The 72,089-nt window shown below is 35.9% G+C and overlaps 2 long non-coding RNA genes across 2 annotated transcripts; one reads left to right on the plus strand and one right to left on the minus strand.

Annotated features, from left to right (window-relative positions):
• Nucleotides 1–16,267: 16,267 nt before the first annotated feature.
• LOC114671405 (uncharacterized) lies at nt 16,268–36,831 on the minus strand. The gene is made up of 3 exons (XR_003721398.1): nt 36,711–36,831; nt 34,297–34,849; nt 16,268–16,341 (listed from the first exon to the last, which is right to left on the minus strand). It is a non-coding gene; the product is annotated as an uncharacterized LOC114671405 (long non-coding RNA).
• LOC144337773 (uncharacterized) lies at nt 23,020–28,252 on the plus strand. The gene is made up of 2 exons (XR_013411277.1): nt 23,020–23,244; nt 27,565–28,252. It is a non-coding gene; the product is annotated as an uncharacterized LOC144337773 (long non-coding RNA).
• Nucleotides 36,832–72,089: the final 35,258 nt, after the last annotated feature.

The following is a 72,089-nucleotide window of genomic DNA, read 5'->3' on the forward strand; positions in this document are numbered from 1 at the left end:
TGTAGATTTATCTACCTTTGGTCTTTGATATTGGTGACCTTCAGATGAGGTTTTTATATGGACATCCTTTTTGTTGATGTTGATGTTATTCCTTTCTGTTTGTTAGTTTTCTTTCTAACAGTCAGGCCCCTCTGCTGCAGGTCTGCTGGAGTTTGTTGGAGTTCCAGTCCAGACCCTGTTTGCCTGGGTGTCACCAGCAGAAGCTGCAGAACAGCAAAGATTGATTCCTGTTCCTTTCTCAGGAAGCTTCATCCCAGAGGGGAATCTGCCAGATGACAGCCAGAGCTCTTCTGTATGAGGTGTCTGTTGACTCCTGCTGGGAGGTGTCTCCCAGTCAGGAGGCAGGGGAGTCAGGGACCCACTTGAGGAGGCAATCTGTCCCTTAGCAGATCTGGAGCACTGTGCTGGGAGATCTGCTGCTCTCTTCAGAGCTGGCAGGCAGAAATGTTTAAGTCTGCCTAAGCTGCGTCCACAGCCACCCCTTCTCCCAGGTTTCTGTCCAGAGAGATGGGAGTTTTATCTGTTATCACCTGACTGAAGCTTCTGCCTTTCCTCCAGAGATGCCCTTCTCAAAGAGGAGGAATCTAGAGAGGCAGTCTGGCCACAGGGGCTTTGAGGTGTTGCAGTGGGCTCTGCCCAGTCTGAACTTCCCAGTGGCTTTGTTTACACTGTGAGGGGAAAACTGCCTATTCAAGCCTCAGTAATGGCAGATACCCCTCCCCACACCTAGCTTGAGCATCCCAGATGGACTTCAGACTGCTGTGCTGGCAGCGAGAATTTCAAGCCAGTGGATCTTAGCTTGCCGGGCTCCATGGGGGTGGGATCTGCTGAGCTAGATTACTTGGCTCCCTGACTTCAGCCCCCTTTCCAGGGGAGTGATCGGTTCTGTCTTGCTGGCATTCCAGGTGCCAATGGGGTATGAAAAAAAACTCCTGCAGCTAGCTCGGTGTCTGCCCAAATGGCCGCCCAGTTTTGTGCTTAAAGCCCAGGGCCCTAGTGATATAGGCATCAGGGGGGAATCTTCTGGTCTGTGGGTTGTGAAGACTGTGGGAAAAGCGTAGTATCTGGGCTGGAATACACCATTCCTTGGGGCACAGTCCCTCACAGCTTCCTTTGGTTAGGGAAGGGAGTTCCCCAACTCTTTGCACTTCCTGGGTGAGGCGATGCCTTACCCTGCTTCTGCTTATCCTCTGTTGGCTGCACCCACTGTCTAACCAGTCCCAATGAGATAAGCTAAGTACCTCAGTTGGAAATGCAGAAATCACCTGACTTCTGCATTGATCTCTCTGGGAGTTGCAACCGGAGCAGGTCTTATTCGGCTATCTTGCCCAGGTCCCCTCCTTGCCCCTTTTCATTGTTTTATTCTTTAGTCTTTTTGTAAATTCTGTAAATGATTGATATTCTGTCAATAAGTTGCTTTCTATTTAAATTTCAGGACCCATTTCTCTTATTACAGCCCAGAATGCTGACGGATACATAGGTTATTTATATTTTTAATATATATTGACATTGTTTACTATAGGCAAAAATTATTTTTCTTTTATTCTATTCTGTGTCCATTCTCACCAGAAAGGTCTTTAGCTCTCCTTTGGTTTAATTTTGCCAGTCTGATAATTACCAGAATTATTTCAGTGATATTAGCTTATATTTCCTTCCCTACTGATGAGGTTATATGTCTACTGGCTGTATTAATTACATTTAGATTTGTTCTCCAGTTATTTATGTGTTTGTTTTATTTGATTATTTCCCTATTAAGTGGTTTGCCTTTTTCTTATCAATTTGGAAAAAGTTCTTTTTGTACTATGGTTAGCAATTTTTTTTTTTGTTAAATATGTTGAAAGTATTTTTTAATCTGTTTTTACTCTTTTATGGTATTATTTTCTACACAAAAGAATGTTTAATTTCTACATAGTCAAACGTAGATATCTTATCTTTTAGAACTTCTGGATTTTTCATTTTGTTTAAGAAGTTTTCCCTATCCAACGTTATATTTGCATATCTATCTTTCTTTATGTATTTCATTTTATATTTAGTTTCTTAACACATCTGGATTTACTTTTGTATCTCTTCATGTATGAGGTACCAGTTCAGCTTTATGTGTTGCCAGATGGATGGCCAGTTGTTCCAACATTCTTTATTAAATAAATCATGTATTTGCTAACTAATTAAAACCACCTTTGTTATATAGTGTATCTCCACTTATGCTGTGTTATATTTCTAAACTACTAGTTTTGCTCTATTGATCTATTTTTTCTTCCTATGACAATACAATTGAATTGCAGAAAATTTATAATAGTTTTTAATATTAGGTGGAATGAATATTCTTCCATTACCTGTTTCTTTACAAGTTCCTATAATTCTGCTATACTAACTTTAAGATACTTTATCCATATCCCTTTAAAAAATCTTTGGTGTTGGAACTAAAAAATATATATTAATTTTTGGGGAAATTTATATTTTAATGATATTAAGTTTTCCCATCTAAGAATATAGTATAGATCTTCATTTGCTTGTTTTGGTTTTGTGCTCTTTAATAACAAGCTTTTCATGTTGTTCTTCACATAGATCTTGAATTTTCTTGTTAAATTAACACCTTAGTATTTGATAGTTTTTGTTGTTATTGTAAATGTATTATTCTGTACCATTTCAATTTCAAGCCGCATTACTAGTATAAAAAAGCTATTGATTTCTGTATTATATCTTGCATTTGTCCTCTTTACCAATCTTTCTTCTTAATCTTACTAGTTCTCTTACTGAAGAATTTTGTTTCTGCTTTTTGTTCCTTTTTATTGTATGTTCAAGGGGCTTGAAATGGGCATTAAGATTGCTATAAAAGAAATTCCTAGAGAAATAAAAATTTAATATTATGTTATAAGGTTAAACAGCATTTTAAAAGTAAAAAGTTGGTTTGTTTTATTTTTCTGTTTGTTTCTTAATCCTTTACCTCCCATTTGAAATATAAAGCATTGGGCTTTTGGATCACAGCATAGAATTTATTCCATAATGAAAGGAAGCTACCTCAGGATATAACGTAGAAGCAGTAAAAGGGAACTGTACTTCTTTTGCATCCTGCGATAATTATGAGTAGAGGCAACTGAAGATGAGAGCAAAGTTAGTGAGATATTGGATTGAATATACAGATTCATGAAAACTTGTCAACTTGAAAATTGTAGATGGGGAGGACTCTAGCTGTAGTCCCCATTAGTGATCTGAAGAGGTCACCATACAGAACAAATCCATGCTAACATGGGAATGATGGTCAACCACAAGGAGGGTCTATTTTGTAGTTCAGGGGGTCCCTTTGGTGTTGTGTGGCATAGACACAGATATGAGAACCAGTAAGAATCCTGTGGAGCCATGGTGGAAGCCAGGTGTCATTATAAAATAGTTCTTGGTAATGCAGGTTTTTTTTTTTTTTTTTTTTTTTTTTTTCAGAGGCAGAGATAAACCAGATGCCAGATGAAGCATTTCATAGAAACTCAAAATATCTTCAGAACTACTGAGAGCCTAGCAAAGGCTTACCCAGCAGAGAGGGGCCACCAGGTCTGAATCAAGCTGAAAATTAATAGGCCACAATTTTATCAGTCAAAGAGAGGTTCCTAACAGTCAAAGATAGGATAAAGCCTGCCAAACACTGGTGGACTCAAGTTGGCACACGTGCAGAGATTAGCACAAGGTCAAGTAAGGCCCTCCTGCACACACTCAGGCACCATTCTAAGGGAACATGGGAAGAAGGGAATAAACAAAAAGATTCACTAAAGAGAATATTTAAATTGTTACATTATAATTAGTGTAAAATAATTTGATTAAAATTGGATTTTTTTTTTCTTGCCACCGTTAAAGAAAAATTTTTTTCCCCTGGACACTTAACAAAAATTGCAAGGAACATTTTATTCAAGACTTGCAGTAAGGGTCAAAACTACTGTAATAAAGAGAGATTGAACTCAGCTCCTAATACAAAAGAACGTATAGGGATTTAACGCCAACTGCAGGATGAGGGAGTGGATGGAAAATTACTAAGAGGAACTTGGTTAGGTATCAGTGATGGAGGAAGAGAAGTTTGATTGAATATCAAGGGCGGGGATTCTTGCTAAGTTGGCTTAGCAGGATTCTTTGTTAAACCGAGTTAGAGGGAGTTGTCAGTAATGCTGAGTTGACAATGTACAACAGCACCTGCTGATTCATAGTAACTTTTTTCCTTTAATGTAAAACAAATTTATCTGATTTGTTGATATAATGCTTTTCCTGTAATTATCACAAAGCCCTCTTTTACTCATTCTCTAAATTTTTAATAAATTATGACATAACATCTTGTATACTTTTTTCTAACTTAACTTTAACTTTTAAGTTTTACATACATAGTTTAAAAAGTCAAATAGTTCTATAAGGTTAATAATGAAAATAATGATTCCTGCCTCATCGCAACACACCCTTGATCCATAGATTCTTTAACAAAGTAAAGTCCATATTGCCAATATTAATTTAATGATTTTTTTAAAATAATGGTACAGTTGAAATCATTGTTTTTCTTTCAAAGCTTAGATTTATTTAGAATTCACAAATGGAAATCTTAGGAATTTCTTAGGGATGTTGTGTTCCTCATGATTCTTTTGATAAACATTCCAAATATTCCTTTACTTGTTCTGTTTGTTGTTGTTGTTGTTATTGTTTATTTGTTTGTTTTTTGTTTTGTTTCTAAAAGAAACTGCTTTCTTGAATTTTACTGGCCTATTCTTTCTCTCCTTTCCTTTTCTGTTTCTTCTGTTAACTCTTCTTGTTGAAATTCACATAGCACCTCCTCCTGAAGCTAGTCACCTTTCCTTTTTTGGTCTCATTTGGCACTTACTTCATTATATTACAACTGTTTATGTATTTGTCTCCTCTTCTACCTTGTGAATTCATGAAGGACAGAAGTTGAATCGGACTGACTTTTGTACATACAACACTAATACATGGCTGAGCATAGAAAAAGTGCTCAAAGACAATTTTGTATATAAGTGCTGTAGAATAAGCAGAAATAAGAAAAGAAAACTTGTGATATTTGCAAACTATATCAAGAGATGACACAAGTAAACCAGTTTACTTTTTTCTTTATTTTAAACAATGACAAAATGTTTTCTACCTCTGTATGCTGTTTAGTTACATGGCTATTGGGAAAGAAAAGTCTATTTGAATCTTTTGCCCATTTTTTGATCAGATTATTATAATTTTTTCTATAGAGTTGTTTGAACTTGTACATTCTATCGCTTGTCAGATGGGTAGGTCTTATTCATTCTTTCTAACTATATATAATTTTCGTACTCATTAACCATTCCCACCTCCCCCACACCCTTCTACTACCCTTCCCAGCTTCTGGTAACCATCCTTCTACTGTCTATGTCCATGAGTTCAATTGTTTTGATTTTCAGATCCCACAAATGAGTGAGAACATGTGATGTTTGTCTTTTTGCGCCTGGCTTATTTTCCTTAACATAATGATCTCCAATTCCATCCACATTGTTGCAAATGACTGAATCTCATTCTTTCTCTCTCTCTCTCTTTTTTTTTTTTTTTTTTTGGACATAGTCTCATTCTGTCACTGAGGCTGGAGTGCAGTGGTACAGTCTTGGCTCACTGCAACCTCTGCCTCCTGGGTTCAACCGATTCTCCTGCCTCAGCCTCCTAAGTAGCTGGGATTACAGGTGACCGCCACCACGCCCAGATCATTTTTGTATTTTTAGTAGAGACGGGGTTTCACCATGTTGGTCAGGCTGGTCTCGAACTCCTGACCTCTTGAGCTGCCTGCCTTGGCCTCCCAAAGTGCTGAGATTACAGATATGAGCCACTGCACCCGGCCTCATTCTTTCTTATGGCTGAATACTACACCGTTGTGTGTATGTACCACATTTTCTTCATTAATTCATCTGTTGATGGACAGTTGGGTTGCTTACAAATTTTAGCTATTGTAAACAGAGCTGTAACAAATATAGGAGTGCAAACATCTCTTTAATATATTAACTTCCTGTCTTTTGGGTATATGCCCAGAAGTGGGATTGCTGGATCATATGGTAGCTCAGTATTTATTCTTTTGAGGAACCTCCAAACTGTTCTCCAGAGTGGTTGTACTAATTTACATACCCACCAACAGTGTACAGTTGTTCCCTTTTCTCCACATCCTCACCAGCATTTGTTATTGCCTCTGTTTCGGATATAAGCCATTTTAACTGGGGTGAGACAATATCTCATTGTAGTTTTGATCTGCATTTCTCTGATTATCAGTGATGATGTTAAATACATTTTCATATCTTATTTGCCGTTTTTATGTCTTCTTTTAAGAAATGTCTATTTGAATCTTTTGCCTGTTTTTTGATCAGATTATTAGATTTTTTTCTGTTAAGTTGTTTGAACTCCTTATACATTCTATCCCTTGTCAGATGGGTAGTTTACAAATATTTTCTTCCATTCCGTTGGTTGTTTCTTCACTTTTTTTATTGTATCTTTTGCGGACAGAAGCTTTTTGACTTGATGTGATCTCATTTGTCCATTTTTGCTTTGGTTACTTGTGCTTGTGGGGTATTGCTCAAGACATTTTTGCTCAAACCAATGTCCTAGAGATTTTTCCCCAATGTTTTCTTGTAGTGGTCTCATAGTCTGAAGTCTTAGATTTAAGCCTTTAATCCATTTTGATTTGATTTTTGTATATGGCAAGAAATAGGAGTCTAATTTTTTTCTTCTTCATATGGATATCCAGTTTTCCACTTATTGAAAATACTGTCTTTTCCTTAATGTATGTTCTTAGCACCTTTGTCAAAAATGAGTTCACTGTACGTGTATGGGTTTGTTAGTTTTATACTTAATCTAACAATTATTTAATTATGTCAGTACACAAGCCTGCAGAACTCTAAGGGAGCAACATATTACTAGTAAATAAATAACTACATCTCAGTAGCAAAGGCTATTTATAAATGAGAGATCTCATGTCACTGGTGGCATTTAAACTGGAGCTGAATGACTATGAGTAATATTATGAAAGACTTGGTCTAGATCAATCATTTCCAACCTCTACTCCTTACTGGAGTTCCTCAGCAGTTCTCAGGTTTTGAGAGAGGGGGAGCTGATGAGGTGTTTGTCATCCCCTTCAATTAGAACAGTTGTGCTTTTATTAGTTTTGTATGTTGGGGTTTCAAGTAAAGAAGTTAAAGGAATGTTCCACTGATTGAACAACTTTTGAAAACTGCTCATCTGTATTACATTGCTTCTCAAACTCGGCTGTGCATCAGAATCCCCTGGAGAGATTCATAAAAGCACTAATTTCTGGGTACTTTTCCATACCTACTAAATCCAAATCTATGGAGTTGGATTGTAATGTCTGTATTTTTACCAAGCTCCCCAGGCAAGTTTTATTCAGCTGGCTTTGAAAGTAATGTCCTCTAAGGATCTTTCCAAATTTTGCTTTTGTAATTCTTTTTAAATTTAGTTAGAGTTATATCAAGAAAAAATATTCGCAATCACAGATAGTATCTAACTCCATACTTGTGGATTATCAGGAAGACTAATGAAAGTATAAAAACAACTAAAAACAACTAAATAAATACCTAACATTGCAGTAGCCTAAACTAGGTTTATGAAATACACACACAAGAAAGGATTGCTTGGGTAAATATACAAATGCCTAGGCAATACACAATCTTTATATATACACAATATTTTTGTATGCACAATCTATCTATCTATCTATCTATCTATCTATCTATCTATCTGTCTATCTATCTATGCACTATATTTAGAATAATGAGAAGGATATAACCTAAGGGAGAGGGTGCCACATTTTTATGGAGATTTTAAAGGTGCCCAACACATTAGAATTTCAAAGTACAAACTCTTATTTAGGTTTTCCAACACCTATATAAGGTAAATGATATTATTCTCATTTTAGAGATGGGAAAACTGAGGTCTAGAAAGAGGAAGTAACTTGCCCAAAGACGCAAAGCTGATGCATGTTGATGTAAGTATTGGAATTCACATTTTCTACGTTCAAATCAATGTTCATCATAATAAACTGCCCTGAGCCCAGGTAACACATTAGGCGTTGGAGAAAGTTTCAGCTGATTAACTGCAGAAAATGTAGCAAATGTTGGAAACTGCCACAGAAACTACTTTTTCTCTCTCGCTGTCTGCTCTCTGTCTCTTTCTCTTACTGTATGTGTGTGCGTCTTTCTGTCTCTCTGTGTCTGGGTCTCCGTCGTTCTCTCTCACATACATGCACACACTGTCGCTTTCTTTCTCCCTCTTTATCTCTCAGATATACTCCTAGATACATAAAAACCAGGAAAAACAAAAACAAAGGCAAAAGGAGATTCGTGTACAACCAACATTTATGTTTCTTTTATTTCAGTACCACAGATACTGAGAAGCTAAGAATTTCGTTTAGAGGAAAGAGCAAGAGATTTAGATTTAGAAAATTTCAGTTCATGTCCTGTTTGTATCTTTCCTCATCTCCAGGATAAGTAATAACACCACTGCCACAGAATATCATGAAGACTAAATGAGGCTTTTTGTAGCAATAGAGCATCCTTTATATGGCAAGGGATTCCAGATAGTTGAGGATGGAATTGATGCATTGCATTATCTTCTATTCAGAGGAAATGTGTCTAACCAAGACAAATTTGAGAAGAATTCTATGATATATGTAGTGTGCATGACAATGTCTCTGCAAGGGGCCTATGAATATCTTCCTCCCTTCCTTCTTTCATGCCACAATATTTACTGGGCACCGCCTTCATGAATTGTCATATTATATTCCGGTCTGTGGGGATTATAGGGAAGGTCCTTGATCTTATAAAACTTACATACCTGGCCGGGCGCGGTGGCTCAAGCCTGTAATCCCAGCACTTTGGGAGGCCGAGACGGGTGGATCACGAGGTCAGGAGATCGAGACCATCCTGGCTAATATGGTGAAACCCCATCTCTACTAAAAAATACAAAAAACTAGCCGGGCGAGGTGGCGGGCGCCTGTAGTCCCAGCTACTTGGGAGGCTGAGGCAGGAGAATGGCGTAAACCCGGGAGTCAGAGCTTGCAGTGAGCTGAGATCCGGCCACTGCACTCCAGCCTGGGCAACAGAGCGAGACTCCGTCTCAAAAAACAACAACAACAACAACAACAACAACAAAAACATACCTTTCAAAAAGAGGTAAATAAAAGCAAGTAAAATTCAAAATAAGATAGCTGAAGATGTGTTGTAGCTATGAAAAAAGGAACTGGCAATGATATAAAGCAAGTCTTGTATGCTGATAGTGTAGTAACAGGGTTGTCAGAAAAGGTCTTTCTGAGGAAGTATTTGAACTGAGAACTGAAGACTATAAAGGAGATTCATGCAATGGTGTAAGGAAGAACATTCCATGCAGAGGAACAGAAGTGCAAAAGCTCCTTAACCTTCCTGGCTTAGCCCCAGTCTTGCCTCAGCTCTCCTGAAGTGTATAGTTCTGGTTACCTAGTCCTAGGTTCTTCTGGACTTGACCTCTTGCTCACTTATTGCATCTTTGGTACTAGAATATCACTGTCCACTTATATCAATGGTTATGACTTTTTTTTTTTTTTTTGAGACGGAGTCTCACTCTATTGCCCAGGCTAGAGTGCAATGACGTGATCTTGGCTCACCACAATCTCCGCCTCCCAGGTTCAAGTGATTCTCCTGCCTCAGCCTCCCGAGTAGTTGGGATTACAGGTACGCACCACCACATCCAGCTAATTTTTGTATTTTTAGTAGAGACGGGGTTTTACCGTGTTGGCCAAGCTGGTCTCGAACTCCTGACCTCATGATCTGCCCGCCTCAGCCTCCTAAAGTGCTGGGATTACAGGCGTGAGCCACCATGCCTGGCCGGGTATGACATTCTTATGTAGACTTTGTTCTTTTCCTATTCAAAACTAAATTCTTCTTATTTGAACTATGTTCTCATTATTCTAGCCAGATAATACTTCTATGGATTCATAGGAATGTGTATCTTTTATTTCCATAAACAGTTTACCTAACAATGTACACAGTAAGTAATTTTCACATCTAATTGTGGTGTCTTTTCAAGGCTGGAATATAGATATACAATTCTCGATAGAAAAAGACCTTTAATTTTGGAGTAAATCATTTGACTCTAAAGGTCCTGGGGATCATGCGATTTCATTAGAGTGTGTGATAGTGACTTGCTAATTATAAAAGCTACTAGTAGTTTCTGGTTCCTACTCTAAATCCTCAAAGCTGGAACTTCCTGGGTTAGGGGACATATATTCTGAATTTTTTTTGAATGGCAGACTTGAAATAGTTAGCTGTTTATTGATGATATGCTGCAGAGGTGGTCCAAGAGATAGTTTTTATTAATATTTGTCAATACCTTGAGTGAAGGAAAGGCAAACTAACATCTTGTGTTAGTAGAAGGTTCTAAATGTGATGTGGAAAATGTCATCAGAGAACTAACTTGCCCTTTAAATAACCATGATAGGTTTATTTGATAGTGAAAATGAATAATCCAAAGTTTATTCTTTTTTTGTTCTTTATAGAATCTCCTGTAGAATTAACAGTGGACTAACAACGACAATAAAAAGTCTGAAAGTTAGTTCAAAATGGGAAAAATCATAAAAGCAAAGGTCATGACTCACTACTCACCTAACTGCTTCCAGCCTCCCTCCTGACCCAAAATAACAGATTAGCCTCGTCCCCAGCAACCTGGCAGCACGTGAATGGAAGCATAGCACAGCAAGTCTCTCCCTTTCGATAGATTGGATGTCAAGAATAAAGAGTAATATGATAATAGCAAGAAGGTAAGAGCAATACAACAGGGCTTAACGGGTGAGTGGTTTCAGGATATGGGAAAAATTGTCACCTTTTAAAGAGGTATCTGTGCAAATGATACCTTCAAAGGAGCAACTAAAGGTTTCGGGGTGTTAGGAGTTTATAGGCACATCTGTAATTTCAGGCATCTGTGGCTGCCATAAAACACAGAGGTAAAAGAGAAGCTCAATTTCACTCTTTGTATGAGCTGTCATTATTATGTTTGTGTTTCATTTCTCTAAAAAAGACTTTAACAGTTTCGTTGCATACATTCTTTTTACTCTAAGTTCCTTACTCTCATATTGAAAAAAGGGGTCATCAATAACTATGAAATAAGTATCTACATGATTAAGGAAAAACCACAGAGAAGTAAAAAGACACAGGATAAATATGAAATTAGTATTTATTCTAGGCTATCTAACAGCTTATGCTATATATCTTTTAATTTGAAGTTGTGACTGAGGTAGCTCTGTGTCTTTATTCAATCATCATTCATTTATCCATTAACAATTTTTAAACATATTATAGTGCCTTCTGGACACTCTGATAAATCCTGGAGATTTTCTGGTGAGCAAGATAAACACTTTCTTCTGAGATTATGACTCAGTGGGGAAAAAATTTAAAAAAAATTACAAATGAAATAATAAATGCTATCTTAGAGGAGTATGTTTTTCTCTTATCACAGACAGAGGTCAAGTCAAAAAAAGCTTGCAGGTGAACAACATTTAAGTTGATCCATAAAGGAAGGGAAGAATGATCAGGAGGGAAGGGAGGGACAGATAGCATAGTCATGTCTTTAAACATGTGAGAGCATGGAGTTATTGTTGTAAGTGGAAAGTGGTGGTAGCGGCGGTGGGGGTTATGTGTGTGTGCACTGCTACAACAATTTCTGGAATTTCAAAAGCAACAATTGTTATGAGTTTTAGATTCAGCAAGGACGACTGTGCTCAAACAGTAATGCATATGCATAATCGTGTTGTTGTGATACTTGTTCTCTGGAATAGTAGCTTTTATTTAACCTTGACCCATACTAAGAAATACATTTACTTCATTGGTAAGTACACACATGTATGAAATAAATGTTTCATAAAATAATACCTAGCTCACTCTAGTGTGAGACTCTCATATTTTTAACCTATTCTGATTTTTTTTTCCATTTTTTTCTTCTTTTGTTAAAATAACAACATAAAATTGACCATTTAACCATGTTTAAGCACACAGTTCAGTAGCATTAAGTATATTCATATACTGAACAACTACCATCTCATCCATCTCTAGAACATTTTGAATTTTCCTAAATTGAAACTTTGTACCCATTCAACAACAATTCCTCATTACTCCATTCCCTGGCAACCACCATTTTACTTGCTATCTCTATGAACACGACAGCTCTTGACATCATCGAAGAGGAATCATATAATATTTATTCTCTTGTGGTTGGCTTATTTCACTTAGTATAATGTCTTCTAGATTCATACATGTTGTAACATATGTCAGAATTTCATTCCTTTATAAGGTTTTCTTCATTTTGAAAATTTACTGTTCTAATGATTTGCATATAGAAACTCATTTAAATCTAACAACAAACTATACATATATATATATATGTATATATATTTTTTTCTATTCCATTATAGAAACATACTTTAGATCCACTGAAATATCCTTGTCTCACTCGGGAGTCAAAGCCCATAGTTTGAAATCTCTGATCAATGGCATGTCCTGAAGCTAAGTCTTAGTTAAATGCAAGGCATGGATTCAGAGAGAACATAAGATGAAGAAAAATAAAGGTATTAAAAAAGCAACCAATTGATATGAGTCTATATTGTGTGCATACTAAAAACTAAAAGCAATACAATTTGCATTGGTTAGGATCCAAGATGATGGTGACATTATGAAGTCTAAGAACTGATGAAAGACTCTGAACCATGATGGATGAAAAAATGACAAAAAGGATGCTTAGTCCAGCAAATATGATGGCTTTTTAAGTATCAAGGACTATTTTAATTACAATTGCTCTAGTTGCTATCATCACATGGCATGGTAATAATAATAACCCACACTTAACAGTGTGTGTTGAAGTGTCAGGCACTCTTCTCAGTCCTTGTGGCAGAGACATACATATATTTCACTTAATGTAATGTCTTTTAGATTCATACATGTTGTAGCATGTGTCAGAATTTCCTTCCTTTACAAGGCTTTCTCCATTTTGAAAACATAAGATAAACAACAACAAAGATATTGAAAAATGAACCAATTGATATGTGTTTATATTGTGTGCATACCGAAAACTAAAAGCAATATGCATTGCACTGGTTAAGATCCAAAATGTTGGTGACATTATGAAGTCTAAGAACTGATGAAAGACCCTCAACCATGATGTATGAGGAACCACCAAACCAAACCCACTTACTGTTCCTTATGCCTGCTATTTAGAACAGAGGTCTGATAGCAGCAATCAAGTCTCCACCGGTAACTGGCACCAAACCTACTTACTATTTTTCCTAGGCAAATCACTGGCCTTCATTTCCCAGGGCTTTTATGTGTGAGCGTTGCCCATGACTGATGACTGGTTCTGGACAGTAGGATGTGAATTGAAGAGATGTGGGACAGTTTTAGGCCATGGTGGCTAAAAGTCTGTGTCCTTCTTCACTCTTCTGTGTTGTGATTACCTGTACTGAAAACAGGGGATCCAGTGGAAGATGCCAAGGTCCTGTGGGACAATGATGCTCCCAGATAGAAGGAGACTGTATCCTTGAATTGTCCAATTTTATAGTGATGACAGCAAGAAATAAGTCTTTTTTGTCATAAGGCTCTAGGATTTGGGGCTTTTCCTTTGATACAGCAGTTAGCTTACCCTGATTAAAACTGGACCTAACATATTAACTTACGAATCTTCCAAACAACCCTCTGATATAAGAAATGTTACTTTCCTTATAGCTATTGTAAATATGATAAAAAAGGAGACCAGAGAGTTTAAGTAGCTTTCCCAAGGTCACACAGCTAGTAAGTGTTAGGGGCCAAGGTTCAAACCAAGCAACCTGGTTCCAGAGTTCATGCTCTTTACCATTGAAGTCTACCCATTGGCACTAGGTAGCATTTAACTCATTTAAGTATAGCAGGAATTCCATGAGGTGGTATCCTCATTGTATAGGTGAGGAAATTGAGTTTGAGAAATAATAAATGTTTCTACGTCCAGAATTAACATTTGAGCTCATGCTTGTAAAATTCCAGAACTCTTTTTAGGATGCCATGTTTTTTACAACATGACATACAATGTAGATGAAGAATGGATGAAATTCTTTAGAGCAGAGGAAGCCACAGCAGCAGAAGCCACAAATAACTCAATTTTGGTTTAACCATGGAAGATTTTTCTAGCGATTTTACCTATCCTAAAAACAGAATGAGGTTGCCTGAGGAGGTAGTGACTCCCAATCACGGGATTATAACACAGGCTAGATGAGATTTTGAGACAGATTTTTTTAAAAGAGGATTAGTGCATGGGCTGTGTGTTTTACTTGGAAATCAAAAATGCCTTTGATATGTGAAATTCTGTGATAAGGACCTGTTAGAAGGTTGGGTACTTAGGATTCCACAGTGCAAAGCCTTGACTGCACAGCCATATGGAAGTGACAATCTGTGGAACTTGAATGTGGCAGGTTAGATGGAGTTAATAATTAATGATCCATAATTTCCATTATCTATTTGATATTGTTAGAATTAGGTGCCAGTTGCAGGTGGAGACTTGATCGCTGCTGTTAGACCTCTCTTCTAATTAGCAGGCATAAGAATCTGGTTGTGAGCCTGCGATGTTGCTGAAGGCAAGGGAAACAACCTCAAAGAGAAGTGACAGAAGAAGAACAGATGTAAATGTTTTATGCCCTGATAGACCATTTCTTTGCCCCTGCCTCTGTCTGGAGACTCAGTGTCCTGAGACACATCTACTCTCTTCAAGGAGGCTGCCTGACCCTGACCAGACGCTTCATCATTTAATGTATTCATTATGTCTGAGGTCGGCTTCAATTTTTCAGGTCCTCCTCTAGCTGCCTGGGGATAAGTGCATAAAAAGCCTATCATCAAAACATCATGCCCTCAACTCCACAAGTCTTCTGGTATCCTCTTCCGAATTTCAAAAACATAGATAAAATGCAAGTCACATTTTACATCCAATGTGGGATAATTTTTTTTCTTTGCTTTACAGTATGTGCCAAATTTGATTCCTGTGACAATTCATATTGTACAAAGTGAAAGGAAGCTTTTCAGCCTGTTCTTTTTTTCTTCCTTCCATATGGCTGATTGATTCATCTCATACTACAAACTTTTTCTCTCCCTAAAATGTGATCTCTGGTGCTTTAAATGAATATATCATTGCTTAAATGGTGCAGCGTGGCACAGTGTTTCCATTTCAAAGCACAGGCTATGGAGTTGGAGGGAACTGAGATTAAAATACAGCTCTGACAACTTATTATCTATGAAACACTGAGCAAGTCACTTAACTTTTCTGGGTCTCCATTTTATCAACTGAAAAATTGACATGAATCTGAAGCTGCAAATTTCTTCTCTCATCTAAGATTTTTCATATCCCTTAATTACATTGCTTACTGTGTATAAATTTACAACAAATACTCATTTCATGATTTCTGTGTTTCAGTCAGTATTAAGCACAGGGCAGATATCAGTGAATAGGGGCAGAGTGGTACCTGCTTTCATGGAGCTCAAAGTATGCTATAAAATATAAATTAAACAACCAATTACACAGTTTATAACTTAATTACAATGGTGAGTGGTGCCATGAAGGAGAAGAATGGGGACTTAAAGGTGATTAATAGGGGACATGACCTATTATAAGGGATTGGGGAAAGTTGATATGAGAAAATGATACTTACATTAACTTCATTCAGTAATGTATTTATTGTTTATTCAACAATAATTTATTAAATACTGATAATATCCCCAGCATTAGAATACGTTTTAGGGATATTGTGGAGAAAAAAGGTAGGCAAAATTCTCTCAAAGAGCTTAAAATCTAAAATTATATTTTTTTCCTAACTTCATTCTCAGTACCAAAATAGACTACTGGAGACTGAGGAGAATTTCTTAAAAGACAATAAAATGGAGAAGTCACTTCGAGGTGAAAGTACTCGCATTTATTTTATGGAAGAAAAGAAAAACAGGAAAGAAATTTAAAGTAAGTTGGAATAAAGCTTTGGCTGAGAGAAATATGGAGAAGGAAAAATTTATGTGTAAAACTTAGTAATTTGTCTGGGGAACTTAGTTTGATGCCAGAATGAGTTCTGATGGGAATATTACTGGAGCCGTTAGTCAGCTCTCTGATTTGGTTGGGTGCTTATTCCTTTTAGAATAAATGGTCACATTGTTCACTAGCTTGCAGACTCAATGACAGTGGAAAGCAAGTTACATAATCTGTGAATTTTGTTGTCAAATTCAAATAGTACCCTGATACCTACCTATTTAGAAAATCAGAAGACTTCTTCCTCATTATGAACATTCCATCTCTTCTTCACGTTGAGGGAAATTCATGCTGTAATTTGTTGGTAGTAGTTTGTTAGCATGTAAATATGACTATAGCATCCATACACACAGATGCAATAATCATCAACTTGTTTACTAATCAAGTGAGTGTCACATATGAAATGTTCAATGTATCAACAAGATTTTTGACTTTGATTAGAAATATCTCTCATGTACTTTCTCTTCTAGTCACCACTACCTTTTCTAATTTACAATAACCTCTACCCTGCAATAGCTTTTCTATTGGTCTAAATTCCATTTATTGTGGCACCCCATCCACATTAATCTTCACATTGCAGCCAGAATATCTTTTCAAAAATGTAAACTTGATCAAGCTAGTTTCTGTTTATTATCTTCTGATTTATGACAAAATTTCCCTATGACCTGGACTGATTTGACTCCTATCTACCTCTATAGCCTTATCATGGATAGAGTCTCCAATAACATTTTTAGAAAATTTATTTGATATATTTTAGTTTTTTAGAGTAGTTTCAGGTTCATAACAAAATTGAGACATTTTCCATATATCCTCTGTTCCTGCACATACATGGCCTACCCCATTATCAACATTTCCAACCAGAGTGGTGCATTTGTTACAACTGATGACCAGCGTTGACACATCATTATCACCTAGCACAAATATTTTCCATTAGGATTCATTCGTGGTGTTGTATATCCTATGGGTTTGCACAAATGTATCATACAGAATAGTCTCACTGCCTGAAGTAACCTCTCTGCATCCCCTAAAATCCTATCAACCACTGATCTTTATGCTATCTTCATAGTTTTGCTTTTTTCAGCATGTTGTATGGTTGGAATCATACATATGTAGCATTTTCAGATTGGCTTCTTTCATGTAGTAATATATATTTAAAGTTTCCTTCTTGTCTTTCCAGAGCTAGATAGACCAATTTTTAGTCCTAACTATATGCATTGGTTGGATTAATGAAGGATGTTTGGGGTTGCTTTTAACCTTTGACAATTTTAAATAAATCTGCTATGAAGTGCAGGTTTTTGTGTGGACATACTTTTTCAACTCCTTCAAGTACATATCAAGTAGTGTGATTGCTGGATTATGTGGTAAGAATATGTTTAGTTTTATAAGAGACTGCCAAGCTGCCTTCCCAAGTGGCTGTACCATTTGCATTCTCACCAGCAATGAATGACAGTTCCTGTTGCTCCATATCCTCACTAGCATTTGGTGTTGTCAGTGTTTCTGGGTTTTGGTCATTCTAATAGATGTATGGTGGTATCTTATTCTTGTTTTAATTTGCATTTTCCTGATGACAAATGATGTGGAACATCTTTTCATATGCTTATTTGCCATCTGCATATCTGCTCTGGTGATATCTGTTAAGGTGATATCTGAGCAGAATTATATATATATTGTTTATATATATATATTTTACATATATATATATAATTTTTTGGAGACAGAATTTTGCTCTATTGCCCAGGCTGGAGTGCATTGGTGTAATCACAGCTTACCACAGCCTTGACCTCCTGGTATCAAGCGATCTTCCTGGGCTCAGGTGATCCTCCCACCACAGCCTCCTCAGTAGCTGGGACTACAGGCACACGCCACCATACCCGGCTAATTTTTTTGATTTTTAGTAGAGACAAGGACGCACTATTTTGCTCAGGTGGATCTCAAACTCCTGAGCTCAAGAGATTCTCCTTCTTTGGTCTCTCAAAGTCTTGGGATTACAAACATGAGCTACTGCACCCAGGCTGTTAAGTCTTTTTTTTTTTTTTTTTTTTTTTCAATCAGGGTTTGTCTTTTTCTCCTTCTTGTTGAGTTTTAAGCGTTCTTTGAATATTTTTGACAAGTCCTTTGTCCAATTGATGTGTCTTCTGCAATATTTTCTCCTAGTCTGTAGCTCATTTTTTGATTTTTTTTTATTATTTTGACTGCCTCTCACAGAGCAGAAAATTTTAATTTTAATGAAGTCCAGTTTACCATTCTTACATAGATCGTGCCTTTGGCATTGTATCTACAAAGTCATCATCAAAATCAGTGACATCTACATTTTCTCCTACGTTATCTTCTTGGAGTTTATAGTTCTGCATATTATATTAAGATCTGCAATCCATTTTGAGTTTTTGAGAAGGTGATAAGATCTGTGTCTAAATACACCCCTCCTTTTTTTTTTTTGCATGTGGATGCTTAATTGTTCCATTTCCATTTGTTGAAAATACCTTTTTCTCCATTGTATTGAAAAATACTTTTTTCTCCATTGTAAAAAACAAAAAAATACTTTTTTCTCCATTATATTGCCTTTAACCCTTTGTCAAAGATTAGCTGATTATATTTATTTGAGTCCTGTCTGGGCTCTCTTTTTTATGCCATAAATCAATTAATTGATTCTCCAATATCACACTACCTTGTAACTCTGTAGTAAGTCTTGAAATCCGGTTGTATTCGTCCTCCAAATTTGTTCTCCTTCAATATTTTGTTAGCTATGGGGGGTCTTTTGCGTCTTCATCTAAACTTAAGAGGCATTTGTCAATATCCACAAAATAACTTTCTGTGAATTTTGACTGGGATTGCGTTTAATCTAGAAATAAGCTGGAAATAACTGGCATGTTAATAATATTGTCTTCTATCTATAAATATGAGCTCTCTCCATTTATTTAGTTTTTAAATTAAGGGATTTAGAGTTTTTTCATGTGCTTCTTATATGTTATTTTTTAGATACTATTATTATAAATAGTATTGTTTCCTAATTTCAAATTCTACTTTTTTATTGCTGATATACAGGGACTCGGTTGACTTTTGCATACCAACCTTACATCCTGCAACCTTACTATAATCATGTATTGATTCTAGGTTTATTTACTTTTCTTTTAAATTCCTTCAGATTTTCTACATGGATAGCCATGTCATTTGTGAACAATTTTATTTCTTGTTTCACTTTTCTTTTCTTGTTGACTCTTTGCATTATCTCGAACTTCCAATACCATATTGAAGAACAGAGTGAAATGGGACATCCTTTCCTTGTTCCTGATTTTAGTGGGAAAGCTTTGAGTTTACCACCATTAAGCATGATGTTAGCTGTATTTTTTTTTTTTAATAGATGTTCTCAACCAATTTGAGGAAGTTTTTCTCTCTTCCTACTTTACTGATACTTTTTAGTGTGAATGGCTGTTGGATTTTGTCAACTGCTTTTTTCCTGTATCTATTGATATGATCCTGTGTTTTACTTCTTCAGCCTGTTGAGGTGATAAGATTACATTAACTAATTTTTGAATGTTGAACTGGGTTTGCATATCTGGGATCAGTTTCACTTGGTTATGATATATAATTCTGTTTACATATCATTGAATTTGATTTGCTAATAATTTATAAAGATTTTTGGATCTATCTATCTATCTGTCTATCATGAGAGATACTGGTATCTAGTTTTATTTCTTGCATGGTCTTAGTCTGGTTTTGATATTATGGAAATACTAGTCTCAAAAAATTCATTAGAAAGTATTTCCTCTGCTTCTATCATCTGAAAGAAATGGCAGAGAATTGATATAATCTTTTTGTTAAATTGTTTCCTTGACTCTTCAAAACACGTGGCTTTATCTTCCCATACATCACTCTCATATTTCCTTAAAGAACTTATAAATGTTAATGTTTTACATTCATTTATGCCATTATTATTAATATCAATATCCTGTTCCCCCATTCCCCTTTCACATAAAAAAGGCTTATAAGGTTAGAGTTTATGTCTACTTTTGCTCATCATTCTAACAAATCATTAGGTTTGAAGTAACTACTCAACTAGTCAATGAATACCTACTGAGTTGAATTGATGGATGAATGAATACATTTGATGGCAGGCCCAAAACCTGAAATGTCACTGTGAAACCTCCTACGATTAATTTCTCCTACTGATATATTTTAGAAATCTGTATTCCTTTACCTCTACTCCATAGTCAAAACTATGTCACAGCCTACTCTCACCAGCAGACTTGGAATCTGAGAAGACACGCTCTAATAACAGCATTTCATATTATGGCAGCTGATTCAATAGATTTCTTTGCAACTTCTTCACTTTCAATATATTCTCTCATTCTTTCTTTTATTTCAAGTTACCAGTGTGAAGTTCTTTTACCTTCTCTATCAATTTCCTGCTTCAATGGGATTTCATACATTGAGTTCCCAGACTTCCCTCACTTCCTCCTTCCTATGATTTGTCCAAAGATAACCTTTCTACCTGCTTTACATCATTCTCCTCTCATCTCCTCAGGGACATTACTTTATCTTTTAGTACATTTTCTTAATTGCCAAATAGTAAACACCTTTCTAATTTATCATCCTCCCTAAACATTCTGCAGCATTCAACCCTTCCCATTTCTTCCTCCTTCTTCTTAAAACCCTCTCTCTTCCTAGTTTTTATTATACGAACTCTCCTGGTTCCTCTCCTATCTGTCGCATGCATTTTGTGTCTTCTTGTATTTTTCAATCCCCTGAATATATATAATCCCCACAAAGATATTGGACCACTTTACTTCCTTCTATGCAGTTTCTTTCTTAAAAGTGTCATCAACTTAACTATTTAAAATTGTCTTTTTTAATAAAATTGTCTATTTGTCTTTTTATGCTTAAAGACAAAACATCTGCTATTATGTTAAAGAAAGCTTGCAGAACCACATGCTTGAGAGGTCACCGGGCTCTGCAATGGGTATATAGCTTCTGATGCACAACAGGAGATAACGACAAGATTCCGTTTGCTATCCCTTGCAACCAGACACATTGACATGCTAGAATTTGACAGTGATTTTCTATGGTTTTATATTTAAATGCAAGAATTCTGATTGCATATCACTTTGTGTGTGGTGCCATTTTCCGTGTATTCCTTGGCACCTTGCATGACAATAATTGGGAGGTTGGGAAATATAAGTATACCAAAAGCTGAATATAACTTACCATCAAACTTCTCACCATTCAGAATGACTTTAGTTGTTTTCATTTTCTTCTCTCTTAATCTCTTCTTACTAATTCACTGACTGACTCATTCATTCAATGCATATTTATGAATTGCCACTAAGATACAATCATGAGTAAGAACAGACAATAATCAAATAGCTCCCTGCTTAATGGTGGGACAAATAATAGTAACTAGAATTTTCTTAGGCATTGTCCCCATATGGATATAGATTGGATCACTTTAATATTTATAATATATTAATAATTTTTTGTAAATTCCTGAAATCTGCAAAGGACACCTGGGAACTTTCATAATCTCCCTCAAGTAATTGAGAGTTTTCAGGGGCTGTTTCACATGTGTTCAGGAGTCAGCCTCTCAGCACTGGCTTTATCTTTACCTTATGCCTGGGCTCCTTCTCATTGATATTCTTTGTTAGATAAGCTATTTAAAAGAGATTCATCTTACTAAAAGAATGGGAAAGTCCACACCAAAATTTATGTCTCAATGTTCTCAAGGCCTCCAAAAGCTTAAGGTGCCAAAATGTTTTTATATTCACTTCAGACTCCTCATGTCAGTGTCATACTTTATTCTATGAAAATATGTCTTAAATTTCTTATGTAGATAACTCTACTTTCTGTCTACAGCAACTCCTCTCCTTAGGTAATTGGGTGGATGGACAGACAGTATGCTGTCTGTGATTGTCAGTTTTGTGCATCAACTAGCTGATGCACAAAACTGACAATCACAGACAATTCAGTGTATGGTGCTCAGCTGCTGTTCAAGCAGCAATCCAGAAGTTACTGTCAATGTATTTGAATGTATATTTTAGATTTAAATCAGTAGACTGAATAAATCATATTACTCTCCATAATGTGGGTTGGCCTCATCCAATCAGATGAAGACCTTAAGATAAAAGATTGAAGACTGAAGTCTTCAGAAGAGGAAAGCATTCTGCCTCCAAACTGCCTTCAACTTAAGCCTGCAGCATTGACTCCTGCTGGAATTCCCAGCCTGCCAGGCTTCCCTGCATATTTTGAACTTACCAGCCTCTAAAATTATGTGCACTATTTTTTTTAAATAAATCTTTTTCTCTTGCTCACTTTCTTCTCTCATATTCTTCTGTCTCCATCCTATTCCTGTTTCTGTGGAGAACCTGATAAATACACAGTCTTCTCTGTTAGCTCACTCCTATGGTCAATTCATACAATTTCTCCCTTCCTGCTTAATTTAAAATCCAAAATCTTCACATAAATACATTCTTATGTGATTTTTACACAGATTGCCAAATGTAATAGAGTGAAAAATTGTTCCTCAAAGATGTCCAAGCCCCAACTGTCAGGTGAATATATTATTTTACATGGCAAAAAGGACTTTGCATGTGCAGTTAGGTTCTTGAAATGGGTAAATTATCCTGGATTATCTAGGTGGTTCCAATGTAAACACAGTGTCCTTATAAAAGGGAGGTAGGAGTTTGAAAGTATGAAGAATGTGATGTGACAACAGAAGCAGAGATTGGAGTGACATGGCTGTGAGCCAAGGAATGTGGGCAGCCTTGAGAAGCTGGGAGAGACAAGGAAAAGATTCTGTCTAGAGCCTCCAGAAGGAACCGTGCTGTCAACACTTTGATTTTAGCCCTGCAAGACTCATTTCAGACTTTGACTACCAGAATTCTAAGAGAATAAATTTGTGTTGTTTAGAGTTACTAAATTTGTGTTAATTTGTTACAGTACAACAAAAAAAAACTAATACATCAAACATGCCTGAAGTTCAGCCCTGCATGTAGCCTGTGCTCAAACTGAGATTCCTACTACACAAAAATGAGCAATTAAAATACAGTGTGATAGACTCCCACTTCTAGCCAACTGGTACCAGACTTGCCTTCCTGCCATAAATAACTGGAAAATGGACCAGATATATTAAACAGCTCTTTTCAGGCATTGGACAGCTGGCATCTCAGCAATGTGATCCTTTGGAGAAGGGAAACAAATGAGGTGAGTCTTATGTTTGTTCCAGCTTTCTTTTGTAGGCATTTTCTGTACTGTGGTAGAGAAAGGGGAATCTAAGCAAAGTATAGTAGACTCTTTCACTTGAAGAGACAGAGATTAGAGTTTGAGTAATCTGAGGTGGTTGAAATCTGGAATCTACATAGAAAAAGAGTCCTAGAAATATGTGTATAGGCCTTTGAGTTTTTAGCTGACTACTAAACTACGTATGTATAGAGTAAAACTCAATGATGTAGAACAAAGAGAAACTTGAAGTTGTAAGCTGAGCAATTTGCAGAGCTCATGCATTTCTGTGAGACATTTGAGTCCCAATCATGCAAAGCGGAGGGTGAACCACAGAGCACTCAGTAGACACCCCAGAATGGTGGTAGGGCTAAAGCAGACTTAGAGAAAAATCTACTCTAGTCCCACCCTAAAAAAGCTTATGAAGGGGTCTCTAAATAATTAAGCCAACCTGCAAGTTATATAAGTGTCTGTTAGAACAAAGCCCAACATTATTTTTAAAAAATTAATGAACACCTTCATTATCACTCATTCTGTATCTTACATCTTCAGAATGTATTTATCTTACAATATATAAACACCTTGACCAATATCTTCCCATTTCTCCCAACTCCCTTCCCCCGCACCAGCCTTTGGCAACCACCATTCTACTCTCTGCTTCTGTGATTCTGAGTTTGTTTGATTCCACATATAAGTGAGATTGTGCAGTATTTCTCTTTCTGTGTCTGGCTTATTTCACTTAGCATAAGATCCTCCAGGTCACAAATGTAAGGATTTCCTTCTTTTTTATGGCTGGATAATATTCCATTGTTTGTATATGTGTATATTTATTTATTTATACATACATAAATACATACTATATTTTCTTTATCTATTCATCCATTAATGGAAACTTAGATTGTTTCAATATCTTGGCTTCTGTGAATAATACTACAATGAACTTGAACGTGAATTTATCTTTTCAAGATACTGATTTCATTTCCTTTGGATGTATACCTATAAATAGAATTGCTAGATCATATAGTAGTTCTGTTTTTAAAGTTTTGCGGAAACTTCACACTGTTTTCTATAATTCTTCTACTAGTTTACATTTCCACCAACAGTGTACAAGATTTACCTTTACTCTACATTTTCATTAACACTTGTTATCTCTTATCTTTTTGATAATAATCTTCCTAACAGATGTGAGGTGATAGCTCATTGGGGTTTTGATTTGCATTTTCCTAATGGTTAGTGACACTGAGCACTTTTTCATGTACATGCTCAACATTTTTATGTCTTCCTTGAAAAAGAAGTTTGTTCAGGTTCTTTGCCTATTTTTAAGAATAGTTTTTTTTTTTTTTTCCAATTGTGTGAATTCCTCATTTAACCCTAATCAAATATACAATTTTGAATATTTTAGTTCATTTCATAGGTTGCCTTTTCTTTTTTTGAATTTTATTCTTTGCTATACAGGCTCATTTTAGTTTGATATATTTCCATTTGTTTATTTTTACTTTTGTTATCATATATAAAAAATCAATGCATTAAAAATTCAAGGAGCTTTCTATTTCTGTTTTCTTCTAGAAGTTTTATGATTTTGAATCTTACATTTAAGTCCTTAATCCATTTGGAGCTAATTTTTATATATGGTGTAAGACAAGGCTCCAACTTCATTCTTTTTCATGTTAATATCCAATTTTCCCAACAACATTTATTAAAGAGACTATCTTCCCATTGTAATCTTGGCACTCATGTCAAAGATTAGTTGAACATGTATGTGTGGGTATATGTTTGGATTCTTTGCTCTGCTCTATTGGTTTATGTATCTGTTTTTATGTCAGTACTATGTTGTTTTGATTACTATAGCTTTGTAATATAGTTTGAAATCAGGAAGTGTGATGCCTTCAGCTTTGTTCTTGCTCATGTTTGCTTTGGCTATTCACAGTATTTTATGGTTCCATATAAATTTTAAGATTGTTTTCTATTTCTATGAAAAATGTCATTGGAATTTTTATAGAGATTTCATTGAATCTGTAGATCTCTTTGGGTAATATATACATTTTAACAAAATTATTCTTCCAATCCATGAATGGAAGATATATTTTCATTTATTTGTCTTTAATTTCTTTCCTCAATGTCTTTTCAGTGTATGGATCTTTCATCTCTTTGTTTAAATTTATTTCTAAGTATTTTATTCTTTTTGATATTATTGAATTGTTTTCTTTTTCGTTTTCTTTTTTTTTTTTTTTTTTGAGACAGAGTCTCTCTCTGTCACCTAGGTTGGAGTGCAGTGGTGTGATCTTGGCTCACTGAAAGCTCCACCTCCTGGATTCACGCCATTCTCCTGCCTCAACCTCCCAAGTAGGAGTAGCTGAGACTACAGGTGCCCGCCACCACACTCGGCTATTTTTTTGTATATTTAGTAGAGATGGGGTTTCACTGTGTAAGCCAGGATGGTCTTGATCACCTCTGACCTCGTGATCTGCCCGCCTCGGCCTCCCAGAGTGCTGGGATTACAGGTGTGAGCCACCGCGCCCAGCCAGAATAGCTTTCTTTCTTTTTTTTTTTTTTTTTTTTGAGATGGAGTCTTGCTCTGTCGCCCAAGCTGGAGTGCAGTGGCCAGATCCTGGTTCACTGCAAGCTCCACCTCCTGGGTTTATGCCATTCTCCTGCCTCAGCCTCCCGAGTAGCTGGGACTATAGGTGCCCGCCACCACGCCCAGCTAGTTTTTTGTATTTTTTAGTAGAGACGGGGTTTCACCATGTTAGCCAGGATGGTCTCAATCTCCTGACCTCGTGATCCACCCGTCTCGGCCTCCCAGAGTGCTGGGATTACAGGCTTGAGCCACCGCGCCCGGCCCAGAATAGCTTTCTTAATTTCTTTTTTGAATACATATTTTTTGGCGTATAGAAACCCAGGTAATTTTTGTGTGTTGATTTTGTATCCTGAAAAATTTCCAAACTACTTCATTCATTCTAAAATATTTTTGGTGAAGTTTTTAGAGTTTTCTATATATAAGATTTTGTCATCTGTAGAGACAATTTTACTTGTTCCCTTCCAATTTGAATACCTCTCATTTATTTTTCTTGCCTAATTGCTCTGGCCAAGACTTCTAGTACTATTTTAAATAGAAGTGGCAAAAGTAAGAATCCTTTTCTACTTTCTGATGTTATAGTAAAAGTTTTTAACTTTTCAACATTGAGTGTAAGTTAGCTATAGGTTTGTTAAATATGGCCTTTATTGTGTTGAGGTATATTTCTTCTACATTTAATTTGTTCTGAGGTTTTATTATGAAAGAATGTTGAATTTGGTCAAATGCTTTTTCTGTGTCTATTAACATAGTAAGTTATATTATCCATTTTGTTAATGTGGTGTATCACAGTTATTAATTTGCACATGTTGAATTATTTTTGCATCCTAAGGATGAATCTTTATCGTGATGTATTATCCTTTTAATGTGAATTGTATTTGGTTTGCTAGTAATTTTTGTTGAGGATTTTTGCATCTATGTTCATCAGATATATTGACCTGTAATTTTCTTTTCTTAGTGTCTTTATCTGAATTCAATATGAGGGTAATTCTGGACTCCTAAAATTAGTTTGGCAGTGTTCTATTCTCTTCAACTTTTTGGAAAGGTTTGAAGGATTGGCATTAATTCTTTAAATGCTTGGTAGAATTCACCAATGAAGTCATCTAGTCCTGAGCTTTGTTGTTGTTGTTGGGAGGCTTTTGATTACTGATTCAATAATTCTATTTGTTATTGGTGTGTTCAGATTTTTATTTTCTTTATGATCCAATCTTGGTAGACTGTATGTCTCCAGGAATTTATTATTTTTCTCTAGGTTATCCAATTTGTTGATGTATAATTATTATAATTGTTCATAATAATCTCTTGTGATCCTTTGTATTTCTGTGATATTAATTGTAATGGTTTACCTTACATTTATAATTTTATTTGAGTTCCCTCTTTCTTCTTGGCTAGCATAGCTGAATGCTTGCCAATTTTGTTGATATTTTCAACCAGATATTTAGGTTCATTGACTTTTTCTATTGTTTTTCTAGTCTATTATTTTATCTATGTTTACTCTTATTTTTATTATTTCCTCCCTTCTGCTGCCCTTGCAATATTTACTTTTCTTTTTCTAGTTCCTCGAGGTGTGAAGTTGAGTTATTTGAAGTAGTTTTTTTCTTAATGTAGGCTTTTATGGCTAGAAACTTCCATGTCAGAACTCCTTTAGTTGCATTCCCTATGTTTTGGTATATTGTAATTTCCACTTGTTTCTCAAGATACTTCTTTTAATTTCTTTCTAAATTTTTTTTCAGCCAGGTGTGGTGGCTCACACCACTTTGGGAGGCCGAGGTGGGCAGATCACAAAGTCAGAAGTTTGAGACCAGCCTGACCAATATGCTGAAACCCTATCTCTACTAAAAATTCAAAAAAAAAAAAAAAATAGCCAGGCATGGTGGCACACATCTGTAATCCCAGCTGCTTAGGAAGCTGAGGCAGCAGAATTGCTTGAACCTGAGAGGTGTAAGTTGCAGTGAGCAGAGATCGAGCCACTGCACTCCAGCCTGGGTGACAGAGGGACAATCCATCTAAAAATAATAATAATAATAAAATATATGCCTTTTTCTTTGATCCAATGATCTTTCAGGAGTGTGTTGTTTTTAATTTTCACATACTAGTGTATTTTCCAAAATTTCTCCTGTTACTGATTTCTAGATTTTACCAACATGATTAGTAAAGATATTTGAGATGACTGTTAAATTTGTGAAGACTTGTTTTGTGGTCTAACATATGATCTATCCTGAAGAATGTTTTTTGTATGCTTTAAAAGAATGTGTATATCCCTGCTATTGGATGGGATATTCTCTCTCTCTCTATATATACACATATCAGTTAGATCCATTTGACCTATACTGTTATTCAAGTCCACTATTTATTGATTTTCTGTCTGGGTGATATCTCTGGTGTTGAAATTGGAGTATTAAAGTCATTTACTGTTATTGTATTACTGTCTAGTTCTCCTGTTAATTCTTTTAATATTTGCTTTACATATTTAGGGGATATGATGTTAATTAAAGAACACAATAATTATAAATATAAATGTACCCAACCTTGGAAGTCCAACATTCTTTATATTAAAAAAAAATTAAACAATTTAAAAACAAAATTTACATTATCCAGAATTTGATTTAAAAACAAGAGAAAAAGCAGAAAAATGTGTCCCATTACAAGGAGAAAAATCTGTCAATGGAAACATCCAGAAATGGCAAATGACAGAGTTATCAGACAATGACTTTAAGATAGTGATTAAAAATGTATGAAAAGATTTAAAGGAAAACATAAACATAATTAAGCTACAAAGTGAAAATCTGAAGCATAGTGAAATGATTAAGAGTTGTAAATGCAAATGAAGTGATAATTTTAATGAATTGTGTTAACAGTAGATTAGAAACTGTGGAGGAAATAATTAATAATCTTGATATGGCTTGGATATGTGTCTCCGCCCAAATCTCACGTCAAATTGTAATCCTCAGTGTTGGAGGAGGGGCCTGATGGGAGGTGATTGCATCATGGGGATGAATTTCCCCCTTGCTTTTCTCATGATAGTGAGTGAGTTCTTATGAGATCTGGTTGTTTAAAGTGTGTAGCACCTCCCCCTTCTCTCTCTTTCTTCTGCTCTGGCCATGTAAAACATGCCTAATTTCCCTTCTGTTATGACTGACAGTTTCCTGAGGCCTCCCCAGGCATTCTTCCTGTATAGCTGGTAGAACTGTGAGCAAATTTAAACCCCCTTTTAAAATATAAATTATTTAGTTTCAGGTATTTCTTTATAGCACAGTGAGAACAGACTAACACAAATCTTAAAGATATATTAATAGAAATTACTTGAATTGAAACACATAGAAAAAGAAACCAAACTGTCATAAAAGGTCTCATTGATATGTGGGATGAATATCAAGTAGTCTAATATACATGGAAGAAAAACTATCAAAACTGAAAGAGATATAGACAAATTGACAATTATGCCTATAAATTTCTAGAATCTTCTCTCAGTAACTGGTAAAGAAAAACAAATGTCAACAAACATCAACCAACTAGACTAGGTAGGTCAAAGTGCCCACAGGTCAAGTAGAAATTATGTGAAGATTTAGAAAATGTTTCTAATTGAGTGACAATGGAAAACATAACATATTAAAATTTAGGTGTACATGAAGAGAAATTTATACTTTTACATGCATATTTTAGAAAAAAAAGTGTCTGAAATAAATTCTAAGCTTCTTTCTTGAATGCTACCAAAAAATTATACTCAAGGAAAGTAGAAAATAATAATAAAAACAATAAAGATAAATAAGTACAATAAAATAATTAGATGACAATAAGTACAAGGTATTAATAAGGCAGAAAGCAATAAAAGGAGAAATCAAAATGCAGTAGAAAAAATTAAATAAAAATATTTTTCCTTGAAATTATCAAAAAATTGCAATCAAGCTACATTAAACAGGAAAAAACAGACACAAGTTACCAATTTCAAAAATGACAGAAGTATTGCTGCATATTCTGCAGGTATTAAAAGGAGGAATGTTATAATATGATATGGATAAATGACAAGAGATTGATTACTTTAGATAGAATAGATACATTTCAAAAATGGTACAAATTAGAAAAATTGAATCAATAAGAAGGAAAATTTTAATAGCCATATATCTGTGAAAGAAATTAAATCTATAATTAAAAACTTTTCCATGAAGAAAAATACAATACAGAATAGCTTTGCTTGTGAACTCTAGACAATCTTTTAAAAAAAGAAATACTAGCTATTGTTTGAAAATTAACAAATACTGAAAGGATAATTAATTCCAAACTCATTTTATGGTACTGGCATTACAGAATGCATGTAAAATTACACATGAATATACTTTATGAATACAAATGCAAAATCCTTAACAAAATATTATCATAATTAGATCCAGCAATAAACACAAAGTATAATACATCATGAGTAAACAAAATTTATCTCTGGAATGCAAAGTTGGTTTATCATTTGAGTATCAATCAATGTATTTTGTCATATTACTACAACAAAAGAGTTAAACTATACAATAATTTCAATATGTGAAGAAAACTAATTTAACAAAACTCAACATTAAATAATTTAAAAAGCTATTAAGAGGATGGGAACAAATAGAAACTTATTCAAACTAAAAAAGAGTATATACAAAACCTTCATCTGACATTCTATGTAATAGTTCTAAGGTTGGGAAAAAAGATTAAAATTTCTCTCACGTTCCTCTTCCACATTTTAATGGAAGTTCAAGCCAGTGTAATAAGAAAAGTAAGAGAAATAAAAGACATATACATTGGAAATAAATAGGTAAATGTGTCTTTGTTTGTTAATGATATGATTATGCATATAGAAGATCCTAAAAAACTATAAAAAAGCAAGTTGGACTAAAAAGTGAATTTAGCAAGATCACAAGATACTAAATCAACATAGAAAAAGCTATTATATTTCTCTATATTAGCAATAAATGATTAAAAAATACAATTGCCATCTACAAGGCCAGCATAACCCTGACACCAAAGCCAGACGAGGACACAATTTAAAAAAAGAAACTACAGGCCAATATCAGTGATGAATATAGACACAAAAATTCTCAACAAAATACTAACAAACGGAATCCAACAACACATCAAAAAATAATACACTATGATCAAGTGGGATCTATAGATCAATTAGACCCATAGATCAATTTACATCATACATCAATAGAAGGAGAGACAAACATCATATAATTTTCTCAATATGTGAAGAAAAAGTTTTTGATAAAATTCAACATCTCTTCATGATAAAAATTCTAAATGAATTAGTCATAGAAGGAAAATATCTTAACATAATAAAGACCACATATAACACATCCTGTTCAGCTAACATCCCACTGAACAGAAAGTTTTCAGGTTTTCCTCCAACTGGAAAAAAAAAAAACAAAAAAAAAAAACAAAAACAAGGACCCCCACTCTCACCAATCCTTTTCAACATAGTACTGGAATTCCTAGCTAGATAAATTCGGCAAAGAAAAAATAAAACACATCCGAATTCAGAAGGAGGAAATTATATTTTCCCTGAAGACAACATGATAGTATGTGTAGCAAAACCTGAAGACTCTACCAAAAAACTCTTAGAACTGATACATGAATTCAGTAAAGTTGTAGTGCACAAAATTAATATACAAAATCAGTAGTGTTTTTAATACATTAACAACAAACTAGCTGAAAAAGAATCAAGAAGGCAATCACATTCATAGCAGCTATAAAAGTATAGTACCTAGTAATAAATTTAATCAAGGAGGTAAAAGAAGTTTACGAGGAAAACTACGAAACACTGATGAAAGAAATTGAAGAGGCTGGGCGTGGTGGCTCACACCTGTAATCCCAGCACTTTGGGAGGCTGAGGCAGGTGGATCACTTGAGGTCAGGAGTTCAAGACCAGCCTGACCAACATGGTAAAACCCTGTATCTACTAAAATTAAAAAAAAAAAAAAAATTAGCCTGGCGTGATGGCAGGTGCCTGTAATCCCAGCTACTCTGGAGGCTAAGGCAGGAGAATTGTTTGAACTTGAGAGGCAGAGATTGCAGTGAACTGAAATCACACCACTGCACTCCAGTCTGGGTGACAGATGGAGACTCCGTCTCAAAAAAAAAAAAAAAAAAAAAGAAAGAAATTGAAGAGGGAACTAACAAATGGAAAGACATCCCATGTTCATGAGTTGAAATAATTAATATTGTTAAAATGACAATACTACTTAAAGCAATCTACATATTCAATGCAATCCTTATCAAAATACCAATAACATTCTTTATGAAAACAGAAAAGAATCCCAAAATTTATACGGAACAACAAAATACTCCAAATAACCAAAGAAATCCTGAGCAAAAAGAACAGAGCTGCAGGTATCATACTATCTGACCTCAAAATATACTACAAAGCTGTAATAACCCAAGCAGCATGGTATTGTCATAACAACAGATGCATAGAACAGTGGAACAAAATAGAGAATCCAGAAATGAATCCACATATTTACAGTCAACTTATTTTTTTATGAAGGTTATAAGAACATTCCTTGGGGAAGAACAATCTCTCCAATAAATGGTGCTGGGAAAACTGGATATTCATATGCAGAAGAATGAAACTAGACACCCACCTCTCACCATATACAGAAATCAACTCAAAATGCATCAAAGACCTAAATGTAATATTTGAAACAATAGAAATACTAAAATTAAAAAAGGGAAATAGTTCAGAACATTGGTCTGGGAAAAGATTTTATAAATAAGACCTCAAAAGCTCAGGCAACAAAAGCCAAAAATAAATAAAAATGATTATGTCTAACTGAAATGGTCTGTGCAGCAAAGAAAACAATAAACAGTTCAAGGCAACCTGCAAAATGGGATAAAATATTTACAAACTACTCATCTAACAAAGGATTAATATGCAGAATATACAAGGAACTGACACAACTCAACAGCAAAAAGTAAACAACTTAACTTAAAAATGGCCATATAATCTGAACAGACATTTCTCAAAAGAAGACATATAAATGAACAATAAATACAAGAAAAAGTTTTTAGCATTACTAACTAACAGCAAAATGCAAATCGAAACTATAATGAGGTATTGTCTTACCCCAGTTAGGATGGCTATTATCAAGAGACAAAAATAAAAAATGTTGAGGAGGATGTGGAGAAAAGGGAACTCTTACACACTGTTGGTTGGAATGTAAACCAGTATTGCCACTACAAAGAACAGCATGGAAGTTCCTCAAAAAAACTGCAAATGTAACTACCATGTGATCTAGAAATCCTACCACTGCAACTTTATCCAAAGGAAAGGAAATCATTACATTGAAGAGACATCTGCACCCCCATGTTTATTGCAGCACTTTTCGCTATAGCCAAGATATGCAATTAACCTGGGTGTCCAAAAACAGATGAATGGGTGAAGAAAATTTTGTATATGTACACATGGAATACTATCCAGCCATAAAAAAAGAATAAAATCTTATCATTTATGGCAATGTGGATGAAACTGGAGGACATATGTTAAATAAAATAAGCCAGCAACATAAAGTTAAACACTGCATGTTCTCACTCATATGTGGAAGCTAAAAAAGGTTGATCTCATAGAAGTAAAAAGTAGAACAGAAGATACTAGAGGCTTGGAAGGGTGGGGGAAGAGAGGGATAAAAAGAGATTTGTTAAAAGATACAAAATTACAGCTAGGTAGGAGGAATACATTCTGATGTTCTATACCACTGTAGGATGTCTATAGTTAACAATAATATATACTTTCAAATAGCTAAGAGGATAGTGAACATTCCCAACATAAAGAAACGATAATTATTTGAGATGATAAATATGATAATTATTTTTATCTAATCACTACACATTATATGTATTGAAATATCACTATGTACACCATGAGTATGTACAATTATTTCTGTCAATTAAAAAAGAGAAATAAGTATATAAGAAAAAGCAAAAGATTAAATTAAAAAGTACTATGTGAATGTGTTGTAAAATTGACATAAACATGTAACATCTATTAATATATGCAATTAAATATAAATAAGAACTATATACTAGAAATGACATAAAATTCTTGAAAGAAATTAAATATCTAAATTAATGAAGAGATATGCTATGTTTGCTTAAAATGCATGGCTCATATTTTAATGTAAGTTATGATTCAGTAAATTTGCTTAAAAAAATATATATATATATAGTGTGTGATAAATGTTATACTGAGGGTAAGGATTCCTAATTCAATTTTGTGTGTAGGCAGTGTGTTCCAGAAATTCTCCCCAAATTTGCCAGCTGTAGGAAGAGAAGGATTTAGATAAAGGGAGGAGCATGTTTCTGATAGTCGTTTAGGAACCACCAAGTTGTTCAGTAAACTTGGGATATAGTTTGTGAGGCCTGAATTCTAAGAGATGATACTGGGAAGGATCAGAACATGAAAAGCCTCATAGTATGACCTTGAGATTAAATACCTTTTAAAATTTTGTACCATAGGTGGCTCTCTGGCTTCATCCTTGTCGTCACGCTGCTTGTAAGCAACACTTTGGGGTTTGAGACTTTCCTTGTGAATTCTTCATTGTTTTCAGTATGCAGAGTTAGATTAAAATGTCGATGCTCTGAGGGGAAGAGACAGATCTGAATGGTTTCCCACTTGAATCTTCCAAGATACTCCTAAATAAGGTAGTAGTGTCCCTCCTAGCAGGAATAGAGAAACTAGAAATCTAGGAGGTCCGGGAGGAAAAATAACTTCTGAAAACCTTTCTGAAGGTAGTAGAAACTGTTTGGCTAAATTTGTGGTTCAGATTCTTCTGTTTGGAGTGTGCCTTTGACTGAAGTGCTAAGAGGAACCACGGTGGGGATGTTGGTTATGAGCAGTGTGGTACTTATTCCCATTTGCAGAGATATCTTTATCTGTGGGTTCTCTTCTATATTAATCACTTAGCTCCCAGTTTAGGAAGAATGACAGAAACCATCTCATAGGAATCTTTCCCAGGATTTGGCTTTAGTGAATGAGGCGCAGCAGCCCTGGGGAAAAAGGGGGAGGGGGGGATTTTGAAGATCATCTCATTAAGCATAATCTTTCTTTCTTCTTTTTCTACATAATGTTCTCAGCACCTTTAATCATTGCTCATTATGTTGATCATCATTCAATTACCCTAGTTTGCCAATGCTCTTTAGAAATTTTCTGTGCCTTTGTTTGTTAGTTAAGTAAATAGTACCTGGTTCTGAGGGGACCACCATTATCACTGATTAGAGTGTCCTGTGCAAGACAGGGTAGGACAAGTTCCACTGTTGACATGAATCTACCATAGCCCCCTAAGTTTCCAACAATTGTTGTTTTTCCCCTCTACCATTCAAAACAAACTTCATTCCACATACCAATTCATGGAATAAAATAGATTTGAGAGAATAGAAATATGGACTGTTATCATTTATAATGGAAATGTAGGAGATTCAATTAAATGATCAAATGTTAAAATAGTTTTAGTAGTACATGCACTTATCTAAACTATGTTACTAAAAATTAAAATTAAAAAGTTTTCATGATGGATTTGATTTTTCATGTTTACTTAGTTCAATAAAAACAAACAGAAGCCAAAATAGTTTTCACCACCATGTGAGACAATAGAGAAGCATAAGTAGATATGGCAGGATAAAACACCATCATGAGGTTGTCACTCAGCTGGAAACAAATTGAACATTACTTTCTTTCGCTTCTTTTGTTATTGTCAAAAAGTAAAAGCCTATCTTTTTTATGCAGATTAAGAAAACATTTAGGTTAGGAAGCCTGGCACTTATTTCTTCTGTTGAATTGCAGTAGTATAAAAAGTTGTACTCTTGACTTAAAGATACATTTGCTTTTTTTCCTAGAAAATAATAACAAAAAGAAAATTATTCAGGTGAGAATAGCGCTCCTGAAATTACTGTGTTCTTTAATCCAAAAAATGTGAGACATCAGATCATAATAGTCAGTGATGAGTAAACCCACTGTAGATTATTTGATATCCTGTGTTATTTTACTTCTTTGATAAGTAAGCTTCTAGCAACAATCTTCATATGTGAATTTCCTTTGAAGGATGCCTCTATTAATTCAATAAGGTTTTGAATAAAGCCCGATTATCAGGGGCCATGTTACCGAGGCCAGCCCGCCCTGATGGAAGACCCTCTTAGAACCAGAAAATGAGGTCAATCTCACACTGGAGAGTCAGACAAGCTAATGGTCAGGAAGCACCTGAAGAATAAAAATTACTTAACTGACACTGGTCAAGATGAAATTTGTCTTCAACCTCAAGTTGGAGATAAGCACATCTCCAAAAGCCCAATAAGGGGCAAATTAATCAGCCTTTAGCTAGGCATTGTGGTAACAGGTATTATTTTGGAAAAAAAAAAGTCAGGTAAATTGCCACTCAAATTCTAAAAACAGTTTAAAATGTCAATCCTTAATGTGCCATAAAACATTGGAGGTTTTTGCTCTGGTAGACATAGATGAGAGTCTGCAAATCCAGTTAATTATGGTTTAAGTTATATCAAGGACATGCATAAACCTTTATATGACCCATCAAAGTCTTTCTGATTTTAGTAAAACAACATCTTGACCACACTCTGCAGTGATGGTGAGAAAAATTTTGAAAGTAGCACCCCAAATTTCAAGCATTTTCCAAACTTTTGTGGCTCAAAGTCACATGGGTACTATCTGGCTATTGGTCACTGCTATCTCTTGTCCCTGCTCCCCCTCCATAATGTCAGAACACTTGTTCAGTTTGGAGACTAATCAGTCAGACATGTGGGTCTGAAAGTATGCCCTATTGACCACAGTAAGTTCATTCCAAGATTGAGTGAAGATATTGAAGTCACAGTTATTGAAGATAGGGGTTGGGTGATTCACTAGATCACATCAGATTTCCACTGTATATTTAGATCAGAGCAAGATCCTCCTTGGAGAATTCCATCGAGCCATTGCTTTGGGTTTAGATGGCTTTGTCCAACTGCTTAGCTTCCTCTGAGCTGAGCTTGGGGGTTCTGGAATTCTCTTGCAGTTACCATTCTGTGGATTTCTAACACACACACACACACACACACACACACACACACACACACACACACACACAAATCATTAGCTTAATCTTGCATCTTCTGAACAGATTTCAGGAGATTTTCTTTCATGGTAAAGTTTTTTTTTTTTTTTTTTTTTTTCCCTTCCAAGAAGGTGGTTCTTTCATTGGTTTAATTCAGATACAGTTCAGATTCTTGCAGAGACATAACAGAGGCTCATTTTGCTTATTCCCTGGAATCATTTGTTTGCCCAGCTCTCCGATATATTTTTGTATTCATCTGTAATTCTTTTAGTTTTTACAAGGCCATTCTCTATTGCAGAAATCTCCTGGATGATTCTAGAATGTTGCTTTTTGGAAAGATTCTAACTCCATCAGGAGGTGGTTATTTTCTGACCAGAGAATCCCTGTTCCTATTTTTAATTTGTTGCAGCTGTGCCTCCCTCTCTTTGCTTCCCTCTGGGGCTTTTTGCAATTTCTCTGCATATTCTTTGACCTTTGCTTCTTTGACATAGCTAGATCTTTTCAATAGCAAGTTTCTTCCTCCTGTAGAACTAAAAATATTATCTTCCTTTTAAAGTGGAGGAAGAGCTTCACACTTCTTGTGTCCTGGTATATGAGTTCTGATGGTGCCGGTGGGCTGGTTCCTGGGTTTACCAGGCCCCAGGTCTTTGGGCCACAGTCACAAACCTGCATTAGTTTTCCAAAGAGGCTGTTTCACACTGGTTCGTTTTGATGTTGTTGTGAACTTTAATTCCTGAGAGTATTTTTATGAATTGTTGTTTTGTCAATTTCCTTTCAGATCTATATTTGGGTATTTTATTAGAAAGTCTGAATAAAAGATTTGAAAATGCCACTTGTTAGATTTTAGCTTGATTTTAGAGATAACTTGGAGTCTTGATTTTGTACTTAATGTATGAGCTGCCCATCTCCCTAGCTTTATGTCATTCACAGATTTTATGAGCTTAATTTTTTGTATTCTTTTAAAAATATTTATTGTGTGCCATGCATGAACTAAAATGTTTTGTCAAGCACAGTACAAAGGCTCATAAGATAAAATTCTTCTCTTTGACTTCATTACAGGCTGGTGGAAATTAGGTTAAGTAACCAAATCATTGTAATGTTGTGTGATATAAACCATAATGATGATTGTTTTAGAACTGCTGAAATTAGAGATGACTCCCTTCTTTGGACAAAATCTCGTTCTTGACTGGACGTGGTGGCTCACGCCTGTAATCCCAGCATTTTGGGAGGCTGAGACGTGTGGATCACAAGGTCAGGAGATCAAGACCATCCTGGCTAACACGGTGAAACCCCGTCTCCAGTGAAAAGAAAAAAAAAAAAGTTAGCCGGGAGTGGTGGCAGGCGCCTTCAGTCCCAGTTACTCTGGAGACTGAGGCAGGAGAATGGCGTGCACCCGGGAGGCGGAGCTTGCGGTGAGCCGAGATCGCGCCACTGTACTCCAGCCTGGGCGACAGAGCGAGACTACTCAAACAACAAAAACAATAACAACAACAACAACACCTCATTCTTATTCTTTGTAGAAAGAAAAACTTGAAGTTTTAGGCTACTAAGAGAAAGAAGCCAATTAAAAAGGTTAGTGTATCGTATGCTCATTCTCGATCTATAAGACAATGTTAACAACTTAAGGTATCAGCCATTGATTTTCAGCCCCATGCCAGAGTTATATCTGAGCAATTCCAGATTCCTTGCTGGCAGAGTAGAGAAGGTACTTGAAGGTAGAGAAGTGACACAGAGGTATTTTATCACAATCACAGTCAAGCTCTGCGCATGACTGGATGACTTCTGGATAGGTAGAAATATGCCCTTATTTTTTCACTTCTGAAACATAAATAGTGCACCTTAATGCAAGCTCATCACATCTTTATAACAGCAACTGAGTGAGCTTTACCCAGGAGTTCCTTCACTGTTTAATAAAAGAGAATTCTTACAATTGTTCAAATGTTATCTGCAATATGTATAATCTGTTTTGCAGACATACACAGTAACTCTCTTAATAATAATAATAATCACACTTCCTTAATTTCATTTTTTTCTTGAAAGAGAAAAAATTATTAATTGCATAGTGAGTGATAAGGTGCTCTCATATCCTTCAAAAGGTATTTTAGCAAAGGTCTCCCAGATCAGTTGTTTAAAATTCTACAGAAGAGTGCAGAGGAGGTAGTGACATGATTCCTAATTTTTTATCAATGTTGTGAGAGAAAGAATGCATTGATCAGACCTACAAAGAGAAAAAAAAATGACATGACATCAGAAAATGCCTTTTGCTTTGACAAAATTTATCAGCCATGTAGAGAATACTTATGAAATTATAGATTTTTGATTTAAATTAATTTTCCAGGTTGGATACTTACGAAAGAGTAGTAATCATTCAGTGTCTTTGGCCTAAGTGACTATTTTCTGTTTTTCTTTATTTTATTTTATTTTTCATAAGATATAGTAATGATGGTTTGGATGATTCAAGGGTGAGAAGGATATTGATATGATCATTTTCAATCTATTTGAAAATTAATATCTTTGAAGGATCACATTTTGAAAATAATCAAATTTTTTGAAGATGTGAAAGTGAATCTTCAATGTAGTATTCCCTTACCATCAACATTCTTTATTTTTTTCCAGTTCCTCTTAGTCAAGCACCAGCTCAATTTTATACTTCTATTGTCATCTTATCTATATAATATTTTCTTTATAAAAACTCATGAATTCATTTTATTTTAATACCATTTATACATGGTATTATATAACGTGTATTATATAATATAGTAGATTTACATGGCATTTGATTTTGCTTTTTTGGTTTGTTTGGCTTACATTTTCTTTGTGTTTGGTTACTCTGTTATTTGCTTAATTAAGTAGTCATTTAAAAATAAATACAAGTTAAATGATTCCTTAGAAAATGATACCTAAAGAGGAGAACAAATATAATGATGAAGAAGGTTGGGAAGGAGTGAGTTAGGGGTTTTAGATAGAATGACCAAAAAGGACTTCATTAAGAAAATGATGGTTGAATAAAGAAATGATGGAAAAGAGGGGAGAGCCATGTGGATATCTGCAGGAAGAGCATTCTGAGTTAACTAAAGCAGTGTGTGTAAAGGACTTGAGTTTAGAGTGCTCTTCATGCGTTTAAGAAGCAAAAGAGTTACCAATGTGCCTGGAAGGAACTGAGCAAGAGAAAAAGAGTGGCGTACCTGATTCTATAGAGATTTATAGGCCCTCAAAGGAGTTTGGCTTTTACTCTAACAGATCTGAAAATACATGAGGGCTTTATGATTGACATGATTAAACTTGCATTTTAATAGGATTACTGTGACTGCTCTGTTGAGAATGGAATGTATGGGGCATGAGTAGAAGCAGGGAAAAAAGTCAGAAAGCTACTCTAATTATCAAACTAGTGAAAGAGATAGTCTGAGCTTAGAAGGTAAAACTCTATATTAATTTATTAGTACTTTCTTTGTCTGAGCCCTGGGATCAATGATCAGATCCTAGATCCAGGATCCTTGGCTTCTGTTAATGGAGAAGTGGACGTAAAAATCAAGATCTGGACACTAGGCATACTTATTGCTACTGAACTATTTCAATGAACAGGAAATTGATTACTATTACCTCTTTTAAGATGTCACGACTACCTACTGAACCTTTTTAAAAAATTCCAACCATAGAGGTTTTCTTGACTTTTCACATTCTCAGTTTGTGTTTCCTTCTCCCATAGTAAGAAGTAAGGGCCCCGAAAAAGATCAACATATTTACTCATTGGCTTAAAATTAAATACACAAAAAATTGTTTTAGAATTGATATATCTATACCACTATCAAGATAAAAGTTGAAGATTTTTTTGCAATTCTCATTGCCTTTAGACTAAAGGTATATAATCAAAGTAATGTTTACAAAATATCATTTAGATTATAGTTTTTCTAATGTGGTTATATAATCCATTTGATACACAGTATAACTTATTTTTGTTTATTTGTATTTAAATTTAATTTGTGTCAGTTAATTTTGATTTTTTGTTTTTGAATATATAAAATGATAATGTGGTATTTAAAGTCAAAACTACACAAAGAACCATTTTAAGAGAAGTGCTGCTTCCTGCCATCCAATTCCCATTTACTTCCTAGAGGTAGCCCATTAAATTAATGTTGAGTGTATTATCCCTATATTTCTTTTTGCAAAAATAAGCTAACACATGTATATGCCTCCTACTTTGTCTTATCAAGACACAGTAAATTATACATACTCCATTGTACATTGCTTTGTAACTTAATAATACATACTGAAAATCATTCTATATCCCTTTATAGAGCTTCTCTCCATTCTTCTGTAGAGCTGCAGGTACTCCATTGGGTGTATGACTCATAGCTTACTCAATTAAGTTTTATTTTTAGTTTTTTTTGTTCTTAATATTTTATAGTAACAAAAAAATACTACAGTGAAATACCTTTTGCATATATATTTCTCATATTGGAGCTATATCTTCAGAAAAATTCCTAGAAGTAAGATTTCTAGGTCAAAGGATAAATAAAAGTATAGGTTATTAATTTTTATTTAATTGACATAAAAATTTAGCATTTATTGTGTACATCTGATGTTTTCAAATATGCATACATTGTGGAATGGCTCTATCAATCTAATTAACGTATGCATTACCTCACATCTTTTATTTGCAGTGAGAACACTCAAAATCTATTATCTTAGTGATTTTCAAAATACAGTACACTGTTATTAACCACTGCCACCATGTTGTACAATAGATCTCTTGAACTTACTCCTCAGAATAAGTTCTAACTGAAATTTTGTATCCCTTGACTTCATCCCTCCAACCCCAAATCTTCCCAGCCTCTGGTAACCAACATTCTACTCTCTACTTCTATGAGCTCATCTATTTTTAGATTAAACATATAAGTGAGATCATACAGTATTTGTTTTTCTGCCCTTGGTTTATTTTACTTAACACAGTGTTCTCAAGGTTCATTCATGTCATTGTAAATGACAAAATGTCTTTCTTGAGACTGAATAGTATTCCATTGTGTATATATAACAAATTGTCTTTATTCATTCACTTATTGATGAAGATCAACATATTTACTCATTGGCTCATAATTAAATACACACAAAATAGTTTTCAAATTGATACATCTATACCACTATCAAGATAAAAGTTGAAGATTATTTTTGCAATTCTCATTGTCAAAATAATGCATATAGTTAGAAAAGAGAAGACATACAAAAACTTAGCCCATTGTTTCTCTAATATTGAGAGGTTTAGGAAATAAAGGAGAACCAGGTAAGGAAACAAAGAAATGTTCAGAGAGGTAGTGGGAAAATGTAAAGTTGACATCCTGGAAGTCACACAAAGAAAGCATATTAAGGTGGAGAGACAGATGTTGCAAATAGGTCAAATTATTTGAGAACTGATCATGGGATTTAAGAACATAGATGCCTTTAGTGACCTTGATAAGAGCAGTTTTTGTGATTATTGGAGTAAAAGTCTTGTTGAATTGGGTTTGAGAAAGAATAGGCAGAAAAAATAAACTGAACTGGAGACTAGTGGTATAGACTACTCTTTAATATTTTTCCATAGACTGAAGTAGAGAAATGGGCAGCAATGTAAGTTTCTCAAGAACAGACACCATATGTTTTTTTTTTTTTTTTTTGGTATGTTCACAGCACTTATTAATGTAAATATATTCATAAAAAAGTGTACATTCCTAGTTAAAAATATTCTCCAGTGTATGAATCTCCTTTATACCTTCAGGAAGAAACTAAAATGTTTTTTTCAGAAGGAAATCCAGTATTCTCTAGATTGAGAAAGATGCAAATGCAAGTGATTCCAATCTAAGACAAACTTGAACATGTTGCCTACTCACAAGGTTGACATGATTGCTTATTTTTGGATAGATCTTCCAAACCATCATGTCATTTTTTAGTCAATTGTAGTCTCAATCAGAATATATATATTTTCTAGCTTATTCTTGGGAATAATTTATAACTTATTAAGAAGCCATACATCATTAAGTAAGAAAAACTTTGAACATAAGGTGTGGGACATTCAATTTCTCTGAATAAAATATAGACAGAACTATAGTTGTCATGCTTGCCCAAATTACTGTTCTTTTTCCTTTTTTGATTCATTAACATCCCTTAGTTAGGCTTATAGGATTGTTGAGGTAGAATGCCTCCCAAATAGAGATGCCTTCTATTTTTTCGTTAAAATTGTTTTTTTGAATGGAGCAATTACCATAAATTACTGTAACATCCCCACCCAAAAATTGTTATCTAAGTGAACGGTTGTGTTTTTGGAGATCTTGCCAAAGACTCATTGGATGATGGGAAGGATCTGGTACCTCATCTTTACAAGGTCATTGGACCCTGTTTATTATTAACAAATGCCTTTCCACTGAGGGGGGTGTCAATGTACCTTATCAAGTTTCATTATTCTTATTTGGTAGATGGAAACAGAAAAGTAATGTAAATTTCAGTAGTCATATTTCAAACAACTAAGCAAAAAAAAGTGAGACATTTCTCTATTAAATAGCATTGTTTTATGTTCATTTAATTACTTCATAAAGTTGATAGAAATTTTATTGTTTCTTTTTTTGTTTCTCCTTTGAAAATAAATATTTATTCCATGTACTTTGTTTTTAATTGAAACAATTAATTAATTAGAGATGAACTCATTGACATATTTGGCTATATTGTGTCTGTCTTGTGAAGGCAGATGATATGGTTTGGCTCTGTGTTCCCACCCAAATCTCACCTTGAATTGTAGTAATCCCCACATGTCAAGAGGCAGACCAAGTGGAGATAAGTGAATCATGGGGGTGGTTTCTGCCACGCTGTTCTCATAGTAGTGAGTGAGTTGTCATGAGATCTGATGGTTTTATAAGGGGCTCTTCCTCCTTCACTTGACACTCATTCTCTCTCCTGCTACCCTATGAAGAGGTGCCTTCTGCCATGATTGTAAGTTTCCCGAGGCCTCCAAAACCATGTGGAAGTGTTAGTCAATTTAACCTTTTTCCTTTATAAATTACCCAGTCTTGGGTATTTTTTCATATTAGTATGAGAATGAAATAATACAGCAAACTGTTACCAAAGGAATAGGGTGCTGCTATAAGGAAGGATATATGAAAATGTGAAAGCAACTTTGGAACTGGATAATAGGCAGAGATTGGAACAGTTTGGAGGGCCTAGAAGAAAATAGGAGGATGTGCAAAAATTTGAAACTTCCTAGTGACTTAAATGACTCAGAAGACAGGAGGATATGGGAAAGTTGGGACTTCCTAGAGACTTGTAAAATGACTTTGACCAAAATGCTGATAGTGATATGGACAATGAAGTCCAGGCTGAGGTGGTTTCAGATGAAGATGAGGAACTTGTTGGAAACTGGAGAAAAGATGACTCTTGTTATGCTTTAGCAAAGAGACTGGCAGCATATTGCCCATGCTATAGAGATCTGTGGAGCTTTAAAACTTGAGAGAGATAATTTAGTGTTTCTGGTGGGAGATATTTATAAGTGACAAAGCATTTAACAGGAAGCAGAGCATAAAAGTTTAGAAAATTTGCAGCTCGACAATGTGCTAGAAAAGAAAAACCCATTTTCTGAGGAGAAATTCAAACCTGATGCAGAAATTTGCATAAGTAACGAGGAGCTGTATTAGTCTGTTTACATGCTGCTGATAAAGACATACCTGGGACTAGGCAATTTACAGAAAAAAAGAGGTTTAGTTGGACTTACAGTTCCGCATGGCTGGGAGGCCTCACAATCGTGGTGGAAGGCACGGAAGAGCAAGTCACATGTGGATGGCAGCAGGCAAAAAGAGAGCTTGTGCAGAGAAACTCCCATTTTTAAAACCATCAGATATTGTGAGACCCATTTACTATCATGAGGACAGCATGGGAAAGACCACCCCCATGATTCAATCATCTTCCACCCAGTTCTTTCCACAACACATGGGAATTATGGGAGCTATAAGATGAGATTTGAATGTGGACGTAGAGCCAAACCATATCAGGAGCCAAATGATAATTGCCAAGAAAATGGGGAAAATGTCTCCAGGGCATATCAGAGATCTTCACGGAAGCCCCTTACATCACAGGCTTGGAGGCCTAGGAGGGCAAAATGATTCCATGGACTGGGCCCAGGACTTTGCTGCTTTGTGCAGTCTCAGGACTTGGTCCCCTGTGTCCCAGCCATGGCTAAAAGGGGCCAAGGTACAGTTGGGGCCATGGCTTCAGAGGATGCAAACCCCAAGCCTTGGCAGCTTCCACATGGTGTTGAGCCTACAGGTGCACAGAAGTCAAGAACTGAAGTTTGAGAACTTCTGCCTAGATTTCAGAGGATGTATGGAAATGTCTGGATGTCCAGGTGGAAGTTTGCTGCAGGGGCTGGGCCCTCATGGAGAGCTGCTGCTAGAGCAGTGCAGAAGGAAAATACGGGGTTGGAACCTCCAGAGTCCCCACTGGGGCACTGCCTAGTGGAGTTGTGAGAAGAGGGCCACTATCCTCCAGACCCCAGAATGGTAGATCCACTGGCAGCTTGCACCATGCCCCTGGAAAAGCCACAGGCACTCAATATTAGCCCATGAAGGAAGCTTGGAGGGGGGCTGTACCTTGCAAAGCTACAGGGATGGAGATTTCCAAGGCTATGGGAGCCACCTCTTGCATCAGTGTGACCTGGTTGTTAGACAGGGAGTCAAAGGAGATCATTTTGGAATTTTAATGTTTAATGACTGCCCTACTGAATTTTGGACTTTCATGGGGCCTGTAGCCCCTTTGTTTTGGCCAATTTCTCCCATTTGGAATGGGTGTATTTACCCAATATCTGTACCTCCAATTTATCTAGGAAGTAACTAACTTTCTTTTGATTTTACAGTTTCATAGGCAAAAGAGACTTGCCTTGTCTCTGATGAGACTTTGGACTTGTACTTCTGGGTTAAGGCTTTAATGAGTTAAGACGTTGGGGGAACTGTCGGAAGGGCATGATTGTGTTTTGAAATGTGAAGACATGAGATTTGAGAGGGGCTAGGGTGGAATGATATGGTTTAACTCTGTGTCCCCACCCAAATATCATCTTGAATTGTAATAATTCCCACATGTCAGGGGTGAGATGAGGTGGAGATAACTGAATCTTGGGGGCAGTTACCCCCATGCTGCTGCCCTCATGATAGTGAATGAATTCTCACATGATCTGGTGGTCTTATAAGGGGCTTTCCCCTTTGCTTGGCCTTCATTCTCTCTCTTGCCACCCCGTGAAGAGGTGTCTTGTGCTATGATTGTAAGTTTTCTGAGGCCTCCACAACCATTCAGAAATGTGATTCAGTTAAACCTCTTTCCTTGATGAATTATGCAGTCTTGGGTATTTCTTCATAGCAGTGGGAGATCAGACTAATATAGCAGAAATTTTTAATTTTCTGTCTATAGTTTAAATATTCAGGATAGAAGAAATAATATAGTTAAAATATCACCTAACTGTTTTGGTAACTATTCATTTTTTCACTTATTAATTCAACATACTATTAGCAAGCTTCTTATATGAAAAACACTAACAATGTAAAGCAAATCAGTAATTATTAGAGGCTTACTCTGTGTGAGGTACTTTGCTAAGTGTTTTCTTTCTCTCAATCCCATGAGGTAGGTACTGGTATTATTTCTTTTGTGATGATTTGAAAGCTGAGCTTCCTGAAGGTTATGAAACTTACTCAAGATCAACCAGTCACTGCACAACAGAGCTAAAACTTGTACTAAGCTCTCTGACTCTATAGCTCATGATCTTAACCATAGATTCTGGAGAAAAAGGTAATAAATTGTTGCTTTTGAGACAATTGTGGTTTGGAGACGAATGTCATTGTGGCAACCTGACATATTTGTGTACAGTAAGGAATTATCTGTTGGTGAAGGCCAGACGACGAAGGAACAGTTTTTCCATGTTAAATACTGCTTTTATGGAACTATGACTATGTGACTGGCACCTGCTGGGCACTAGAGAAATGGTGGTAAATAATCTGCTTGTAAGGTGCTTAAGTCAAGTGCTCCATAGTATCTGTGAGCATTTGGACATTGTTAAACTTCAATTTCAGTTCTTATTTTCCTCTCAGGATACTGTTTGGCCTCCTCTAAACCAAAATGTTTGGTTTACAAAGACACAATCATCAAGATGGCCTTAACATTTTCCTCAGCTTAACCAAATTTTCAACAGGTTTCTTTAGGACTATAGTCTCCTGACCTCACCTTTCTTAAAGCACTTGCTTTAGAAAACTTGCAATTGTAATTCTTTCTCTACCTATTTGAGACGTGAATCTTCTATAACTCAGGAATGTCTTTCTTAAGAACCTGGAGCCATCTCTTTGAAATACAGTCATCGAGAAAGATAGGGTTCCCATCTTTCAGTCTCTGTGGAAGGGCAAAATCCTAACTTTGATAAGTTACACTTAGCAAATGCATATGGCCTAATCACTTTGATAAACTTCTTCCTAACATCCTCTAGTACTTTTCCATTAACCCCAGTAATTAAAAATCCTTCCGTTCTTTGTTTTAGCAGAGTGAGGTTAATCTCTCTCATCTATTGCAATAGCCTTAAGTAAAATATTCTTCAATGTTTAACCCATCTGGTGCAATTTTACTTTAGCCCATATGCCACAGGTATGGTGGAATCAGAAAAACCAGGACATGACAAGCGTGATGAAGACACTCAGAAAGAAAGGGTTCACAGCATGTGCATGACTTAAGTTGGAAGCTAGAAAATTCTGTTTATATCCCTTCTAGTAAAATACGTTGAAACTAGAGAATGTTAGATTTGAAATGGATACTTGATATCAGTAACTTAAATCCCTATGGGTTACCAGTGAGAAAACAGTTAATTTGCCCAAAGTCACTGATATGGTCAGCATTGGTATTATAAGGCCTATCTTCCAAGAGTCATCTCAGACCATTTTGGGCAGTCTTGTGTTTTATATCTTTTGCAGATGCAGTCAAGAATCTTCAGCTACCAGTCAAAAAAGATGCATCTCATCTATGTAAGATATTATCACTACTCTGGCAAAGAGTTTGGTAACCATTGAGGGAGGACTACATAAGCTGTCATAATCCATTTTTAATTCCATAAAATATTTGGGCTCATAAATTGGATTTAATATGAAATACTACATCACATAAGGCCTCATTATTTGAATTAAGACCTACCAGTCAATGCCCTATATGTCTTTAATTTTAAAACATCCAATTTTGCTTCAAACTGTTAGGAAAATTAAAATGCATTATTTTTAGATTTTACAGCATTTTCAAGTAGTCTGTTGTCATGAGATAAATATTACAGTCTATCAGGTTTTTAAATTCATGATGCTATTTAAACAATATCAGTTTTTTGTATGTGCTGTTCAATTCTCATTATCATGCAACAAATCTTTTTCTAAATTGCCTGAGGTTAGCGTCTTTGTTAGAACCCAGGAGGTTGGAAAACATAGCTTAAATCATGAGGCAGTTAACTCTCATATATTTGAAAAGATATATATAATTTAAAAATATTAACATCAAGGTCATGTCACCAGATTTAGCCATTATCAGACTTCAGTCACTAAAGATTAAAATTAAAATTCATAATTTTGACACAATATAATGTATCTGTGTGGTCATCTTCATTTAGCACCTGGCTAAAAAAATTTGGCTTTGGAAATGTCCTGGGTCACAGAGAGTGTTTGGGATTGCTTAGCTTTAAAGGCAGTTTAAAAAAAGAATAAGCAAAGCACATAAACACACAGATTTACAGTCTAATGCTTACTCAGCCATTTAACCTTTTTCCCCACTTAGGTTCATCAGTCGTTGATTGTTTTCAACTAACCACAAAGATATTGGAACACTATATTTGGCACATGAGCAGGGATAGTAGGCATCACCTTAAGCCTTCTGATTCGAGCAGAATTGGGCCAACCAGGGACTCTGCTAGAAGATGATCAGATCTACAATGTTATTGTTACTGCCCACGCATTCATTATAATCTTCTTTATAGTAATACCAATCATGATTGGGGGTTTTGGCAACTGGCTAGTCCCTCTGATAATTGGTGCACCTGATATGGCATATCCCCCGATAAATAATATGAGCTTCTGACTTCTCCCCCACCTTTTCTACTCCTACTTGCATCCTCAGTAGTAGAAGGTGGCGCTTGAACCAGCTAAACAGTTTATCCCCCTTTAGCAGGAAACCTAGCACATGCAGGAGCCTCTGTGGATCTGATCATCTTCTTGCTCCACTTAGCAGGTGCTTCTTCTATTTTAGGGGCCATTAACTTTATTGCCACAATTATTAACACAAAACCCCCAGCCATATCCCAGTATCAAGCATCCCGTTTTGTCTGATAAATCTCCATTGCCGTAATCCTTCTACTCCTTTTCCCCTCAGTCCTAGCCGCCGGCATTACTATACTATTAACTGACAGTAACCTCAACACTCCTTTTTTTGACACTGCTGGTGGGGGTGACCCTGTCTTGTACCAATCGTGTACCAACATTTATTCTAATTCATAGATATTAAGTCTATATCCTTATCCTACCAGGGTTTGGGATAATCTCCCACATCACATCGTATTATTCTGGAAAAAAAAATAACCATTTGGGTACGTGGGTATAGTGGGAACCATAATATCAATAGGCTTTTAGGATTTATAGTATGAGCCCACCATATATTTACAGTAGGAATAAGTGTAAACACACGCACATACATCACCTCCGCTACCATAATTATTGCTATTCCTACTGGTGTCAAGGTCTTCAGCTAATTAGCTACACTGCATGGCAGTAATATCAAATGACCTCCCACAATATTCTGAGCCCTAGGATTCATTTTCCTTTTCAAAGTAGGAAGTTTAAATGGCATCATACTAGCTAACTCATCACTAGACATTGTCTTACACGACATATTATGTTGTAGCCCATTACTGCTACGTCCTATCAATAGGAGCAGTATTCACCATTATAGGACGCTTTGTCCACTCATTCCCCCTATTTTCAGGTTACACACTTAATCAGACCTATGCTAAAATTCACTTCACCATGATACTCATAGGTGTTAATTTAACATTTTTTTCCACAGCACTTCCTCGGTCTATCTGGTATGCCCTGATGTTACTCTGATTATTCTGATGTGTATGCCGGATGAAATGTTATTTCATCTGTAGGTTCATTTATCTCACTAACAGCAGTTATACTAACAGTCTTTATAATCTGAGAAGCCTTTGCTTCAAAATGAAAAGTACTAACAATTGAACAATCATCTACTAATTTAGAGTGGCTTTACGGCTGTCTACCACCTTACCACACGTTCAAAGAGCAAACCTACGTAAAAACCTAAATGACAAAGGAAGGAATTGAACCTCCAGAAACTAGTTTCAAGCCAATCCCACAATCTATATGACTCTCTCGATAAGATATTAGTGAAATTATTACATAACTTTGTCAAAGTAAATTTATAAGTTAAACACTATATGTCTTAATGGCTGATCTAGTTCAATTAGGCCTTCAAGACACTACATCCCTATTAAAGAAGAACTACTCACTTTCCATGACCATGCTCTTATAATTACTTTCCTAATTAGTTCCCTGGTCCTATACATTATTTCCCTAATACAACAAAATTAACTCATCCTAGCACCATAGAGGCTCAAGAAATCAAGACTGTCTGAACTATCTTACCTGCCATTATCTTAATTTTAATTGCCTCCCATCCCTATGTATTCTGTACATAACATATGAGCTTAACAACCCTCCTCTTACCGTCAGAACAATTGGCCACCAAAGATATTGAAGCCACAAATATACAGACTATGAAGAATTAGGCTTCAATTCAAACTTAAAGGCAGGAGAACTTCGATTTCTTGAAGTTGATAACCGAACAATTGTCCCAATAGAGATCCCCATCCATATATTAATCTTATCCAAAGATGTTCTGAACTCATGAACTATCCCCTCACTGGGCCTCAAAACAGATGCAATCCCCAGACACTTAAACTACCTTAACCGCTACACAACCAGGCATTTACTATTGATAATGCTCAGAAATTTGTGGGTCTAACCACAGTTTTATACCTATTGTCCTAGAATTAATCCTTTTAAAATGCTTCATAATTTGATCCATGTCTGATCTATAATATTACTGCAAAGTCATCCAGCATTAACCTTTTAAGTTAAAGACTGAGGGGATCTGCATCTCTCTGCAGTGAATGCCTCGACTAGATACTTCTGCATGATCCATTGTCATTCTGTTAATAATCATAACTTTATTCTCCATCATCCAGTTAAAATTATCAAATTTCATTTATTGTATACCCCTACACCAAAAATAATCAAAACGCAAAAACATAAAGCCCCCGAGAATTAAAATGAATGAAAATCCATTTACCTCTTTAATACCCCAACAATTCTAGTTCTACCTGCAGTAGTATTAGTCATTTTATTTCCCACGATACTATTTCCAACCTCCAGTCATCTAATCAGTAACCGATTGATTTCCATTCAACAGTGACTAATTCAACTTGTAGTAAAACGATAGTTAACTATAACATTAAAGGATGAACTTGATCCTTTATACTGATCTCCCTAATTTTCTTCATTGCCTCAACCAATCTCCTTGGGCTTCTACCCCATTCATTTACACCAACTACCCAATTGTCAATAAACCTAGGTATAGTAATCCCCTTATGAGCAGGAGCAGTAATTATAGACTTCCACTTTGAGACAAAAACCTCCTTAGCTCATTTTTTACCACAAGGCACACCTATGCCACTTATCCCTATACTAGTGATCATTGAAACTATCAGCCTATTCATTCAACCAATGGCATTAGCTGTACGATTAACAGTCACCATTACAGCCAGACACCTACTAATGCATTTAATTGGAGGAGCTACACGAATACTATCAACTAACAGTTTTCCCACAGCTTCAATTGCTCTCATTATTCTAACCCTACTGACCATCCTCAAATTCGCCGTAGCCCTTATTCAGGCCTATGTCTTTACACTACTAGTAAGCCTTTACCTATATGACAACATGTAATGACCCACAAAACACATGCCTACCATATAGTTAAACCCACCCCCTGACCACTGACAAGAGCTCCCTCAGCAATCCTAATAACGTCTGACCTGGTCATATGATTTCAATTTAACTCTATCACCTTTAACTCTATCTTATTTTGAATGTGAAAAAGAGACAAAAATGGAATGGCTATATCACAAAGCTAGGCTAAGCTGCTGTGCTTCCGGGCTGAAAGGTTTATGGCTCATTTAAAAGTGCCTGTTGGCAATGACTAGAGCTTAGTGGAAAGGACATTTTGATGATTATTTTCAAAGTGTCAGTTCATCTATTTAGTTTTGTAAATGGAGAGAAAATGCTATGAAACAGCTATTCTTCTGTGAGTAACAAATGATTAAGTACTTATTGTATCACTTGGCCTAATAAACCTTTGCATTTAGAAATACAAAAAGATCAAAACATTTAAGTTGTTAAGGCGTTAAAGCACATAGTAACTGACCAGGCACATTTGACCTCCTTTCACTTGAGCGAGAGCTCTTCTACATGCTGTTAGCAGCATCCAAGTCCTTCTTTTATGATTTTGTTGAAACACGTTTGTGTCCTGATGTAGGTTCACAATTTCTTATTAGCAGTTTAAACCTAAAAGTTTGTTCATCACTGTATGTTTTTGGAAAGCCCCTTTTGTAGCTTCAATTGATGTGAGATTACTGATATTTTTATTTATTTTATATATATTAATTATTTATGTGTCACATTATTGTGAAAATTAATTTGTTTCACTGCAGAAATATCACTAATTTTGATTATGGGGATCTTTTCTAGACTCTAATGTGGGTGTTATATGTAACATGGTGCAGGAACTATATTATCTTCCTACAATCTAAAATTTTTGAATACTAAAACCCAGTTGGATCCAGAGGTATTTTTTAGAGAATTACAAATCCCTATCACTTACTATATGTAGCATACTCTGGTAACTAAGGCTAATATTTGCTTCCCTGCCTACTATAGTGTGGAAATGTTCCTGAGGGTGACTGATCATCTAGCCATTACACTTTCTAGCTCATTTTGCCGCAGTTGTGATCTCATGACTAAATATAACCAATAGAATATAAAAATAATATATTCATAACTTTATTTCATTTATTGTCATAATAACTTTGGGAAGTCACTATGGTTAGCAGTATTATTTTTGAAATCAGAAATACAGAGGCTTAGAAGTTCTTGCAACTCTTAAATGATAACCTTAGAGGTGGAAAATAATTCTTCTGATGTCAAATCCCATGCTCCTCCTACCACAAAAAAATCTTAAAATAGATAGGTTCTCTTTTTTCTCTTCTATTCTTGGGCAAGTATTTGCAAATATGCTTCTATGTTTCCTTTTTCTTTCCCTAGATAAGGCCAGACATACTGCACAGACTGGGTATAAATCCAGGCACGTATTTATTTATTGGCTCTCGGCATAAGTTTGGTGGATCAGCCTAAGCAAATCTGTCAGTCATTTTTGGGGGGTTTATTAAAGCAGTTCTATCGATATTGTGAAGATATATAGTAATAATTATTACATCTTTGAGTGTTTACCATGTACCAACTATTCTTTAAATGTTTTTCATACATCAATATATTTTCTATTCACAACAATCCTATGAATTAGTTGACATAATTATTCACATTTTACAGATAAGAAAACTGAGACATAACACAATGAAGCAGTTTTCTCAAGTTCACATGGCTACAAGTGGCAGAGATAGCCATTGGATCCAGTCTGCCTCCAGAGCCTACATTCTTAAACATCGTGATATCGTGTCTCTCAGCATGTGTTAATATTTACCTAATTGATAATAATTATTTATTAACTGAATAAATGATATTTAATTTAAGAGTTACTATCATAATTAAGTACCTAGGGTGGAATTTTTAAAGTATTGAATATTGACTTTTTATCCAGAAAATTACATTTAATTTTGTTTTTAATACATCTTTCATAAAACAGTTTCTTGTTTCAATGAAATTTGGAGACTCACATTTAATAACAAGTTCTAACAGAAGCAGAGATATTTAAATGGGGTCTAGAGGAGGAGGAATATAAGAGAGGAAGGGCTTACGTTCAGAAGAAAAGAGACACTGAGTTAAGAGATACTGAGTTAAGAGATATTAAGGAAAAGAGATACAGTATAGAGAATTCCTGAGAGACCCCAGATGCCAGAAGAGTCAGCAGAAGGAATGAATGGTATATGGTGTTAAAAAGACTGGAGGGAGAGGGTTCCTGCATGCTCAGATCTTATTAAAGACTGGGTAGATGGGAACAGAGAAGCCAGGCAAATATAGACAGGGACAAATATTGAGTGCATTAGTTATCCTGTAGGAGACTGTCCCTTCAAAACCAACTTGAATGTTAGTTACTTCAACTGACTTTTATTGACTTTGGCTATTATCCCATTCCATATTCCCATGAAGATGTCCGCACAGTGGGATCCTTAAGAAAAACTCACAAAAACAAGATTACTATTATATTAATACGTTTCTCCTCTAGAGATTTCAGAGTTCTTTTAAACATTCAATCATCATGCAGTTTTGCAAGTACCTTGTTTATCTTTTAAAAATTAACTGTCATTTATTTAGTGCTTTGTCTCTTTTCATGCACTAATATGTGAGGCATTGTAATATATTAATTAAGGGACAAACTCTGGAAGCTAGACAGATATGGAATATAATCTTTGGTCATCCACTTCCTAGCTTTGTGACCTTGAACGAGTTACATAATCTCTCTAAATCTTAGTTACATCACTTGTAAGCTGGGGAATAATAAAAGTACCTACTTCATAAAGCTGTAGTGATAGTTTAATGAAATAATGTTTGTAAATCACTCAATGCAGTGCCTGGCCCATAATTAGTGTTCAATAAATATAGACTCTTATTAAACTGACGGTACATTTTGTGAAGTTGATTTACCTTTCCAAAGTGAGCAATGTCACTCTCTCTTCTTCCTGGCAGGAATAAACTTAACAATATTTCTAACAGTGCCACTGTTGCTTTGGCCTAAGTGTGGAACAGCCTTTGAAAGATTACAACAGCAAAATAAGTCTAACATGGCTGGCTGTGTCTTGCCTTTAGTCTCACAGGCTGGCTGTCCTCGCTCATTCCTAGGCACAGGCCAAGCTAACCATGGGAGGTATTTAGTGTATAGTTTAACTTTGAAGCAACAATTATAATAGTTCCTCCCTAAAATGAAGCCCCTCCTTGCTCAGAGACCAAAACTGCCTTTGTAAGACTAATGAAAGTCCGCAAGCTTAGGATTATGGGAGAGGTGTGAATTCTGCTAAAATGTAGGAGTAAACAAAACCAGCCATTGTCCCTGGCTTGCCTTTCTATAATCCCTTGCTGTTTGGAAGTCACGTGGCCAGAGGTTACAAGACTTGTGACTTCCCTAATTGGGCCTACAGATAACATCGTTATTGTAGAAACTAAGATTGGTCTTTTGAGATGTTTTTCAGATTTTTGCAGTCTGGCAACCAACTGACTCCTTCCAGACCTGGGACTTATGACTCACTCAACCAGTATTGGAGTCTCCACCTAGAGGTAAACTCAGTGCATGAGGCTCGTTTTCCACACCCCTATGATTTCATCCCCAACCATTCAACAGCACCATTCCCTGGCACCCTGCTCACCAAATTATCCATAAAACCCTAGCCTTTGAGTTCTTAGGGTGGCTGATTTGAGTAATAACTGCAGTCCTACCGCCTGGGTAGTTCAGTGTTAATTAAACTCTTTCTTTACTGCAATACCATGATCTCAGTGAATTGGTTTTGTCTGTGGAGTGGACAGAAAGAAATTGTCAAGTGATTACAAGTGGAGCGACTAGAATGAGGATGAAGGAAAGTTGACCAAATTGGCCAAGAGTGCAGTATTGACAATGGATGGGTGAGGTCTGTGAAGCTTACTTACCCAGGTTGACACTGAGGAAATGCCCTCCTTACTGAAACTTGTCCCAAAACAGGAAGAAAAACCAAATCGCTTTAACAAGAGCAATTAAATCCAATGAGAGATGCGAGCCTGAGGTTGCAAGCCAATTTACCAAAGTGTCTCAATCAAGGGAGGGAAGATTGTATAGAGTCTAATTTAAACAGGAGGAACTAGTTACCAGAAATATCCTAAAGCCTGTGGCATACAGAAAAGCAAAGTAATGAGAATCTTTATTTCCCAAACCTTGAATGGACCGAGTGTAGTTTTGGAGAGAAATAAGGTCAAGTGAAAATCTTTTTGGCTTTTTTTCCCCCTTCCTCTCATTGTTAAATAACTGAGTCCTCAAAGAGAAAATAATCTCTACTTTCACTTTCTGGCCCTGTGGTGGATATGAGACCAAGAAGTAATTATTTGTTAAATATTTACGTCCTTGGGCTTCATGTGAACTATTACAATCACTTCAAGCCCACAGGCCTCCATCAATTTTATGAATGTCATTAATCTTGTCACTTAACCATCTTGGCCTTTGCTTTTTGCTCTCCTCCACCTTGTTTGTCCTTGGTGTTAAAGAGCTAGGCGTGTTTGTCCACAGAAGGGGAGATGAGTCTCTTTCCTCCTCCTGATCGACACAACTCAGCTGTGTATATCATTTGTGGGTCAGTTTTCCTGTGAATTCTCATCACCTCTGTTACTGAAGTGCTTGGAACTAAAGCACTTTTCTTTCCTTTTGTGCAAGTATTCTATTTTTCAAAAATTTCAAAGTGATATCTCAGGGTTTTCTTGAGTACCAAGGGATCACAGAGCTCAAAGAAAAGGTTTGGATGTGGATTAGAATAAAGCGGTTTGAAGAGTGAAGGTTAGAAACAGGATCTGCAAGGGGATATTAAATAATTGTTGCCAAATTTATAGCCCTGAAACCTAAATGGTGAAAACCAAAAATTCAGAGAGTCACAATTGCTGGTTAATCTAGAAGCTGTGCTTTAGTCGTTCTTTCATTTATTATTCATCTGTTCATTCAATAAACACTTGGTGAGCTCCTACTATGTGCAGAATTCTAAGGATGAAACAGTGATGAATAAGGTAGAAACACTATCTTACAGCAGTTTCAGTCTCACTGGAAAGGAAGATAAGCAAATTACTGCTATAAAACAGGGATAGATAGATAGATAGATAGATAGATAGATAGATGGATAGATAGATAGATACTTATATACATAAAACACATATAAACAAAGATCTGAGGAAACTTCAAAAAAGAAGCAATGAATTCTCAATAGAAACACTGATAGCTTTATATCAGGAGAAAGAAAGAGAGAAGCAGCTGGGAGCCTGGTGGCTCATGCCTGTAATCCCAGCACTTTGGGAGGCCAAGGCAGGCAGATCACCTGAGGTCAGGAGTTTGAGACCAGCCTGGACAACATAGTGAAACCCCATCTCTACCAAAAATAAAATAAATTAAAATAATAGCCGAGCATGGTGGAGCACACTTGTAGTCTCAGCTACTTGGCGAGGCTGAGGCATGAGAATGATGCATGAGAACAGCTTGAACCCAGGAGGCAGAGGTTGCAGTGAGCCGAGATCGCACCAATGCACTCCAGCCTGGGTGACAGAGTGAGACTCTGTCTCAAAAAAAAGGAGAAGCCGATTGAAGTGATGAGGTAGTTGGTATTTAAAGTGCCCTGTGGTGACCAGTGGGCTTGTGGCAGTCTCAAAGTCACCACTGGAGCAATAAGAAACTCTTCCTTATAAGGCGGTCACAGATACTGTCTCGCCTGAGGATGCTTCTGGTTTATAACTTTTGTATTGGTGTAATTGTTAATCCAGCCGCCTTTCATTGTGCAGACTGGACAATTGGTTACCTACAGCTCCTTTGTCCCTTGATACCAAGAGTGCTCACATCTCTTTCTGTCTGGCTCTAAGTTTTACCCCAACTCACAAAGAGGAAAGGAGTTCAGGACACAGCCCTCAACCCGGAAACCCTAAGGCAAGAAGTGACAGAGACCTGAAGAAGACTGGTTGTGAAGTACGGTCTAGGGCTGAGGAGATACCTTGAACTGAGCAAAGGGCTGAGGCTATGGGCAATGTTGGATCTTCTGTGGTTAGGCTTTTGGCCAGGGTTTCCCAACATTTGTTATGAGGAACCATTATACAACATATTAATAGTTCACGAATAAAAAGAATTTTGAGGTTATTTCTGCTCAATAAATGCTGTATTAAGCATGGATAAACAGGCTTCTTTGCTTGGATTTCTTATGGCCTTTAAAGTATTCAGCTATCATGCATGCAACATCTATAAAGTGCTATATATACTATGCTGTGTGTCCAGCCTTAGATATTTAATTATGGAGCCCTCTTTTTTACAGAATATTTCGTAAGACAAGCACTAATTTTAGAAAACCCAGCTTTAGGTCCTGAACTCTGTATGTTGCTTCCTTTAGAGAAGATGAACTTTTCTTTAATAATTTGCTGGGTGTCCTTAGTTAAATCATTGGACTTTCCAACTGGGCTTCCCACTCAACTGTCACATATATTTTGTTGTTGTTGCATTGCTGGTTTTTCTGAACGGTCACTGGATTTGAAAAAAAAGTATAAAGAATTCATAGCATAATTGTCTCTTTCTACTAGAGAGGCAATACAGTAGAGTGGCGAAAAACACTGACTCTGCAGCCAGACTGCCTGGGTTCAAACCCCACCACCCCCTGGCTATGTGACATTGGACAAGTTATAAAACCTCTTTGTGCCTCAGTTTTTTGTTTTTAATCTACAAATTAAGCATAGCAAAGTGGACTCTCCCTCATAGGGTGGCAGAGAAGGTTAAGTATATGTGGACAGTGCTGAGAGCAGTTTCTGCCACATAATAGGTGCCATGTATGTTTTCTTTCTGTAGAATGTGGATGACAAAGTACTTATCCTGCTGAGTCATTGCCAATTTTAATGAGCTCATCCATAGCAAGCAGAATTGCCTGGGCTTCACCAATGAGGGTGCTTATGGAGCTTGGGAATTGAGAAAGGTCAATGAAGATTATCCAACATTTCTATGCTTCAGTTCTTCATCTATCCAATGAGAGCAATGAGTGTCCCTGTCACTGGATTTCTCATAATAATAATATATGATAATAGATGTAAAAGGCAAAAACAATAGGCTTAATATACAGAGTCAAAGTTTATATTAAGTTTATAATATAAACTTAATATACAGTTTATATTATAAACTAATATGTGTTAGTTTTTATATCATTACTGCTAATCTAGCCTCCTGATTTTCTAGTTAGAGAAATAGAAGCTCTGAAATATGAAGCAAAGAGCCCCCAATTTTTCATAAAAAGCTACATTTATTTATTTATTTATTTATTTATTTATTTATTTTTGAGACAGACTCTCACTCTGTCTCCAGGCTGGAGTTCAGTGGCGCGAACTTGGCTCACTGCAATCTCCGCCTCCAGGTTCAAGTGATTCTCCTGCCTCAGCCTCCTGAGTAGCTGGGACTACAGGCATGTGCCACCATGCCCAGCTAATTTTTTGTATTTTTAGTAAAGACAGGACTTCACCATGTTGGCCAGGATGGTCTCTATCTCTTGACTTTGTGATCCACCCACCTCAGCCTCCTAAAGTGCTGGGATTATAGGCATGAGCCACCGCGCCTGGCCTACATTTATTTTTTGTCATCATAAATTCCTCATGGGCTGTTTGGCTGATGGTCAATACAAGGTAATAGAAAAGCATCTCACATAGGAATGCCAGATACCTGGACTCTTGCACTCCATCATTCAAAAATTAGTCATATGACTTTACAAAAGCCCAGGGTGTCTAGTGTTTCTTTCATAAGATGATGATCTTGTGAGATTAACTGCATCCTTTGTTTTAGTTCCAAAATTCTGTATTTCAATAATGTAAGTTTTACTTTGTTTTCAGTATATAGAAAAAGAATTCTGGACCAATAAGGATTAAGCAATTTGACTTGGAGTAAATTGCATGTCAGGGTCAGAGATGGAAACCTGGAGGTTGTATTTCCAGTCAGTTCCTTAGCCCTCTAGCCTCTTCTGATAGTTTCTCTGCCTTCATTTTTATGTTCTTTGAAGTTTCTCAAGATACAAAATAACTTATGAAAAATTACGTCTAATACCCTGTATAAGAATTTCTCTTATACATAGCTCTCAAATTTCACTGAGGATTGGAGATTAAATTTCATAACATCTCAGTGACATCCCCCGCCACCGCCCCAGATCTGAGAAATTTGGGTCAGAATATAATGAAGCTTTTGGGAGGGTGGAGAGGAAATACTGAATACATTAATGAGCAGTCCTCTGTATTCCAAAGCCCTCTCCCACTAAAGATCAAGTCCCAGTCTTTCTCTAATATTAATGAATTACTTTCAGAATTTACACAGATAAATAAATCACTCAGAGAGTTCAAACACTGAAAAAAAAAAAAAAAAGTGGTAGCATGACAAACCCAAGCCTTGCAACTGCTTTGAGTTATTTTGTCTCTGTGCCTGAGGGACAAAATAGGTAATTTTCCTGTGTGAGGGCAATTATCCTAGACTGGCCAACCTGGGAAAGAACCCCTGGAGCTGCTGACTAACCTTGGCACTTTTATCTTTTGGTTCATGCCAACGTCCCACACAAAGGAGAGAAATCTTATATTGCAAAGTGTTGGTCTCTTATCTTCCCTACACTTCCTTGTGGTCACTTGATTTGTTTCATTCTCCATAGTTTTCTCCTTACAGAATTAAAATCCAGTAGTAAAAAGCAAAGAATCTGAAACAATAGTGCACTCTGTTAAGTTAAACTTCAGATTCTAATGATGTATTTCGGTGATAGCCAAGATCTAAGTTCTGTTTAGATCTAAGTGAGGGCAGCTTTTAAACCTTAAAATTGTCATGTGTTTGGTGCTTGAGGTCTAAGTGGCTAATAAAAAGTCAGCTTGGATTAGTGAGAAGCAACTTCTTAATAGAGTTGACATGCAATCAAGCGGATCAGTAGAAGGGATATGAAATGATCTTCTCTTACCATCTGAAGGGGCATTTCAGAGAGAGCCAAGTGCTTTAGTGAACTTTCAGAATGTTGCATCTTCCAAACACAATTTAATGATTTCTGTAATTAGTTGGGGATGTGCCAGAGAGTTTTAGATTGCCTCATTTTCTTTCTTAACTCTTGATTTTGTTCTACTCACTCTTTCATTGTAGCTTTACATTACCTTTGCAAAAATAAGACAATTAGCATAAATATTGTTCAATGACCTGTCAATTTCACATAATGGTGAGTTCTGGCCATCTCACTCTTACTGTAGCTCAGTGCCTAAGTATACAACTGCCTGGGTTTGAATCCCAATTCTTCCACTTACGAGCTATGTAATATAACCTTGAACAAGTTATTGCATGTTTCTGTGGCTTTGTTGAATCACCTATTAAATGGGGATGATGATAGTAAATTACCCATAAGATGGTTATGAGAATTAAAATCATGTGAAATTTGACACGAGGAACATGAATGTGTTTGTGTTTGTGTGTATATATATAAACACATATACATATATGTGTATACATGCATATATACATATATACACATATAAATACATATACACATATATGTATACATATAAATATATGTATACGATGTATATATGTATATGTATACATATATATGTAGTTGTGTATGTATATATGTATATGTGTGTGCATATATATATACACATACACACACATTCATGTGCCTCGTGTCAGACTTCATATGATTTTAATTCTCATAACCACCTTATGGGTAATTTACTATAATCATCCCTATATTATAGGTGATTCCACAAAGCCGCAGAAACGTGCAATAACTTGTTCAAGGTTACATTACATAGCTAGTAAGTGGAAGAACTGGGATGCAAACTCAGGCAGTTTTTATATTTATATAAAAATATATATACACATATATATTTCTATGTATATATATTATATATACATATATACACACACACATATTTCTAGTAACTGAGTGGTCTTACTTTTTATGGATATACCATAATTTATTTAATTATTCTGGAACTGGTGGCCATTTGAGTTATTTCATAATATTGTTTTCTTTACAGGGAATTTCTTTCTATACACAATTCTGTGCACTCTGGGGATTCTAACCATGAAGATCTTTCTCTCTCATTGCATTTTCTCATCCTCTTTTCTTATAATTATTAAACTAGATTTCTTCCTTTTTCGTCTTTCCTACCTCATAATACTTTCTACCCCTAATTAAAATAGCAAGTTACTTTCCACTGATAGACACAGAGATCCGTTTACATATTTGCCCTTTTGAAAGATCCACTGTCTAGAGGCTTTCTTTTTTGGTATTGCTATAGATGCATTTAATGATTCCCTAGTGAATACACTACATTCTTTTATTCTGGGTTTGATTGCACAGGTCATAAAGACAGAGCAGCAACGGGCATCCTTTTAGCAGTTTGTTTTTATCATCAGATAATATCATCATCTATCCCATTTCCAGTTGACTTTTTACATTCAGCTGACTCCGACTTCTACAGCTTTATTTGCCGAACTCTTTCTTGACCAACACCCCCTCCTCCATATGTGCTGGGAACAGGGTTACAGGAGATAAATGAGAAACAGTCCTTGACCTCAATGAGCTCATGTAGGGAAAGACAGCATATATGGCCTGGCATGCCACAAGTCTGACACAATTAGTATTTGAAAATGAACAAAAGAAGAAAGTCTGTGATTCCAACATAGTATGTGAATCCCTGTGACAAAGAAGATGTAGAAAAGGAAGTGGAAAAATGGAGTGATTACATAATTGCTCGTGGACTCTGGGTATATGAGGTGAAGGACCCCAGGCTGCAGGTTTATGTTGGAAATATCACCTTCTATGCAATGGGAAATTTGGGCTTGATTTTTTTTTAAGAAGAAATAAATAGGAAAAATAACGATAGTAAAAAATCAATACAATGAACACCTTTTAAAATATGAACATACATTGAGTACCTACTGTTTATACAAAAGGAAAAGTTTACCGAAATATCCATCTGCTTAAAGCAGTCATTGCCATGTTTAAAATGAAAAGTAAAAGTGTATTTAAGCATCAATACCTCCAATTAGTTTTCAAATAAAAACATTACTGATATGGTCAGTAATAATTGCCTTTTAAGTGTTTTTTTCCCCAAGAGATATAAAAACGTTACCTCCAGGAAAAATTCTTTAATTAAATTATATAACAGAAAAGTAGAAAAAAGAGAAATTCTAGATGATGTCAGGCAACCATGGGTTTGAATTTCTGACTCTTTATATGTGTTCAGGTAAGTTATTTGACATATCTGAACTTCTGCTTTTTTTTTTTTTTTCCAACAGGAAAAGGAGATTGTGAGAATTAGACATAAAACAAACAAACAGAAAACTCATTATATTACCTGGCACTTGAAAATATTGATTTTTCACTTCAAAACAATTCTTTGAAATGGCCAAATTTTCCACAATCATATGAATCAAGTGAATAATAAACTCACAATTTTTAAAAATTTTTCCAAAATAAAAATCATAATTTGTTATCAATAAATGCTTAATTTCCATCCTGTCTTCTAAGGAACCAAAGAAAATTCCATTTCATATTAAAAAAAAAATCACCACTCTAAAATAAAGCCTTAACAAACATTTCCATGGCTTTTTTTTTTTTTTTTTTCCCAACAGTCTTCCTCTGTCGCCAGGCTAGAATGCAGTGGCGCAATCTCGGCTCACTGCAACCTCCGCCTCCCGAGTTCAAGAGATTGTCCTGCCTCAGCCTCCGGAGTAGCTGGGACTACAGGCGCGCACCCCCACGCCCGGCTAATTTTTGTATTTTTAGTCGAGACGGGGTTTCACCAAGTTGGCCAGGATGGTCTCCATCTCTTGACCTCGTGGTCTGCCCGCCTTGGCCTCCCAAAGTGCTGGGATTACTGTTGAGAGCCACGGCGCCATGCTTCTGTGGATTTTGAGAATTCCACCGACCTAGGATAAAAGACTACCGAAGGCGAGTATCAGCTTTCATCGTCCTCTTCACCAAACTTCATGATTTGCAATCCAGAAGTATAAATGCACCCGTGAACCAAAACTATTTTTATAAACATTTTAAATATATAATTCATTTAATCATCAAAAAACTCTATGATGTAGGCTGCTATTTTTATCCCTAGGTTTCAAATAAGAAAACTGCGGTGGGAGGTTAAATATATTGCCCTAGGTCACATAGCTTGTACTGCTAAATTTGAGTTTAAACTTAACCTTTACTTTAGTGACTCTCAAAATGAGATCTTAAAGTAGCGGTATCAGCATCCCCTGAGAACTTGTTAGTAATGCAAATTATTGGACCCCATCCTAGACCTACTGAATCAGAAACTTGTGGGCGGAAGCCCTGCAATCTGTCTTTCAACAAACCGTCTAAGTTACTCTGTTTTGCACACTACATTTTGAGAACCACTGCATTATACCATGCTGCCTTACAAAGGCTGATCTAAACTAGGAAACTTCTATAAAGATTAACTCAAAGAACTGAGTACCCCCCTAAACTCCAAAGAAATTAAATTTGGAATTACTCTTAGGTAGGAGTTGGCTTTCTTCCAGCTTCTGTTAATCACAGGAGATTAATGAATGAATCTTTACTGTGATACCTGTGAGGATAATTTTTTCCTATGTGTTGGACATTGTAGAATATTAAAGCAACATTATGGGAAACATCTAGCTACAAAAATACAAAAGACAAATTTGAAAATAGAGAAGAAATAGAAGACTATCACCAAATCCCTAAATTGTAGGCTGGATTTTTCCAGGGACCTGCTTTCCCTGTCATTACCTGGGTGGAATAAGGAAATGCAAGGTAATTGAATTATTAAATTAAGCAAAACATAATAAAGTAACTTAACTGTGTCACAAATATATAATGCATTTATTAATTCAATGTACATGGATTTTGAATTTTTTCCTTATTTTTATTATTTGTGCCATGCATAACCACTTCTTTTAGCTCAGATAATCAAGTCTTGAATGCATGTACATATACAGTTGGGAGTAATTGGTGGAATTAATGTATGTGTAACAACTTTAGCTGGCTAACGTCTGAAGGGAAAAGAAAAAAATAAGCAAATTCATGAAGTAGGCTTTATATATTAGCATCATACCCGAGATTACTTTTTTCAGCAAAAAATTTAACATTCATAGTGACTTTTAGTTGGTAAAGATGTAGTTGGATTTCACAAGCGAACTTGCTTCATCCTTTGGAGTCCAGTTTGGCAAATACATTTAACATAAACCATTAGCTGCACAAGGCAGAAGTCTTCAGTTAAATGAAACTCTGATAATAATGGTAAACTAGAAATGTAACTACAAAAATGAGTTTACCCATTTTCTTTTCTCCCTCTGTGAAAATGTCAAATTAATTTTCTTTCATCATTTTCCCCTGTTTTTATGTTCTGCCATATTCCAGAAAGTTTTGAGGCTATTTATAGAAGTAAGTGATCAATAATAATAATAACAACAACAACAACAACAAGAAAACAAAAAAAAATTGAGGAAAAAGGAAAATGAGGAGTGGTTTATTAATTGATACCTTTGCACTTGTTCTGAGTAAACTTGGATGTTACAGTAAAATTCAAGTTTAAGAAACATTTGGAGCCTATAACCAATGCAACGTATGGCTCTTACTCCTGTCCTGCAGAACCTTATAGTTCTACATGAAGGTGAGGCGGTAATGGGAATAAACACTTAAAAATCTGTTTTTCTCCTCAGTTCTTTGCAAGTGTCTATGAACATGATCAAGGGTTAACCGATAAACCAAAAGGCACAACTGTTTATATGTTATAAAGGGAGGTGTTAGAAACTGTCCTTAAGAAAACAGGATTCTTTTTCTTGATTATCAGCTTTGTATTTCATTTACCATGCTCTTCCTTTTTAAATCTGCCAAAGCATGTGCTAATATTGTGTTAATATTTAGGTTAATCTAAAATCTTGTAATCCAGTGTTCTTACTAGCACGTTAATCTTTCTTTCTCTATATGAAACCGACAAATTTATCTGAACATCAATCACCCTCAATAGGATCCTGGGGAAAACAATCAAAGAGTAAAAGATAGGAGAACAACAATTAATATGCAGCATTAAATCAGAAGAGTATGGAACAGAACACTCAGTCGTTCTACAGGATTTAATTTGCTCAGAGAAACAGCCTTTAAACCTGAGTCACAGTCACAGCTTGGTTTTCTCTCAATTAAACTCATGCTTGTCTGAAGCAATGAAGGCTTGGAGGACAAGATCAGGGCACATGCTAATGAAATTCCCTGCAGAACAAGGGCATTAGGCAGAAAGTGTTGCAAAGGAAGGATCACATAATCTGTATTTAAAATTCCTTATTAAGCAAGCATTTAAGACTTCATTGTACATTAGGTATGCCACACAAAACCAGCCATAAAAATCAGGGACTATTACAGGTTGTGATCTGAGTGCAGACCATAGTAATATTATTGTAAAATATATTTTTTAATTAAAACATGGAAATTCTATAAGGTTTCAGGTTTGCGGTAAATATGGCTTGATCTATCAATTCTCAGCTTAGTGTTGTGCAAGCTAATGTTTATAAAACATATTATTTTAAAGGACCAACCAAATGTTAGTCTGTGGTATAATGTACAGTCTTATGAGGCCAGAGTATTTAAAACACGTTTATCTCTATAGCTATTGAGCAAGGGAAAAAAAAAAAAAGCTACTTACTGATGCTTTGTAATGCTCCTCAAGAACCATGATTACACCTTTGCACCTGCTGAGCCCTGGATTACCTTCTGACACATGACTTTTTTTTAAATAGAAATAGAATTCCAGTTCCTGCCAAACTAATTTAAAATTATGTTCTGTTACTACCCTTTTATTTTGAGCATCATTGCTTTGTATGAAATATTTATTATTGTTAATGACACACTTTTGTGAATAAATGCTTTATTTAGTAAATGTATATTGAGTATGTACTATGCCAAGTGTTGGTATATACACCAGGGATGTCAAAATAATATATAAACTGTCTCTGCTATTAAAGCTCTTGTAGTCTGATTGAGGAGATCCGTGAACATACCCAGTGTGGCAAATGCTGAGACAGAAGCATGCATAAGAGTCCACAGTAACACAGAGAGCATTAAGAGGGAGTAGGAACCCTTCCAACATTTTTTGGATGAGCATAGAAGGACAAGCAGGAAAGTCTAAAAGAAGAAAGAAGCATTTAGTAGCAGCAGAAGGATGCGGGGAAACAGAACTGGTAGAGGGAGGCCTTTAGGCAATGAGAATAGCTTGCACAAGGCAGACTTTGTGAACCACCATTATACTTTTAGGGAATTCTCAGTTTCAGATTATGAAGTGTGAAATGTGTGTATATGTGTGGTGTGTCTTTCAGGGTGAGTGGGATATATGTAGAAATAGAGGTAGAAGCACATAGTTAGTGGTTAAATGATTAAAAATGACAAAAAATGCAGAACTCATGGGCTTCTTTAATCATAGCTAAAGAATTTAGGCTTATTCTTTGGGTGACAGGAAGCCACTGAAAATATTTAAGCAGGGAAATGATCATATGGCACTTAAGAAGTGAGGGTAAATGAATGAAAGGAACCAGTGAGTTTGAGTATCCTTTCAACAATTTTCTTGCTCAGTGAGAACATTGTGTAGGTTTTTGGAGTTAACAAAGTCTGTTAAGATATTTAAAGTCACTTTTTAAGGGCAGAATATTCAATCATCAAATCAATATGTTAAAAATTTTGTCCTTTACACTGTCATTTATTTATTTTATGTTATACACTGAAAGTTTGTGTCCCATCCGAATTCATATGCTGAAATCTAATCCCCAATGCTATGGTATTTGAAGGAAGGGCATTTGGGAGATGATTTGGTCATGAGGGCAGAGCCTGTATAAAAGAGACTCCAGAGATGTCCTTCATTTCTCCTGCTATGTGACAAGACAGTGGGAAGATGGCCCTCACCAGACACTGACTTTGTCAAGGCCTTGATCTTAAACTCCCCAGCCTCCAGAATGTGAGAAATACATTTCTGTTGTTTATAAGCTACCTAGTCTATGGCATTTTCTTGTAGCTGCCTGAACAGACCAAGCTATTTGATAGTTAAAACTCAGTTTTATTTCCCTGCTAGACTATAAGGAATATGCAGGTTGGATCCATGAATTCTCAGGAATCAGTATAGTACCTATTTATTGAAATAACAAATATTTCTTGAGGTGATTGGAACTGATTTAAATTTTTGTCCCCAGATTGTCAATGAAAGGTAATGTTAGGTCACCTTCAAGAAAAACAGAATTAAATGGTATATATTTTTATCCCATATAGTTATTACACAATTCACACTGAGAATAATTGGGAGGTTCTCTTCCTGGCTATCTTTAAAAAAATTTAGCAGCAAACCAGTATAGATAAAACATCATTCACTTCCTTGGAAGTGGGACCCATTGATCTCTTCAGTTCACTTTGAGATTCTTCAAAGAGTAAACTGTTCACAGTACTCATGCTGGGAAACAAAGTGTCACTGATTTATGTGCTGAGCAGTGTTCCATAAGGCAGTGGGACATTTTAGGGCAACAAGCCAGGAGTGAGGGAGCCAAGGAAAACTTGGAAACACAAATCAGAAGCATATAAGAAATATGCTGATTATGGGAAGTTTCCAGAAGTTGGTGGTCAAACAACCAGGGAACATTGCATTAAAAGTCAAAATTAGGCATTTACTCTTTTTTTTTCTCTCTCTCTCTCCCTAGAAGCCCACTCTCACTACGAGCACTTGACTGATGAGCTATAATTTTTCCTAATTGTGTTTGCTTAAGTTCTTCTTCATGTACAATCACTATCATTAGATATATTGAGATAAGTCTCTTCCAATCAACTTCTCTCATTTCTAATCAAGAGGCTGTGAAGTGTGATCTAGAAGCATCCACAGTGTGCCAAATACTGTCCCCATTTAAAAAGAGATGTAGCATCCTTGCTTCCAAGAGCCCATATTTTTTGTTAAGAAAATAAATAAGTAGACCAGCCATCTAGGGTATTAAATGAAATGCATGACAGAGGATTGTATAGTGTGTTATCAGAGGACAGTAGCACAATTGCATTTTAGGCGGGGTGAGCAGGTAGGCAAAGAGCGAGTGTGAGCAGAGGTTAGCCAGGAAGAAGAGGGAAAATAGGTGCTTCATCCAGACTGGTAGAATCACAATTTGAAAAAGCAGGAAGATATATGAAGCCCTTACACTAGTCCTTCTGTTTTCAGTATCTCTGTAGGTTTTATTTCACCACTTCTGTGTTAGTGATTTTCAAGCCATTTGTTTCTGACCTCTTTGTATTTGATGGTGTCATTTGCATTTGTTGTTCTGCTTCTGCCTCTCTGTTTTTTTGGCTGCTCCTCATTTCTACTTTCTCCCCTTACTTGTAGGATTACCCAAGGAATCTGCCTTTAGTGTTCTTGTATTCTTGCCCTGCTATCTCTCTGTGGGTTGTCTCATCTGCTTCCAGGATTTCAGGTAGCATAAAGTGTTAATTCCCAAATTTATACCACTAGGTCTGAGCATTTCCAAGTTCAGTTTATCAACTGCCTCCTAGATATATCCAATAAGGTGTTCCACATGCTTTTCAAATGTAATAAATTTTATTTCTGTTACAAAATACGGTCTCCATTCAAAATGTAGTCTGTTCAGCTTCCTATAGTCTTCGTTTGCATTGACAACATTATTTAACCTTATAATCTAGAAATTTCTGTACCCTCTTTAATCCTCTCTTTGTCTCACTTCCACCATATCATTCACTAAAATCTTTTTCAGGTGATCCAGCTTCCTTTTTTCATTACTAATCTTGTTAGATTTTTGTCTCATTCTTCCTTGCATTTCTATAATAGCTTCCTAAAATAAACTCCCTGACACCAGGGATTGTTCTTACTGCTTGTGGAATTATCTCCTACCCCTCACCCTCAAAAAACAACACTAAGACCGCTGCTAACAAACTTGATCACATTCCTGCTACAGCATTAAGTAGCAGTGCCTCACCAAGTATTTCTTTGCAATTTTCTTTCAATACCTTGATTACAGCAAAGAGAACCAGTATATTTATTCTTTGTATAATTTTATGCTTATGTGACACTTGATAGTCCCTTTTTTTTCTTTTTCTTTTTCTTTTCTTTTCTTTTTTTTTTTTTTTTTGTAAAGAAAGCACAAGCAAATATCAGTGGCAAAGCTTGTCCAGGTAAAAATATTTAGCCATAATTAAGAAACATTACTTTGTTTTTAAGATTATTTCAGGACATGCCAAAACCAAATTTGACTTCCTTCTCTGGGATAAGCCCTGCCTTTATTCTTTTAATTTCAATGAGATGGACCTAGAGGAGAAGAGATACAGATTAGTCAAAGAAACTTGTGTTTTTAATCCCCTCCTGCCTTGCTCCTTGAGTTTTACTAGCTGTACTGTCTTGGTTCCTTGGTCAGAGTGGGATAGCTTCAATTGTAGGCCCCTGAAGTAGGGAAAAGCACACACTCAATCCACAGCCTTGCTAAATGAGAAGGATCAGACAATTGATACAAAGGGGTCCTTACTACTCCCCTGGAGGCAGAATCCCTGAGCCTGGGTGACATTCCGCCCTACCTTTCGGTCTTCATTTTAGTCATAGTGTCATCTGGTCTTGACTTTGGGAAAGAGTTACTCTCAATTAACTAACATAAATATTAAGAACAACAAAGTGGGCCAGTTGTGGTGGCTCACGCCTGTAATCCCAGCATTTTGGGAGGCCAAGGAGGGTGGGTCACTTGAGGTCAGGAGTTCGAGACCAGACTGGCCAACATAGTAAAACCTTGTTTCTACTAAAAATATGAAAAATCAGCCAGGCATAATGGCGCACGCCTGTAATCCCAGCTACATGGGAAGCTGAGGCAGGAGAATCGTTTGAACCCGGGAGGTGGAGGTTGCAGGGAGCCGAGATTGTGCCACTGCACTCCAACCTGGGTGAGAGAGTGACACTCCATTTCAAATAATAATAATAATATTAAAAATAAAAATAAAAACAACAAAGTGTAATTTCTTAACTGAAAAGATTCTTCAGATTGTATTCCCCAAATAGTACATATTTTCTTTCCTGTTGTAGTATGTATAATTTATCTTTCAGAATGGAGGAATAAATCTTAGTGTTACTTTAATTCCACTTTTTTTTCTTTTCTCTTTCAAAAAAGAAAAATGTCTTCTCCTGTATGGAGCTTCAGGAATCTCCAGGCCCTTTTGACTCAGGGTTTACATTGATACATTCTGTTTTATTAAGTGATTCACACTTTCCATTGTGACCAGTTTGTAAATTTTTATTGAAATATAAAATTATTAATTTAAAATAATGAATATATTTAAAGACAAAATATTAAGAAAGAAATTCTGGGAGTAGCTCATGGATTCGATGAAAATCTTTAAGACGGTACATGAAAAATTCACAGTACAGAAAACACTGACTTAGAAGGGAAAGTATGACTTTTGTAGAGTACCCTTGACTTTTATTATTATCATTATTATTATTATTATTATTATACTTTAAGTTCTAGGGTACATGTGCATAACGTGCACGTTTGTTACATATGTATACTTGTGCCATGTTGGTGTGCTGCACCCATCAACTCGTCAGCACCCATCAACTCGTCATTTACATCAGGTATAACTCCCAATGCAATCCCTCCCCCCTCCCCCCTCCCCATGATAGGCCCCGGTGTGTGATGTTCCCCTTCCCGAGTCCAAGTGATCTCATTGTTCAGTTCCCACCTATGAGTGAGAACATGAGGTGTTTGTTTTTCTGTTCTTGCGATAGTTTGCTGAGAATGATGGTTTCCAGCTGCATCCATGTCCCTACAAAGGACACAAACTCATCCTTTTTTATGACTGCGTAGTATTCCATGGTGTATATGTGCCACATTTTCTTAATGCAGTCTGTCACTGATGGACATTTGGGTTGATTCCAAGTCTTTGCTATTGTGAATAGTGCCGCAATAAATATACGTGTGCATGTGTCTTTATAGCAGCATGATTTATAATCCTTTGGGTATATACCCAGTAATGGGATGGCTGGGTCATATTGGACTACCCTTGACTTTTAATTACAGCTCCAGATCCAACACAAGCAATCATCAAATCTTATTTATTAGTTGTTATTCCACAGTTAATCTTTCAGCTATTTTTTCCTCTGCTATTTGTTTTTCTT

This window comes from Macaca mulatta, chromosome 1, assembly GCF_049350105.2.
Source record: "Macaca mulatta isolate MMU2019108-1 chromosome 1, T2T-MMU8v2.0, whole genome shotgun sequence".
NCBI classification, from domain to species: domain Eukaryota; kingdom Metazoa; phylum Chordata; class Mammalia; order Primates; family Cercopithecidae; genus Macaca; species Macaca mulatta.